General features: G+C 40.9%; 3 protein-coding genes across 12 annotated transcripts; 2 read left to right on the top strand and 1 right to left on the bottom strand.

The window, feature by feature from the left end:
* The first annotated feature begins 15998 nt into the window (after positions 1-15998).
* On the top strand, positions 15999-27342 carry LOC147422860 (uncharacterized). Of its 10 annotated transcripts, none has more exons than XR_015186753.1 (7): positions 15999-16186; positions 16368-16664; positions 16839-17220; positions 17287-18210; positions 18283-18422; positions 25589-25766; positions 27170-27308. XR_015186753.1 is itself a non-coding variant. In XM_086502719.1 (7 exons), the coding sequence occupies exons 3-7, from the start codon at positions 17060-17062 to the stop codon at positions 26247-26249; spliced, it is 771 nt and encodes a 256-aa protein (XP_086358845.1). In that variant the 5' UTR covers positions 15999-16186; positions 16368-16664; positions 16839-17059; the 3' UTR covers positions 26250-26974. The 10 variants fall into 10 exon arrangements, 7 of the variants coding, with proteins under 7 accessions (XP_086358845.1, XP_086358844.1, XP_086358842.1 ...); XR_015186754.1 differs by having other exon boundaries at positions 25608-25766; XR_015186752.1 differs by lacking the exon at positions 27170-27308 and adding an exon at positions 25864-26001.
* Positions 18737-19333, top strand: LOC147422861 (uncharacterized). Its single transcript, XM_086502722.1, has one exon. The coding sequence runs from the start codon at positions 18737-18739 to the stop codon at positions 19331-19333; it is 597 nt and encodes a 198-aa protein (XP_086358848.1).
* On the bottom strand, positions 22557-25581 carry LOC147422862 (uncharacterized). Its single transcript, XM_086502723.1, has 2 exons — positions 23176-25581; positions 22557-22851 (listed from the first exon to the last, which is right to left on the bottom strand). The coding sequence occupies exons 1-2, from the start codon at positions 23304-23306 to the stop codon at positions 22557-22559; spliced, it is 426 nt and encodes a 141-aa protein (XP_086358849.1). The 5' UTR covers positions 23307-25581.
* Positions 27343-72089: the final 44747 nt, after the last annotated feature.

Here is a 72089-nt window from a genome sequence, read left to right on the forward strand (position 1 = left end):
TATGCACTAAAGGTCTATATGGTGGATTGGTACCAAGTCCATAGAACAGCATGGATAGAGGAGAGCTCGACTAAACGCGTCAGTCCATGCAAGGCTTCACGAGTACACAGATAACAGTCATAACCATTAGAGCTCGCTCTCTCTAGCTTGATGGTGATCAATACCTGCCGAACACAATCCATGGCTAAATTCTTCTCACCGCTATGTGCTACCGGAGGGCCTGCCATGTCCTTGGAGCGGCAGCTCCCAAGGACACCCTCATGCATGCCGGTTACAGAGAAGATTCCGGAAACACACAGAATGTAACAAACTTGGACACCCCAAGTCAAGATTCTTCCACGATACAACAGAGATTCACTTCAAATTAACTGACATAGCAAAAGAGAGACGACACAGTCCGATGTAGTTCCGTGCCAAGCGATATTGACCCCAAAGACTGGCGTCCCTTTCAATATTTATTTTTAGATTAATCTGTGTGAAAAGGACAACTGAGTCCCTGGGTGCTCGCCCTTAGACTCTGCGTCCAGATGCTTTGAGAAGTGAGCCCCCCTTGGGTCACTTATAAAGGTTTTACAAGGGTTGCTAAAAGCAAAGCCCCATAAGCATTAAACTTTCAAAGCAATGTCTCCCAAAAGCTAGCACTATCAAAAGCAGCCAGCAAAACTCGGGGTATTTTGTACAGTTTTCCCACATCAACATACTCTTCGCTTCTTATTAATGGCACCTAGGCCCCTCGGCAAAGGTCCATGAGTTGGACATGCCATGTCATCAGTTTGTGACATACCCCCCTCTTAAAAGAATTGTGATCGCCCTCGATTACAATTTGAAGGCGTAATCACGTTATCGCCCTGAATTACGCCTTGAAAACAGACAGAGGCCATAACCTGTCTTAGTAGGCACTGACTGTTAACGCACTAGAGACGACACATCTAGCACTTGTACAAAATGACAGACACATTACAGGACATCACAGGACATCACATTACAAATCACAGACAAATTCATTTTAAATTTCAGACCATGACCATCAACAACGTATTTAGTAATTGCATCTACATCCATTCCAGACCTCACGGATGCATGATTAACTAATCCTTATTGCAAAATCATGTCTATAGAGATTTATGAGATCGAAATGCCGCAGTCATTTCGTCTTTCAATTCTTGCACTCTAACAAGTCAAGTACAAATCAATCATATTCATTTTTTTGGGAAGTCCTGTCATAAATTCATATATCAGAATACTGGTCAACCCATTAGTATCATGAAATCCAAAGGAGACATCAATGACTCTATTCAAAATCGGGATAATCCGTTGACAAAGGAGCGGAGTAACTCTCCTCTTATACAAACCCGCTGCACTAGATTCACCCTCGCTGAATTCGGGGTTCTATCGGAGTAGACTATGCTAAAATGAATGCTTCAAGGTAAAGTTCCAAAATCTGATAAGTATCTACTAGGTCCTCCTCCTCCATCCACTTCACATCCAATCTAGTATAGTTCTTGAATTTAACCAAGAACCACCTAATCGCTTTACCTTTTATCTTTCTCTCCTTGTGTGCCAAAACCTGTTCTAGAACGAGTATCTCCTTGCTTTCCTCCACTTTGGGTTGCTCATCAGGCTCCCCATCATTGGACACATTGCTTTTAAAAGGTTTCAATAGACTCACATGAAAGGCAGTGTGAATCTTCCAAGTATCGGGCAGCTTGAGTTAATAGGAGACATCATTTATCTTTTCTTTTATCTGGAAAGGACCATATACCTCTTGGTAAGCGTTGAAAAAAGCCACTCCTTTTCCTTTTTCTTTCTTAGGCGTGCAATCTTAAAACTTAAGAGCACCCAATCGTCTTTCTTTAAATCTCGTCGATGTCAATCTGCTGCCTTGTTGTTCTTGAGATTTCTGTAAAGCCTCCCGGACCTTGGCAAAAGAAGTGTTTAAGTCTCGTGTACTGATCAGCTTCAAAAATCTTATCCTTAGTGCTAAGGAAGGGTGGAACCTTCCGAGCACCTTCAATTATCTAAATGGCGCCTTCCCCATCGAAGAGTGGATCATGTTATTGTAGGCAAATTCCACCAAGGGTAATTTTTTTTCCATTGAGTCTTCTGATAAGAAATGTAAGACTTGAATAAATCCAGTACAACTGAATTTGCAATCTCAGATTGCCCATCTATCTGTGGGTGGAATGATGATGAGAACTGCAACCGTGTGCCAATGTTCTCCCAGATAGCCCTTCAAAACAGCTCATGAATCGGGATCTCTGTCAGAGACTATTGTCTCAGGCATGCCGTGTAGTCAAAAAATCTGTGCAATAAACAGTCTCGCTAAATGATCCGGCTTGATTGTTTTCTTCACTGGAATGAAGCGAGCTTGCTTGCTAAATCTGTCAATGACAGTCCAAATACCATCATGCCCACTCTGTGTCTTCGGGAGATCAAAAATGAAATCCATTGCAATACTTTCCCAGGGACGGGTGGGAATGGGTAAAGGCTGTAGTAATCCCTGTGCCTTATGCTGTCAAACTTGACCTTCTGGCATACTACACAACTGCGAACAAAGTCATCCACATCTTTCTTGAGTCTTGGCCAAAAGAAGTAATGCTCCATACCTTTCAAGGTGGTGTCGATGTCGTGGTGACCCGTAAAAGGTGGACAATGGCACTCATTCAAAACATTTTCACTCACCAACTGTGTGACGCACAACATTGTTTTCTTCATCAAGTAGCCATCCCGTATGGAATATCGCGCTACTACCTCCCCATTCTGTATTGGAGTGAATACATCGGGAAAATCCGATCTGTGGGGTATTGATCAACCATGTCCTCAAAGCTTCTATGATGAGTCGCGGAAATAGAAAAGACTAGGGGCTTTCAAGACAAAGCATCTGCCACTTAGTTTTTTTGTCCCTGAACATGGACAATCTGGAAGTCAAATGTGACAAGATGTAAGCCCACCTCATCTGCTTTTCAAAAAGTTGCTTCTATGACAAGAAGTAGGGTAAACTCTGATTATCAGTAAAGACCGTGTAATCGACTCCGAGTAGGTAATGTCGCCACGGAGTAAGAGCATGGATCACTACCAAAATCTCTTTCTCATAAATCTGTGCTGTCAATTTTGGCCTTAAAAACAATTGGCTTTCATAGGCAATGACATGGTCTTCTTGTATTAAGACTGCTCCCAGACTACAACCACAATCATCACAATATACTTCAAATGGATTTTGGAAATCCGGCAAAGTCAACACTGGTCCAGTAGTAAGATTTTCGTGAAGTGTCTGAAAGGCAGTCATCTCTGCCGGTCCCCATGAGAAAGGGACTCCTTTCTGTCTCAATATGTGCAAAGGGGAAGCTACCTTTGTAAACTTTTGAATGAACCGCCGGTAGTAAGAACACAAGCCCAAGAAGCTTCTAACTTCATGAACATTCTTCAAATCTGACCAATCACGTATGTTGTCAATCTTGGCCAGGTCCATCTGTACTCCTGCTGCTGAGACGATGTGTCCAAAAAAGTGTCTCTCCGGTAAGAAAAATTCACTCTTTTTGGCGTTGATAACTAATTTGTGATCGTGTAATGCCTGAAAGATCTGTAGCAGATGATGTCGATGTTCTGCTTCACGATTAGAAAAGAAATGATCTATACTCTCAGAAAATCCTATCCATCATTCAGTTGAAAGTCGTTGGCGAATTGGTAAGGCCAAAAGGCATCACCAAAAGTTCATATAAACTAGAACTTGTGCGAAAAGGCTGTCTTGTAGACATCTCCAAGAGAGATTTCGATATGATGATATCCGTTTTTTAAATTAATCCTACTAAAACATGACGATCTCTATAGTCGGTCAAGAATATCATCAATCCTTGTAATCAAAAATTTGTTTTTGATAGTGATTTTATTGAGAGCTCTGTAATCAATGCACATTCTCCAAGATCCGTCTTTCTTTAATACCAACAGCACCGGAGAGCCGTAGGGTGAAGTACTTGGCTGGATTAGACCCTTTTCCAGAGGTCTTTTACTTGTTTCATGATCACACGGTAAGGTGGCCGGTTCAGTGGTGTGCTTCCAGGAATCAGATCAATGGTGTGATCCTCAAGACGAGATGGAGCTAGCTCGCCTGGCAGGCCCTCAGAGAAACAATCAGCATGCATGTGGAGAAAATCTTGGCGTTCTTTATCAAGTTCAGGCATGTTCGTTGTGTGTTCATCATTTAACTCTTTCAAGTAGATCGAGTAAACAAAGAGACTGGATTTCATTAATTTGGAAATGGGAAGCCAATACAATAGGGACAAACTCGCCCTTCAGTTTTACATCAAGTACAATTGTTCGTCCCTTTTCATTCGTCAAGGTTGCTTTCTTTGCCCGATAGTTGACCACGGGATTGTTCTTATGGTACCAAGGGACTCCTAGGAGAACGTCACATCCTTTGAAAGGCATGATGTATAAATCCTCGTGCCCTAGACACCCTTGACAATGAATCTGAAGTTTGTTGGGTGCCGCTAGAACTACCTCTCCTGGTGGTCCCATCTTCTCGGGTATAATCTCGAGCCGTGCTGCCAATTCAGGTGAAATGAAGTTGGAATTGGCTCCTTCATCAAAGAAAATCAGGGCTTCTTGATTTTTCTTTGCCCCAAGTTCAGCAAAGTTTTGTACTTTCATCTATCTGGCTTGGGTTAGTACCCTACAATCTGGTACCAATCCTGCTTTCAGCTTGCCTTTTCTGCCACGTTCCTCTGCTGCTCTCAAACTCTTTGACCTGTCTTCAGTCTCTCCTTGCTGTCTTTTTGGGGCATTTTATGGAGATGTGCCCTTGTTCTCCGCAACCAAAACACTTCCCCTCTTTGATATAGTTTGCTCTTTCTCGAAGAGTCAAGGGGTCGTGCATCCTTATCCTTCTTTTCTTGGGAACTCTTTTTCTTTCTACTTTCATTGTTGGAGGTCTGTTTGGTTCACTGAGTCAACATATCACCGATGTAGTAAGTCAAATTTCTCGAATGTATCAAGAAACCCCGTTTCACATGCCCCATTAATTCTTAAATAGAATTTGACTTTTGTTCAAGGCAGTAATCTATGATTTCTGTAGGGAGTCCATAGCAAAACCACTCAATCTGTTTCTTAAAGGTGACCTTATTTAATGAAGAGGTTGGTAGAAAAGAGTTCCAAAACCTCTTGCAATAAGCGTCCAAAGAATCTCCCTTTGTCATCCAAAGATGGTTCCAAGAAGTTCGTATATCCCGTTTGTACTCCCGGTTCAGCCAAGAAGAAATAAAGAGCCTTCTGAATTTCAACCACTTGAATGTCCTCAGAAGAAGAGTGGACCACTATGTTCGAGCATTTCCTTAAAGAAAAGATGCAGCCCTCCTAATCTTGGAGTGCCCTGAGTAGTGCCCTCCAGAGAAGGCTATGTCAAACTACTTATCAAGGCCAAAGCCCTTGGAGCATCTCAAAATCCAGAAAAGGCTTCAAATTTTATCGATTGTCCACCTTCTTTAAATTCTTTTGCTTTCTTGCTTGTCTTCGAGGAAGTCATATTGGTTGGCTCTGTAGAAGTGCTTCTTGTTTGCATAAAATATATGGTCATCTGAGAGAAGAAGAACTGGGTAGTCCTTCAAAACGTACACGCTTCTTCTGTTTTCTTGCGGATGCAAAAGAAGATTGATGGCCCAAATAAATAGGGTAGTCAGTCCCCTTCTTGCGCTTTTTCAATTACTTTTTGGATTGAGTTTTGGCATCCAAAAGCTGACTGATCTGAGTCTGAACCACCTCTTGAAGTTCTTGTTTTGTAAAGATCCTCAGAGAAGGAGGTTTCTTAATTTTCGGTTTGATTGGTGGTTCGGTGGCCTTTTGCCACTGAGTGTGCACTTGAACGATGGATTGCTGTGACAAAAGTTTTGCAAACTGAGGATCCTTCGCAACTTTAATCGTTTGCTTCGTGCACTCGTCAACCTGCTGTTGACGCTGCATCTCTTGAAGTTCATATTGAGTAGTCCGTGACGGCCCTTACTCTTCCTCTGTTAATTCCTTTGTATCTTCTGCATGGTCTCCTCCCACATCAGTGGATGCAAAAGAAGTCGACTGATTCTTTTCGGAATCCATAACTGCCGCAAAGGAAGGGATTGGATTCCCCGATAGAAGAGAAATCGTCCATGCTCTGATACCACTATAACATACTTGGACACCCCAAGTCAAGCTTCTATCACGACACCACAGAGATTCACTTCAAATTAACTGGCAACACAAAAGAGAGATGACACGGCCTGGCGTAGTTTCATGCCAAGAGATATTGGCCCCAAAGACTGGTGCCCCTTTTGGTATTTATTTTTATATTAATCTGTGTGCAAAGTATAACTGAGCCTGCAGATGCTCGCTCTCAGACTCTACGTCCAAATGCTCTAAGAAGTCAGCGTCCCTTGGGTCACTTATAAAGGTTTTACAAGGGTTGCTAAAAGCAGAGCCCCAAAAGCATTAAACTTCAAAAGTAATGTCTCCCAAAATCTAGAGCTGCCAAAAGCAGCCAGCATAAACGGAAGAAATCATGGAGTTACGTACACTTTTTCCACATACGCATGCTCTTCGCGTCTTATTAATGGCACATAGGCCCCTCGGCAAAGGTCCATAAGTTGGACATGCCATGTCATCAGTTTGTGACAAAATGCATGTGGAGAGGGTGGAGGGGGGATGGAGTGGATAGTGAGGATAATGCTCATTGGATTGGTTGGCATCTTTGACTCTTGGCTCCTTGTTGAATGGATCCTTCTTCATTTTGAGCATTCGGATTCCAATGGCCATTCAAGATTGTTGTGTGGCATATCTTCTTGCTTGTCGTTGCTTCCCCTCGGAGAGCTGACTCATTCATTGTTGCGATGGTCACAAGTTCTTTGAGGCGTGTGTCTCAAATGGGTGGAGGTGTAGATGCAGGGCAGAATGGACCGATGTCGCTCAGCTAGTCACACCCACGGCTTGAATTGGTTAATTATAGAGAGTAGTGAAGTGGGTCTAACATAGCAGAATTACCGAGCGATAGATCCTTTCGGACTTCTTATGGCTCAAGTAGGCAAGTCTAAAAAGACCCCATTATTAAGACCAAAGCTCCCGAGGTGTGCAACATATCCGACATAGTGGGCTCAACAAAACCGATAATAGATCCCAATCCCACTTACCCTAATATAATTAACAAAATCAACCATTAATAGACTACTTAAGGACCTCTCTTCTTAAGCAAGAAAAGAGAAACCAAACACTCTGATACCAATGTAATGGAAATGGCCTATGACCTTTGAGAAAAGTGGAATTAAGAGATTACAGTGAGCATTTTTGTGAGATTACTTTGAGAACATAGAGGGTGAACTCAATTGATGGTAGCAACATGAACATAGTACTTAATTAACTTGGAATGAACAATACTTTTTCAAAAGAGAGAGTATTAGAGAACATGATAATAGTTAAGGATCGGATTTACTTGGAGCCGGTTCCCCTCCAAAAGGCATTTGAATTATAGATTCTCCCATCAAGAGAGAGACTTTGTTACAATACAATCTTTGTGTTCCTTGTGACCTTGATGATGCTATGAAGATGGAAAGCTTCATGCATCTAGAGCTTAACATAAACTTTGCAAAAATCATTAATTACTATCCCAAGCCTCAATCCCAAGGTCTCAAACACATTCGAAGGAAGAGAGAGCTAGCGGGGAATGAGGATAGGAAAGAGGAAGAAGAAACATTCCATAGGAGAAAGAAATAGTTCCTCACTTATCATCACTCTTTTTGCTTAGCATATCATAATAGCTAGTAAGGAAGATTAAGAAGATGACAAGCTTAAGCATTGAAGCATGGCTCTTGGTTGGATTTGGATTCCATAGCCAAGAGTGTTGGTGCAGGCTCTCCACTTCTTCACAAGCTTGGAAAAGGAGATGGAGCTCTTGTATTTTGCACTCCACACAATGAGAGAATGTGTGTGTGTGTGTGGGAGAGCATATCCCCCCTCTCATGCTTGGTCCACCTCTCTCTCTCTCTCTCTCTCTCTCTCTCTCTCTCTCTCCCCCTCTCGTATTATTTTATTATTTTATTATTTCATTTGGACATTTGTCCTCTTTTTCTTCTTTTAGAGAAAGAAATTAATTAATTATTTTTATGTATCTAAATTCTCGTTGGACCCCTTTAAAACCTAACCAATAGCATTCAAGCACATCATGAGGACCATATATGGAGGATCGTTTAAACATGTGTCTTTTATGCGTATTAAGTCATTTGTTTTGAATTGAATACTTCAAGCCTTATTCAATCAAGCATGGACATTCATGCCTCTTGAGAATTTATCTTTGAATTTAACATTTCAAATACCTTAGTCATTTAAGCATAAAAATCACCTCAACCTTTGGGCAAGGTTCCCACAACCACTTTAAGCATCTTAGCACCTCATGCTTGGGTATGATTCCAACCTCGAGGTTAGTCCTAGCTTGCGTAAGGTCAAAGGACTTTTTAACACTAACTTTTGGAGGTCTTTAATGAAGCTAAACTTAAGGTTTTTTAAGTTTCATTAGATGCACATTGCTCTTTGATAGACTACCTCCGTTTGGACCCCTTTTGAGATGTAACCATCTCTCCTCTTGGTCCCTTGCTGAGGTAAATCTAGAAGCACTTATTACAAATTGCTCTTTGAAAGACCGTCTTCTTTTGGACCCCTATTGAGATGCAACCATTTCTCCTTTGGATCCCCTGTTGAGATAGGTCTAGAAGCACACATATATATACTAACTCTTGTTCCCCTATCTTCCCATATAAAGTGATCAGTTTAATATGAGAAAATCATTTGGTAAAGTTAGATATTATATTTTATGACATTACCTCTCTCTTGAAATCATAGTCGTCCTCGACTATGAGGTAAAGAAGATAAATCCTAGTCATTAGTCCATGTTTCTTAGCGGGTAGAGGATCCCTTTTTACCCTACGACATCATTCCAGAATGGATGACTAATCCATTTGGTGCTCGGGAGACTTAGCTACCACAAGCATGTCTGCTCTTTAGTCCATATCATACGTCCAAAGTAGAGTGACAAGTTCTACTTTGTGTTTGGCAGACGTCGTCACCACAAACATGATCCTAAGCATGTATACTTCTTACATTTTGTGCACAATAAAAGAAAGAGAACGAGTCTTATAAGACAAAAACATTGTTCATCTAAAATGCATTTTCATTTGCTTACTCTAGTGTAGCATTGTAAGCATCGACAAGGTTCATATTATCCTTAAGCTAGGTTCCTTGCATTCATCTAGCATCTATAAAAGGATAATTCATAAACTTAACAAGATATCATTGGATAACGTTACCGTTTCTTAGTACCTTGTCTTCATGTCAAAGAATCGATTTGGGCTGCAATACCTCTTCTTGATCTTTGATCTTTGGCGGATCCTCCATTATTGGTTCTTTTTGTGGCTCTCCTTTGTAAGGCTTGAGTAGGTTCACATGGTTAGCATTGTGAATGAGCCAATGATTGGCCAACTTTAACTAATAAGCCATCTCATTGATTGGCTTAAGAATTTAAAAAGGACCATAGTATCTTTTTGCTAGTTTAGGATAATACTCTTGGTGGCCCGTAAGAACCTTACCCGTAGTATGCCTTAGATGAGCCTTGAGAAACTTTACCAAGACCCAATCATTTTTCTTAAAGGCTAAGGCTCTTATGTGCTTATTAGCAGAAACCCTTTTTGCCTTTGCTCTAAGATGGATATAACCCTTTTTACTCTTTGGAAAAGATTCTTGTAAGTCTCGGCTATATTCATCAGCACTGAAGATCTTCCCATATACCTTTAAGTAGTAGGGATCTTCCCTCTTTAACCTCGAAAGGTGCTTTTCCCATAGAAGTATGTACAATGTCATTGTATGCATACTCTATAAGAGGTAGGTACTTCTTTCATTGAGAACGTTGATCTTCCATGACATAGGCTTTTAGTAGATTCAAGAATCGTTAGGATAGTTATTTCACTTTGGTCATCCGTTTGTGGATGATAGGCCAAAAGAGAAATTTAATCTACTTCCTTCATTTTCAAAGAGACCCTTCTAGAAATTACTGGTTATTCTAGGATCTTTGTCTGACACTATGGATGTTGGCAAGCCATGATACTTGAAAATTTGAGATCTAGAGAGGGTTACCGTTTGATGTAACTTAATAGTCTTTTTGACAGACATAGAGTGTGTTTTCTTGCTAAGCCTGTCGATTGAAACAATCCAAGTTTCTTCCCTCGATCAATTTTTAACTTTTGGTACACCATGGCATTTTGAAACATACTCTTGTATGTTTACTTTTCATGGTAGACCAACAGAAATATATTTCTGCTCCTTGAAGAGTAGATTATGGAATCCTTCTTTGCCCCATATAAGGAGAAGCATGGGATTCATCATGACTTTCTTATTGTATGGGTGAGTAAAACATAGCCTATTGCCGTTTGGAAGGTTTTTTTCTCTTCCCTAATGCAAAGGTTGTAATTACCTACTTAAAGTCTTGGTCAGTAGCATACTCATCTAGCATTAAAGATAGATTATTGTGAGTTGCTATAGACACCACATTTACCCTTGGCCGTTGTGAAAGTGCATCGACCATTGATTGTGCTTGCCAGCAATGTGAGCAATATGAAATTTAATTTAAATTGCGAAAGAAAATTTTCCCACCTCATTTGTTTGCATCATGAATTTCTTGAGGCTTTGTGATCCATTCGTAGGATGAATGGAGGCCCAAAGAGATAGTGCTTTCATGTGTCTAGGGCATGTAGAATAGCTAAAAGTTCTTTTTCGTATATGCCCAAGACCCGTTCATCGACATCGCGCCTTCGGCTCTCATATGCTATGGCATGCCCTTCTTGAAGCAAAACTGCTCCAAGGAAATCACCAGAAGCATCACATTGGACCTCAAATGGCTATGAGGGATCCGTAAACATAAGGAATAGTTGAGAAATAAGCTTCTCTTTGAGCTTGTCAAAAGCATTTTGTTCTTTATCAATCCATGAGTACTTAATTTTCTTCCTTTGTTAAGTCATGCAATGGTCCTGCTATTTGAGAGAATATTGCTATGAAGCGTCTACAGTATGCACACATACCAATAAAGCTTCTTAGTTCATGTAGATTCCTTGGATTAGGCCATGCTTTTATTACCTCCAACTTTGATGGATTCATAAATATACCATCTTGGTAGATAATGTGACATAAATATTGAATCTCTTGTAGGAAAATTTCACTTTTCTTTTGATTAATGGAACGCGTATTCTCTCTCACAACTTGAAAGATTACCTGGAGGTGTCACTTGTACTTCTCAAGAGAATTTGAGTGGCCTGAAGATTTTTGTCCATCATAAGGTTGAATGTAGTTGGAGCATTTGTCAGTGATCGTATTTAGAGCTCTAAAGTTGACACACGTGATATGTGTCATCTTTCTTTTGCACTGAAAGTACTGGTGAACAGAATAGAGAGGAGCTAGGCCTCACCATCCCTTTTTCCACCAATCCATGCAATTGCCTCATGATATCCTTTTGTGGAGATTGTGAAACTCAATAAGGAGGTTTATTAGGAGGTGAGCTTCCTAGTAGAAGCTCTATTGCATGGTCTCTTCATCCCCCCGTTTTGGAGGTAGATCACTAGGGATGTCATCATTAATTAAAAACATCTTGGAATCCATTTAGGAAACTAGACAATTGTGATTCCTCTTGATTCCCTTTATTGCTACTTGTGAAAACATCAGAATCATTTACAAATTCTCTAACAAAAAATATATATTTAAAAGTAGAGCTTTTCATTGACTTATCAAAAGCAAGCGTATTTACCAGGGATATGGTGTTCCCCGACTCGTTAGCATCTATGTACATGCTCTTTTCCCTGTAGGTGAAATAGATTCTTCTTTCAGGGAGCTTCATGTTGGCAGCCATGTGATTGAACCATGGTGCCCCTAGGATAATATCCTCATGTTGGAGAGGAGAGATTAAAAAAAAGTCTTCTTTGTCGACGTAGCTTTGGACATGAAGCCTCAACTTCCGAATCAAGGGAGTAACGGAGGCTTGCTATCCCTTGAAAGCTGTGTCAGTAGTTACAGTATCTCCCATCTCAAAAGCTTGAATACCCAACTTGTTGGCCAACTCCGTTGATATGAAGTTGTGAATAGAGCCAGGGTCAAACAAGATGAAGGCATCATGCTCCGTTGCTTTCCCCCAAGAATAGGAGAGGAATGAGCCTTTGCAATGAGTATCTTCTTTTGGAGCTTCAACCATGGAAGCTATAGGAGTCTGATTGCAAACATTTCTTTTGGGGCAAGAACGATAATCATGTCCTTGCTCCCCACACTTAAAGCATTTATAGTCATTAAGAAATGCCTCTAATTCTTTGGGAAAGGGCTTATTTTTTTAACCTTTGTAAGATCCTTTCTCCATGGCCTTGTTTTTGTCGGTGTTGGTGTTGCCTTGGGAAGATTTTTGAGCATTACTCTTCCCTTTAGATTCATTTTGATCCTTGTTTTCCATGGGCTTGAAATTTCTCACCCCTTGATGAAAATTGATTCTTGAAGAAACCATAGTGTGGTGGATGGCTTCGTTCATAGTGCTAAGCCGTTGTGAGTTGACATACTCGGCCATTTCTTCAGGTAATTACCACACAAAATTGTTACTTTTGTTTAAAGAAATCAATTCTTTGAAAGACTGTAGCTTTGAGATGTAAACCCCAAAACTTGTCTACATATTTGTGGATAGACTCGTTGAAGAGTAGCTTCAAACTCCACCATTTGGTAAGCACTTTGTCCTTTGCATCGCTTGCAAGGAATTGCTTCATGGATGGAAACTCGTAGAGTTTTCCATGTCTTTGGGCCCTCACCGTTTCCATGAAGGCTAGCCCACCATTGACGAGTAGATTTCCGAAAGTGCATAGCTACATGCTATAGCTTGGAGGACTTCGTGAAGCCCTTGTTTCCAATGGTCTCATCAAATTGTTGGATGAAGGCCAATACTTTGTTGGTGGCACCAAAGGTGCCATCATAGGTGAGAAAATAGATACTCTTTCCTCCCCCTTTGAATTTCTTAAGCTTTGATTTTAACACCTTTGCCATGCAGGGTAAGTTTTGCAATGTCCTCTCCTCTTGTATTCTCTAGGAGAATAACTATTGCTTTCATCTGAAGAGGAGGAAGGTGAAGAAGAAGGAGAAGAGGGTGGCCTCTTTCTTGCATTTTTCCTGCTTTGTTTCCTCTCTTCCCTTTTGGAATGACAAGGAGAAGGACTATGGGTTGACCATTTCCTCGTGAGGGAGTTGGCAATAGTCTAGACCACCATCTTCATGGAGCCACATCTTTAGAGGAACTTAGGGATTCACTTCTTTCTCGTTCTTTGGATTCCTCCTCTCTTATGGGAGAGAGTCTTGTTTCGGGAGTCTCATCAAGAGGCCTCCTAAGCTCTATTTCTCTTCTTGGAGAGGAAGGAAAATCCCATAAGCACGAAGTTGTTAACTTCGGCTTGCAAAGTAGGGTTGCCCATAGCTTGATGAAACCTAGTAACAACTAATTCTTTTTGGAATCCGTTAGTGCCGCGAAGGAAGGGATCGATTTCCCACTAGAAGAGAAATCATCCGTGCTTTGATACCATTGCAACAAATTTTGGACATCCCAAGTCAAGATTCTGTCGTGACACAGCAGAGATTCACTTCAAATTAGCTGACAGAACAAAAGAGAGATGACACGGTTTGGCGTAGTTCCGTGCCAAGAGATATTGGTCCCAAAGATTGGCGCCCCTTTTGGTATTTATTTTTATATTAATCTGTGTGCAAAGTACAACTGAGCCCGCGAGTGCTTGCTCTCAGACTCTGCGTCCAAATGCTCTAAGAACTGAGCCCCCCTTGGGTCAGTTCTAAAGGTTTTATGAGGGTTGCTAAAAACAGAGTCCCAAAAGCATTAAACTTCAAAAAAAAAGTCTCCCAAAAGCTAGCGCTGCCAACATCAACCACAAAAAATCACGAAATCAAAGAAATCAGGGAATTCTGTACACTTTTGCCACGTCATCATGCTCTTCACTTCTTATAACGGCACTAGGCCCCTCGGAAAAGGTCTATAAGTTGGACTTGCCACGTCATTAGTTTGTGACAGAATGCATGTGGAGAGGGATGGAGTGGATAGTGGGGATAGTGATCATTGCATTGGTTGGCATCTTCAACTCTTTGCTCCTTGTTGAATGGCTCCTTCTTCATTTCGAGCGGTGGGATTGGAGTGGCCATTCGGGATTGTTGTGTGGTCTATCTTCTTTCTTGTCGTTGCTTCCCCTCAGAGAGCTGACTCGTTTATTCTTGTGATGGCCAATGTGCATGGTGGATAGGGCATGGAGGTGAAACATGGTCACAAATTGTTTGGGGCATGTGTCTCAAATGGATGGAGGTGTGGATGCAGGGCAGAATGGACCAGTGTCGGCCTGCTAGGGATCATCACGCTATGTGTAAGACCGTTCTGTGCAAGTGCATGGGACTCCTCTCTCATGAAAAATGTATTAGAGAAACGGCTGAATAGATACTCATCGATTCATCAATGATGCCATGCTAGGCGCATACACAAAGGGTGTTGAGCACCTATACAAAATGAAAAGGCATACAGACTGTTAAGAGTATCGGATTCAAACTAATGGCTCATCAATTGGCTAGTCAATGGCTTTATATGGGGAACTTAGGGTGCTGAGGAATCCAGCGTGCTGTGAATCCGTCTCGCATGGGTTGCAAAGATAGTCCGGTCAAGCCGGTGTCCTTTGACTAGAATCTAGAGGGTAACATGGGGGATTGCGGGCTACTTCTAAGAGCAGGTGCACACCCGGGACAACACATATGTATAACGACAATAGTTATCAACAATGGTCAAGAAGTATTTAGAGCCCATAATCGATGGATTTCCATTGAACCCTACGAATTTGAGCAATTCAATTGAAGAGGGCGCGAGGTTCATCGACATGAGTTGGGAGATCGCTGATGTTGGAGCTTTTCCAAGAAGGCACCCCTCACCTATTTTTAGTGAAGAACATCGTGTAGGAAAGCCAGTACCCAATCCAAGGCTTACATAGTTTTCTTGGGTGTCCATGCAATAATGCCATTTAAAGTGATAGGATTGTAGAAGATGCTCTCAAGAAAAAGATCAACCAAAAGTGGAGGGTAAAATGGAGCTGCAATCGGTGGACTTACATGTTCAAATGTGGCCCCAATTGATGGATCTACATAGCCCTACAAACATTCAATGTAACTTTACATAGAAAAAATAGAAGTTTGTTGCTAAGGATGAGAGACATGTTATCTTGATGTATCAGTTTTGGGGCAATCCCTCCCCTTAGCTATAGGATCATGTACTATTTTCGCTGCTCTTTTTAATATAAATTCCACTTTTCTCAATATACATATGTGACCTCTGTGTGTGTGTGTGTGTGTGTGTGTGTGTGTGTGTGTGTATATATATATATATATATATATATAAATCATGAAAGTTCTTATGTGAGGCCTATTTTGAGATTGTTGTAGTGTGTGTATGTTTATGGGCACTTAAAAAAGCTTGTTTGGTATTTCGTTTCTCAACAAGAATTGAACTGGTCGGTGGAAATTTCTCCGTAGTTGCATCTACGAGGCTCTTATATACATATATGAGAGCCTTTACAATATATACATATACTATAATAAACTGTGCTGCAAGCGCTACATGTGTGTATCCTTTTTCTCCACATCTGAATAGTATCTTGGGATTGGTTGCCCCCTACTTTACAATATATACATATATTGTAAAGTGTGCTGCAAGCGCTACTACATGTGTGTAGCCTTTTTCTCCACATCCGAATAGTATCTTCTTGTTGAATGGATTGGTTGCCTCCCTTGTAGTCTCTTGAAATTGATCTAATGATACTTTTGTGCACCTTTATGTCACGAAGCTCATGGTGCAACTCATTTTTAAGGTTAAGATTATCGTCCAACATTAAGCCATTTTTTGTAGCTATCTCAATAATACCTCGTCTGGAAATGTGCATTTTTCAAGCCCAATGTCTTACTATATTGCACCCTTGTGCATCAACATGCTTACAACTTGTAATTTGTTCTTTTTCCACTTCGGGACTACTCACAAAAGGCATTGGGCAAAGAAGAATTTGTGAAGGTGCCGCCAACAGCCAAAAAACTCAAGTATTTTGAGGATTTGCTTCTAGTTAGAGATCTCGGTCGCCAGGTAAGGCTCTGTATATGAATCTTGCGAGATTCCTTGACCTAGCGTCTTCTATAAGCTAATCATTTAACGGGTTGTATGTGAAGATAAAGTTCACTAAAGGAGAGAGCATCTGGTAGATTGCTCTTTGTCAATACGTAATTAGAAAATAGGGCAGATAATTGAGAGCTCTTTATTTTTGCAGTGTGATTGTAGGAATCAAAGGCGAGAAGTATTGCGTCAAATCCATGTCAGAAATAGAAGAAGATTTTTATGGAGAGCTGAATGACTTACAGGGTAAGCACCTGCTTGCTTTCCATGGGAAGCTCGAGCATAATGGAAAAGTTTATGGTATTTTGGAGTACTTCAGTGAAGTGAAAGAAAAGGACAGAGTTGGCACATCGTTGCAGCTCTACTTAGAGCTTGTTCTAGTCCTTCACTCCAGAGGCTGGCTACATAACAACGTATCACCAAGAGCCTTTGGGAAAGCTGCCGATGGAAGGTATTTGCTCACCAATTGATCTGTTCAAACATGCTGTAGAGAGTAGCAAAAAAACGTGGCAAATCTTGTAGGCATTTCTTCTCTTTGCGTCTTTTCCTTGTGGAAGAAATGTTATTGAATTTTGTAAATCGTATGGTGCCTACTCTGATTATTCTTGGTTGTTTGCTATCATAGGATTGTTGTTGCTGCCCTTGAAAATGTATGTAGAACTATGCAACTACACCCTCAAGTATGTGTGAAGGAACAGCAGAGGTACCGCGAGTCGATACCAAACCGGGTTTTTTGCGGACAGTTCCATGGGAGCTTGAATTACGCGGCATTGAATTTACATTTGGGCTTCAATCCATCAGTGGCCATGAACAGATTTGGAAAGCCTTTTTTACACATTGTTTGAGATGAGGTATTTTTATAATGCTTATATATATATAATTATTGTTTTGGCTTAAAGCGTTTCTCTTTGGTTTTTTCGCTAGGTTTAATACGGCTTTACCTTGGTCAACGAGGAAGGGTACTGATGATGGTATAGTTACAAGAGCAAAAACAGAATTATTGTTGGGTAAGTCATCTATATATATGCATGTGTGTACGCGTGTATCTGCTGATCGGACAATTTTTGTTGCAGGCAGAGAAGTTTCAAGCGGGTTAAGGGCAATTGATTGCCAATTGCTTTATGATTTGGCAATTTCAATACATGGTGAAGATGAGTGCGCAAAAGCTGAAAGATTGCTACTGAATATTGAGGTAATGCTAGATACTATGAGTTGGTTCATTAAGTCAGTGGTAAAGTGTGATGTGTCATCGCTTTGGTTTTTTCCAAGCTTTGTTGGGTGTCAAAAGTTCATTGAGAGTCACTTCTCGATACAAGGAATTTGAACCAAGTGATGCTAATCTGGCATGGCAAAGAAGCAGATTTCTTGGAAGGATTTTAGATTCTGTGTCAGAGAGAATCAAACATGCAAAAGAGGATCTAGGAGATCAGGAGGGTCTCATTGACGAGGCCTTTCTTCTTGACTCTAAAATAAGTAAGGATATGCGAATGTCAAAAATCATCACACGTGTTGCTGCTACAGGGGTGGAAGGTGAAGTTTGGAGAATTTTAAATTCAAGGGGAGTGTTGGGCTCAAGGGTAGTTCTCTCAACAGAAAATAAAATGTATAGGATAAGGAGAAAAATGCTTGAGAGAGGCGGTTCAGAGATTGATTTTATGGGTTTCTCACGCTTTTCTTCCTTAAAATTCATTGAGCTATGTCAGGATGATCCACAGCTTGATGTAAGTATGGTGAGCTTTCAAAAAGCTCAGAAAATGCTAGACGTGGAGCTTCAACATGATGACAATCTTTCCCTAGTTATACAAGAAGCATTGTGTGAGTGCAGAGAGTGGCGGCTCTATCAGAAATTGGAGCCCAAGGTTTCTCAACTCTTATCAGAGGACGAGTTTTACATGGTTGTGGAAGTGACCACGTCGAGAGAGGTGGATGATGCTATAAATAAGGTGGCTCAACTAGAGGCTGATCTATGGCTACTGTTGTGCATCTTGAGTGAGAAGGTTTGTTCTTTGTTAATAATGTGCATGCCATAGTCTTATCAAGGATAATAATATCTCTATGTGTTCTTGTAGGGTTTGTGTGTAAAAGTACATCCTCTAGAGCTCACGAAGCTTCCCATATGGAGCATATTGGCTTTCACAGGAAAAAGCTCATTCTCCAAGATATTGAATAATGCATTGCGGAAAAAAAATCATGAGTTTCCTTGCTGCAGGTATATCAATTTGAAACGTTAAGCTTACAGTTGCTTTTATTTGTGTGTGTCTCAAAGGATGGAGATGTATATGTCTGTTACATGTGTGCCATGTGCAAAGTGTGCGTGGATAAGTTTGGAAGAGAGAGAGAGAGAGAGTTTGCATTACTAATATGGCGCATGATTCTAGAATTTTGATGATGCAGGGCCGTTTGGTTTGGGGATTTTTCAACAATGATCCAATCAGCAATATGTTTACAGCCGTTCGAAGTTGGGGCAATGAAGTTCAAAATTTGATGATTGAGACTTATCTCAACTCTGAAGTAAGCGTATCTATGTCTGATGTACAACTTCAGAAAACAAAGGATCTGGACACAAAGTTGAGCAGTGTGGACGCAAAAGTGGCAAGTCTCGACACAAAAGTGAGCAGTGTGGATGCAAATGTGGCAAGTCTGGAAACAAAAATGAGCAGTGTGGACACAAAAGTGAGCAGTGTGGATGCAAATATGGCAAGTCTGAAAACAAAAGTGAGCAGTGTAGACGCAAGAGTGGCAAGTCTCGACACAAAGTTGAGCAGTGTGGACGCAAAAGTGGCAAGTCTAGACACAAAAGTGAGCAGTGTGGATGCAAATGTGGCAAGTCTGGAAACAAAAGTTAGCAATGTGGACGTAAAAGTGGCAAGTCTGGACACAAAGTTGAGCAGTGTGGACGCAAAAGTGGCAAGTCTCGACACAAAAGTGAGTAGTGTGGATGCAAATGTGGCAAGTCTGGAAACAAAAATGAGCAGTGTGGACGCAAAAGTGGCAAGTCTGGAAACAAAAATGAGCAATGTGGACACAAAAGTGAGCAGTGTGGATGCAAATGTGGCAAGTCTGGAAACAAAAGTGAGCAGTCCAACAAGAAGATACCCGTCCACGACAGTTCCTACTTGAGCTCTCTCCTGAAAGTGGGTGGAAGGATTATGATTTCCTACGAGATGAGCCCCTAGTGACTGATATCACACAAGAGAAGGAAACAAGCAATGCACAACCTCCTAGAGCTTTGAGAGCAGGACACTGGGTCAACCAGACTAGAGTTGTTTCAGAAGGCAAACAAGCAAAATAAAGAGAATGAAGATGCGGATGATTAAAGGCAAGAATAGAAAACCGCTGATACAAAACCCAACAACCAGTAGGAAAAGCTTCTAAAGGCAATACACAATAGAGCTCACAATAATATTTTAATGTCATTCAGTAGGGTAAAAGACCAAATATAAGCCCAGACACAAATCCAAGTGTTAACAATGTCATGCTAAATGTAGCTACTAAGGTCTTCCAAGCCTTCTTAGGACATCTTGTATCCCAATATTAAGGACTCCCATCTGTTGACTCAACTGTTCCACACTCGTACCCAAATTGCTCACTACAGTCTCTAGAGTTGCCACTTTTGCGTCCACACTGGTACCCAAATTGGTGGACGCAAAATTTGCTGATTGAGACTTATCTCAACTCTGAAGTAAGAGTATCTATGTCTGATGTACAACTTCAGAAAACAAAGGATCTGGACACAAAGTTGAGCAGTGTGGACGCAAAAGTGGCAAGTCTCGACACAAAAGTGAGTAGTGTGGATGCAAATGTGGCAAGTCTGGAAACAAAAATGAGCAGTGTGGACACAAAAGTGAGTAGTGTGGATGCAAATGTGGCAAGTCTGGAAACAAAAGTGAGCAGTGTGGACGCAAAAGTGGCAAGTTTCGACACAAAGTTGAGCAGTGTGGACGCAAAAGTGGCAAGTCTCGACACAAAAGTGAGCAGTGTGGATGCAAATGTGGCAAGTCTGGAAATAAAAATGAGTAGTGTGGACGCAAAATTTGATGATTGAGACTTATCTCAACTCTGAAGTAAGCGTATCTATGTCTGATGTACAACTTCAGAAAACAAAGGATCTGGACACAAAGTTGAGCAGTGTGGACGCAAAAGTGGCAAGTCTCGACACAAAAGTGAGTAGTGTGGATGCAAATGTGGCAAGTCTGGAAACAAAAATGAGCAGTGTGGACACAAAAGTGAGTAGTGTGGATGCAAATGTGGCAAGTCTGGAAACAAAAGTGAGCAGTGTGGACGCAAAAGTGGCAAGTCTCGACACAAAGTTGAGCAGTGTGGATGCAAAAGTGGCAAGTCTCGACACAAAAGTGAGTAGTGTGGATGCTAACGTGGCAAGGTTGGAAATAAAAATGAGTAGTGTGGACGCAAAATTTGATGATTGAGACTTATCTCAACTCTGAAGTAAGCGTATCTATGTTTGATGTACAACTTCAGAAAACAAAGGATCTGAACACAAAGTTGAGCAGTGTGGACGCAAAAGTGGCAAGTCTCGACACAAAAGTGAGCAGTGTGGATGCAAATGTGGCAAGTCTGGAAACAAAAATGAGCAATGTGGACACAAAAGTGAGCAGTGTAGATGCAAATGTGGCAAGTCTGGAAACAAAAGTGAGCAGTGTGGACGCAAAAGTGGCAAGTCTCAACACAAAGTTGAGCAGTGTGGACGCAAAAGTGGCAAGTCTCGACACAAAAGTGAGTATTGTGGATGTAAATGTGGCAAGTCTGGAAACAAAAATGAGCCGTGTGGACGCAAAAGTGGCAACTCTAGAGACAACAGTGAGCAATTTGGGTACCAGTGAGCTCAGTTTGCGTCCACACTGGTACCCAAATTGCTCACTGTTGTCTCTAGAGTTGCCACTTTTGCGTCCACACTGCTCATTTTTGTTTCGAGACTTGCCACATTTGCATCCACACTACTCACTTTTGTGTCGAGACTTGCCACTTTTGCGTCCACACTGCTCAACTTTGCATCGAGACTTGCCACTTTTGCGTCCACACTGCTCAGTTTTGTTTCCAGACTTGCCACATTTGCATCCACACTACTCACTTTTGTGTCCACACTGCTCATTTTTGTTTCCAGACTTGCCACATTTGCATCGACACTGCTCACTTTTGTGTCGAGACTTGCCACTTTTGCGTCCACACTGCTCAACTTTGTGTCCAGATCCTTTGTTTTCTGAAGTTGTACATCAGACATAGATACGCTTACTTCAGAGTTGAGATAAGTCTCAATCAGCAAATTTTGCGTCCACACTAATCATTTTTGTTTCCAGACTTGCCACATTTGCATCCACACTGCTCACTTTTGTGTCGAAACTTGCCACTTTTGCGTCCACACTGCTCAACTTTGTGTCGAGACTTTGCCACTTTTGCGTCCACACTGCTCACTTTTGTTTCCAGACTTGCCACATTTGCATCCACACTGCTCACTTTTGTGTCGAGACTTGCCACTTTAGCGTTCACACTACTCAACTTTGTGTCCAGATCCTTTGTTTTCTGAAGTTGTACATCAGACATAGATACGCTTACTTCAGAGTTGAGATAAGTCTCAATCAGCAAATTTTGCGTCCACACTGCTCATTTTTGTTTCCAGACTTGCCACATTTTCATCCACACTGCTCACTTTTGTGTCGAGACTTGCCACTTTTGCGTCCACACTGCTCAACTTTGTGTCGAGACTTGCCACTTTTGCGTCCACACTGCTCACTTTTGTTTCCAGACTTGCCACATTTGTATCCACACTGCTCACTTTTGTGTCCACACTGCTCATTTTTGTTTCCAGACTTGCCACATTTGCATCGACACTACTCACTTTTGTGTCGAGACTTGCCACTTTTGCGTCCACACTGCTCAACTTTGTGTCCAGATCCTTTGTTTTCTGAAGTTGTACATCAGACATAGATACGCTTACTTCAGAGTTGAGATAAGTCTCAATCATCAAATTTTGCGTCCACCAATTTGGGTACCAGTGTGGACGCAAAAGTGGCAACTCTAGAGACTGTAGTGAGCAATTTGGGTACCAGTGTGGAACAGTTGAGTCAACAGATGGGAGTCCTTAATATTGGGATACAAGATGTCCTAGGAAGGCTTGGAAGACCTTAGTAGCTACATTTAGCATGACATTGTTAACACTTGGATTTGTGTCTGGACTTATATTTGGTCTTTTACCCTACTGAATGACATTAAAATATTGTTGTGAGCTCTATTGTGTATTGCCTTTAGAAGCTTTTCCTACTGGTTGTTGGGTTTTGTATCAGCGGTTTTCTATTCTTGCCTTTAATCATTCGCATCTTCATTCTCCTTATTTTGCTTGTTTGCCTTCTGAAACAACTCTAGTCTGGTTGACCCAGTGTCCTGCTCTCAAAGCTCTAGGAGGTTGTGCATTGCTTGTTTCCTTCTCTTGTGTAATATCAGTCACTAGGGGCTCATCTCGTAGGAAGTCATAATCCTTCCACCCACTTTCAGGAGAGAGCTCAAGTAGGAACTGTGTTTGGACGGGTATCTTCTTCTTGGACTCTTGTGTGCCCAGTTCTTGCTTGTCCAAGCCAATGAGTGAAACCAGGGGTATCTTCTGTGCTTGTCTCTTGTTCCTGTGTCTGTACACCAGAAATGTTTCCAGCTAGAAAATATGATGAAGTAACTGAACGGTTTGCACCCTTCCAGTGTGCCATACAATAGCTCTCGGTGTTTCGGCTTCATGGTTGGTTCCGCTTGAGAACTTTTGTTGCACTTCCCTGCTTCGTCGTTGCATGTTTCAGTTTAGTGTTCTGCGGTGGCGCTTTAGATGTAGCACTAGTATGGTGAGTCTCTTCTTCCTTTTACGTTTGTCAAGCTGCAGAGACTCACTCATCCTCTTCAGTCTTGTTCATTTCTTCTTCAGCTGAGGGTCCAGTTCGAATGGCCTCTTTCGGAGAAGTAACCCTGATGCAGGAATCTCCACAGTCGTCATGACATCAGGAGCGTTCTCAAGACCATGTGAAGGGTCTTTCTCTAGGCCAGTGATTGTTTGAGTTGCAGCGGCTGTTTCTGAATTTGCAGCTGCAGTTTGCATCTCAACTAGAGAAGATAGGTCAGCCACTACTGTGAGATGCTACAGTGCTCAAGTTCTCTCACCTGCCAGTCTTTTTTAGGTACCTTCCAGCGTTGAAAAAAGTTCCTCTTTACTCTTGGCCCTCCTCTCTCTCTCCACAGATTTACTCAAGTTTGTTGTCCTCTTGTAGCTACTGCTGGTAATGTTATCTCGCCGCAAGGTTCTGTATCTCAGCCTTTGTGTTGCGACTTGAATTTCTTGAGACTACTTCAGTCAGTTTCCATGTGAGGAGCTCTACTCTGTCTGTGTATGTTGTGCCATCTGATCCTTGGGAGGACCTTTATCTCTCATTCTCAAGAGACTTCGCTGTCATCATGTCCTTGATGTTCGCTGTTTAGGGTTACACAAAGTTGTCTGGGTCCAATCTTGGTGGACGGGAGGTGGGTAAAAAGCAATCCCTGTGAGAACTTGTCCATTTCCCATGAAGGGCTTTGTGCGCTGTTTCTCCTTAGCTCTCACAAATTCAGCATGGATGTGCTTTGCATAGTTCAGCTGAACTTGATACTGCATTTTAGGAGCATATCTGAAGATGGATGCCAACTCCAATGTAGGTTGTGTGTATCTTGGAAGCCTGAAAACAATGAAGTGCTGATAGAACAACTGCAAGGGAAATTCAATCTCTCTGGAGGAGGCATATGCATCCGTCACCAAGGAAAGAGGCATTGGTGGTATGCTGGTTATTCCTGAATGTCTACTCCTTGTGGCAAGCCCAAAACTTCTCTGATGAAGTCAGGTGTGATTGAGTTTTGCAATCACTGATGGTACCAATTACTAAGCCTTTTGGATATCCAGATGGTTCAGTCGCCTCTGCATGTTAGTCACACAATCCGAGGATCGCCAATGTGTGTTTGAAGGGTGGTGTTTGTTGCATATTCCGAAAGCTGTGAGGGAGGACTGTGGCTTGAAGTCTTTTTTGTTTTCTTCATCCTTGAATTGGATGAGAAAGATGTCCATTTGGTGCTGCTGTAAGGTCTCCTTAAGCAGCCAACAGGTGGTCATCCACTTGATATTTTCTTGAGTCCAGCTTCTAATGGTTGAAATTCTTCCAAGCTTTGTGGCTTCGAGTGGCTGTAGAACTCAAAAATCCCCAAAAAATCTCTTTGAGCAAAGCTGTAAAGTTTAACGAATCAAAGTGGTTCCTACATGACAAACACGTCCACATGAATCATCCACACACGGTTTCACTCTTCTCGGCCCTCATTCAGAGATCCCAGTTGAAATTTTTTACTTGTCACTATACAGGGAGTGTTTGCAATGTGGGTTCATGCAGTCACCAGCTGGGCAGTAGAGGTCGGAAAAGTTTCGTCAGCTACTCTCTGGCATGGTAGTCGACACCGCGTATTCGGTTCCACGATCAACTTGGCATGCTTAACATATCAGCATGCATGCTTAGATGCAGCTAGTCATGGTTATGCACTCAATTCATGCCTTCCTGACATCTATTTCTTAAAAATACAAAACTCGTCAGATTTCCGAATCCGGATGAAAGTATGCCTGATTTGTAGATTTCTCTTCAGGCCCTCAATGCCACTGGGCACCAAAATGGGACATTACTAGCACCACTTTCTGCACCTCTCTCCCAAGGGGTTCATGTTGTGTCCCGCATACATGGACATACACCTGTGACCTCTCACATGGGATCAAAAACGCTAGTGGACAGATCCGAACCTCATCACATAGGTCAGCCTCACTTTGTTGCTGACGGATCGCTTCCCTCAAGTGGGCTTCATAGCTGCCTCTTATATCTCATGCTACCTTGCCGAGAATTGCATCAAAACACGCGTCAGGGTAGTATCCATTAGGAGAACTACGGGCTCACTTTTGGGCCTTTTAGGTATGGAGAGAGAGAGTGGTGCTCGACCAATGAGGACATTACCGTTTGAAAATCAGCATTTTAGAGTGAAACTCGTTGAGAAAATAAGGAAAAACAATTATTTTGTTATTCAAATTATACAATGTCACACTTTCAAAGCGTAAATGGTGTAGCCGTACTAACTTTGTACCGAAGAATTTTAGAACTTGCATTGAAGGCTACATCCAGTATCTATGTTCCCGCCTAAATGTAACTTTGAGTAACTCTACTCCCCTCTTCCCTTTTTCATATTTTCGTTAACTCTACTGTCTATTCTAGTGCACACCATGCCTAGCCCTCGAAGGCCTAGCACTACAATTGACTCTGTTACCATTTTTAATAGTTATACTACAAATGATCAGTCGTTGATACAATCTAGAATAATTATCAGGAGTTGGGTACTATTGCAGACGGAGAGGAGGAAGAGGAGGCTTTCAAGGGTCAAGTTAAAGAGTTGAAAGTGTGTGCACAAAGCAAGTGGGTGAAAGAGGTCTTCATACAACATGGTTACAGACTTAAGGTTGCAAACATCTCCTCCTATTTTTCCACGGCATCGGCCCAACTATATGGTACTTTGAGCATATATCTCATTCAGTGCATGTTTATTTCCAAAAGCATGTTTATTTCCAAAAGCTTATGGTTGATATTATGTTTGATATGGAGTAGATATTTATCCATCACACAGGACGGATTGGCAACCAATTGAGAGCATAGTTAGGATTTTTTATGCTTTCCATGCATTTATTGGTGAGCAAATGTATCGAGGAAGATTGCACAAGGAGTTTACAGATAATGGAATATTATTTTATGATATGTCATATTTGGAACCCCGAATATTGTTTGCTTGGGGTCATGTGACTCATTTGCCACTTCCATTGTTTGACAGCAAGGATTGGTCTTTGTCAGCGTCCCAAACTAGTGAAAGATTCAGGAATAGGTTGTTTAAGGATATACAAAAGTCCCTCAAGTATTCGATTGCTACAAAGATTGTTAAGCTCAGTCTATTTATGCCTATTGAAGTGTTTGTAGATTTCTTCTTTGATGGCAAATAAGAACGACCACAACAATGTTCATTTGCAAGTCTTACATTAGGAAGAGCATGGGGTCAAGGAGGGCCTCTTTGTTTGACAGTTTAAGGAAGTCAAATCTTGAGTATTGAAAAAGTAATCAAAGGAAAACTTTTAAATTCAAACAGACAAAATGGCTAGTTTATTTGAATTTAAATTTCCCTCCCAAAATGGATTTCAAAATCTAGCAAGTAAAACTATATCATGTAGCATATCTATGGAAAGAGCTCGATATGTAGATTGCAGATCTATGTTCTTCGCTCAAATCGGAGATCATATGTTGGAGTTATGGAAGACCAAAAATCATAAAATTGTCCACCTCCTCTTTGGAAAAAAAAGTGCATCATTTGACCACTCTTACACATCTCTTACACACCTTCCATTCTTCCATACATGGTATACACCTATTTGTCAAAATGTTAATCACCTCCATAAGCTCATGGAAAATAAAGAGGCCCTCCTAACCCAATCCTCTTCCTAATGAGCTGTTTGGACCTTTTAGATGATAATTGGGATAGGAAACAATCGAAAGGAAAAATCTGCATTTTACAAAAGAAGTCCATAATTTGCAAGTACATTATAAGCTCTCATAAGTTCCTAGTATCATTTTATTATTTTAGATATCATCTTCTTAGTGGGCAACTTATTCCACTCGACCAAGATATAGAGTCTAACTCTGAGAAAAATGGAGATCTACTTTTGAGAGAGCCTACTTATTGTGATGGACACGATGTCAAGTACAACTCTTGCACAGCTTATGGTAGATCTTACATATGAAGACCTACCACTGCTGCCACAAGTGTATGCATTCAGTCTCAACAATAGAAAAGTAGAAACTAAATGGAAAAAATTCACTTGTCTTCAATGTCTTAAATTTATAGATACTAACACTTTGTTTTCCTTAGGTTCCAAGACGCAAAGAGAAAACAACATTGTGCAAGGAGTCCCTCTCGAATACACTTCACTTGATTGCTTCAACCGGAGGCTAGGTCACGAACCCTGTGCGCGCAATGAGTGCACCCAAGATGTACACCCCAAAATGATTAATACAAAGATATTTTGCGTCATTCATACATTGTCTCAAAATCACAAACTTTCTATTGTCTCAAGGCTTTATACATTGTAATTTTTTAATTTAAAATTTATACAAAGGGGTGATGATTTCCCTATTGCTACCACTGCTCCCCTGTCCTCTCTCCTAGTTGCTGCTCCTTCTCTCTAGGGGGACACTGGTCTCGGGTGTCCTTTCACATTTCTCGAATGCCTAGACTTTGTCTATGGCGTCCCATGCATCTTGAACCTGTGAAGGTTCACTTTGTTCTCTCTCTTGAGGTTGATGTGTAGCCAATCCTCTGCTTCTGTGGTGTTCTCATAATATTGATTGATTGCTTCTTCCATGTCTCGAACCTCATCTTGATATGCTGGTACCTCTACCTCATTTCTTGGATGCGGGCTAGTTCAAACTCTTGAGCTCGTGCGCTTTCCTCTCTTGACCGACAATGCACCAAAATTATAATATGATGAATGGCTATTACAAAAAATTTGCACACATCATATGGGTTGTAGTTATGTAATTGAAGGTCCTGTAGATGCGTGATAATAAGAAATTAAGTAAAGAAGTATCTTCTTTTCATACAGGCATTGCAGCAATACAAGCACTAAACAACATGCGTACTTATGTTTGGTACATCCAAAATTTGGCTTAGAAGGAGCATAGCATTCATACACGTCCTCCAGCCACATCCGAAATCATTAATCTGAGTGGGCATGCTAACCCATCGATACTCAATGGCAGCATCTAGATCATTTTCTAACAAAATATGCTCCACACAACAAATAAATTTGAATTGGCAAGCTTCTCCCTCATGGACTTTGGCTGAACGGTTGTGGGATCCTCTCTTTCCTCCTTGTTGGGCTCTGATTCTACCTCTACAAGGAAGCAGGATGACGCTCGAAGGCGGGGTTACTTACCTCTAAACTTCTCCCATGTCCCTTGCCTCGATTGCTACCACTACTCAATGTCGTCTGTCCCTATTGCTACCACTGCTCCCCTATCCTCTCTCCTAGTTGCTGCTCCTTCTCTCTAGGGGGGCACTGATCTCGGGGGCCCTTTCGCATCTCTTGAATGCCTAGACTTTGTCCATGGCGTCCCATGCATCTTGAACCTGTGAAGCTTCACTTTGTTCTCCCTCTTGACGCTGACGTGTAACCAATCCTCTGCTTCTGTGATGTTCTCATAATATTTATTGATTGCTTCTTCCATGTCTCGAACTTGACCTCATCTTCAGTCTGCTGGTACCTCTACCTCATTTCTTGGATGCGGGCTAGTTCAAACTCCTGAGCTCATGCACTTTCCTCTCTTGACCGACAATGCACCAAAATTATAATATGATGAATGGCTATTACAAAAATATTGCGCACATCATATGGGTTGTAGTTATGTAATTGAAGGTCCTGTAGATACGTGATAATAAGAAATTAAGTAAAGAAGTATCTTCTTTTCATAAAGGCATTGCAGCAATACAAGCAGTAAGCAACATGCGTACTTATGTTTGGTACATCCAAAATTTGGCTTAGAAGGAGCATAGAATTCATACACATCCTCCAGCCACATCTGAAATCATCAATCTGAGTGGGCATGCTAACCCATCGATACTCAATGGCAGCATCTAGATCATGTTCTAACAAAATGTGCTCCACACAACAAATAAATTTTCTCGTGGAACTACATACGTAAGCACTTTCTCAATAGGGCATTAGAAACAGACAAAAGCATAAAGAAAACCCTTATTCCTTTACATACCCATGGAATCCCCTACTTTTCTTGGAGTTTCCGTAGTAGACGAACTTCGCTTCATTGTCAAATAACATCAGACTCCAATGTTCACTACATAGAATGAAAACATCAAAACTATCAACGATGAGAAATAGCAAAACCCTAAATCCAACATACCTTTGCATACCGACACAAAACTCACCTTTGATTGTAGGCAGTGATAAAAAAGAACGCTAGATCCCAGTTTACTTTGTTGAACCATCCCAACAGTGTCAGAAATGACATTACGTTGTTCTGAAGCATAGGTGATATAAGCGGATCTATTACATAGATTTTATCTTACACATTTGCATGCAGAAATGAGATAGCGTATCTGACATGAAAAAGAACTATCCTTTAAAATGGTTACTAGATATATAGAGAGAGGTCAAAACGAAGCAAATACGGATCTTGAAATATTCATATAAGTCCCTCATCGCTTGGTTTTGACCTGGGTCAATACCAAGCGTTTAGTTGCCTTAAAGATTTCCAAGTGTCTCTATTCGCTCGGTACTGACCTCAAACTAAGGTCAATATTGAGCGAATAGCAACCTTGTAAATTTTTGAGGGTCCCTATTTACTTGATACTGACCCAACAACGTCACATAATGAACCTTATCCTTACCACATCGCAGCGTGGACGATTGCATCCATTACGTTGGCATTGGAGAAATCAAGCATGGAGAGAAAATCTTGTCGGTTGAGGTTGATAATGGAGGCCCCTCTGATCGTCTAGAAAGAGGAATATGTGATCCAAGAGGTGCTGAATTGACAAGCATTTATAGCTCCTCTTCGTTTCCTTTGTTGATATTCTCTACAGTATGCCAGTCTTCTTGGACACGTTCTTGCTCTTTGCTAGCTTGATGTTGCTCTACGATGGTTGGCCCACCGGGATCTTCCCTTATTGGCTTAGGGTCTGAATTGGCAAGCTTCTCCCTCGTGGACTTTGGCTGAACGGTTGTGGGATCCTCTCTTTCCTCCCTATTGGGCTTTGATTCTACCTCTACAAGGAAGCAGGATGACGCTCAAAGGCGGGGTTACTTACCTCTAAACTTTGGACCATGCGCCTCCTTAATGAGCATCATGTCTATTTTCATGACATTTGGTGGACCATACTGCATGAGAATATGAGTTCGTTTATTGCATTTACACTAGTTGTCCTTGTGTGATGGCCAACCCACGTGTCCTTTTGGAGTTAGGGGTCGGCGTCACCATCTCCAAATAGGAGAAATAGATTGGCCTTGTCGTTTTTGCGATCTTGCTCTCATCCACCTCTCGCGATCTTGCTCTCAATGACCTCCAAAGCTTTGAGTCTGTTACTGTCACGTGGACATCACCCCTGTCATTGCCTTTTTGAGATTTTTCTCTCAGCCACCTCTCACGATCGTGCCCTCAACGACCTCCAAAGCTTTGAGTGCGTTGTTACATGTCGCATTCCCATCGACCTCGATGCCATTGGATATTGTAGAGACATTCTCTCTCTCTCTCTCTCTCTCTCTCTCTCTCTCTCTCTCCCATGCACCCTGGCTAGCTCTCCTCTGCCTGTGTGTTTCACGTATGTGCGCACCTTAGTCACGGGGTTAGGGCACAAGGGGAGAGTAGTCGTTAAGGTTGGAGCACGGTAACAATGGGTTGAGATTCTCCATGCATAGTTGTGAGGTTAAAAGCATAGTGTAATAATGACCCCTTGTCTGATCGTGCAAGGCTATGGTTGCTCATTTAATGCTCTGTTTGGGCATTGTAAGTGAGTGGGCTTAGATAGGCTATGGTCACAGAGGCTTCATTATCAGTTATTGATAACTAAGCCAATGATTCTCAGACAGAGTATTAAATGAATAAATAAGCGGGTGAATAACTAAGCGAAGAGTATTAAATGAATAACTAAGGATTCTTCATGCCCTTCTTCGCTTGGTTCTGACCCTCTGTGCCGAATGAACGCGGAGATATCGTGAATTGTACTGATAAATTTTCTTGGGTCAGAACCAAGCGAAGAAGGGCCTGAATAGTCCTTCAAGCCCTCTTCTCGCTTGGTTCTGACCCCAAATATGCATGGATAGTATCGATACGATCACTCGAGTCAGAACCAAGCAAATATGGGCCTTGGGGGATTCTTTATGTCCTTACTTGCTTGGTTGCGACTGCTATTGCCATGTCCTTGACTCTACTAAACAAGCGGGTCAGAACCAAGCGAGTAAATACCTTTAGAGTATTAAATTAATAACTAAGCCTCTTGCATGGTTCTGACAGACCTCTCAACGCACGGGTCAGAACTCAGTGAATAGGGGCGTCAATAATTTCACAAGGGACTCCTTCTCTTGGTTCTAAACCGCTGTGCCAAATGAATGTGGAGATACCGTGAATTGTATTGATTCTCTTGGGTCAGAACCAAGCAAAGAAGGGCCTGTAGAATCCTTCAATTCCTTTGTTCGCTTGCTTCTGACCCCAAATGGGAGTGGGTACAACATGAATAGTGAGCCTGTCTGCTTCACATGGTCGTCAATGCACTCTACCAAACATATATATATATATATATATATATATATATATATATATATATATATATATAGATACATACATACATGTGTGTGTGTGTTGTAGTATTTAAATTAAATACATATACACAAAGGAACATGAGGTTCAAAATACGACTGGCTTTAGATGACTACGCAAGGATTTGTACAGAAATGACTCGGTCTTTGATTCATTAATGTAAAACAAAATAAGAATGAAGTATCACTCTAATGATTTTATACAAAATTAACAAAACTATTGAGGTTATTCTAGTTGAAACCTCAAGGGTCTTCAGAGTCGGTCTGCAACATGCTAAACCTTTTTAAGTCAAGATAGAATTCTCACCTGCATCCATATGGTCAAGACAACAGATATGTTAGACTTGGCTACGTATGGCAGGCTTCAAAGAACCTATCATTTGTTATCCATGTCCAACTTAAACTTTATCAGACTAGTTACCGTCCTAAATAGTGTTTAAGAGCAAAAAACTTAAGAATTTCTACTTCTTATCAAATTGTAATGTCCAAACAAAGACTTTTAAACTCTTAGTTTATTTACGCTTTTGAAAGTATTTAATAGTAGTACTTTACTACAAAAAACCCAGGTAATTTCTAAATTTTTTGAAGTTTAAAATATCCCTATCAAAACTACATTCTCAGAGTAGCACCATATGCTCTAGCCTTTAGAGTAACCGTTTTCCGTATCAAAGAGTTCCAATCTGTCCAGTCATCCCTAATTTAAACTTAAATATGTAATTACAGCTTCAAAAAGTAATTTGAAACGTATTGCAAAGTAACAACAATCATGTTGTATGTCTCAAAGTCAAACCATTCAACTAGATCAACCCTCTCCTACCATAAAAGTGAGAGTGTTCCCAAGTTAGTAAACAATAGCGTTATACCCTAAGTAGAGACCAAAACAAACCAAGGTTAGCTTAACACTAATTCAGCAAGTTCAACAATCAAAAGGCCATTATGGAATTTCTACAAGGCTTAGCTTGTTTGATCTTACCACAGTAGAATAACTTCAGCGAGGTGAAAAAAGTCAGGCTAGCATAAAAGTGATCAAAGCTAGTAAATTACCAGCAAAGTCAGCACACGAAGCCAGCAAGACAGTAAATAAATCTAGGATTAGCCAATTTTAACTCCAAATTGTCAGAATAAACACTACCATATAGTGGACCCTACGAGACCCTTCAATGTAGAAATAAAAATACCCACTACTATAAGTCTAAAACTAGCAGGTGGTGTTTATTTAAGCAAGCTCAAAAAATAATCTTTGTAAGCAGTAGACCATACCCAAATAGAACCAAATTAAGAAAATAGAATCTAGTCCCAGCAAAAAAGACTAGCAACAGCCTGAGATAAGGATAAGAAGATCAATAAATAAGCCCTAGACCGGATCCCAATCAAGACCACATCCAACAGAAATTATCAGTTAGTGAAGCTCAGGTAAAGATAAAATCCCAGTGTGCCACTATCATTCCTTAAAACTCTTTAAATATCAAACCCCCAGGCTAAAAGTATGCTTTGGTGGTACAAAAAGGATTGTCCTTGACAGCACCTTTGACAAATCTTTGAGTTACAATTTTTATATGTTACATGAAAAACTACCTATCATATTATATATCACTGGATAGATCTTCAAAAGAAGAATCTAAAAACACAAGGTCCGAAAAGTTTTGACCTAAACTACAAAAATTTTACCAATCCCCACTTTTTCATTGGTAGAAGTAAAATAGGTACTTTTTTTGTACCACCAAACCACGCTTTCACCCCCTAACTAGGGAGAGCAATCTTTATGTCTAAAGTAGGCTCACACCTTAGTATTGAAGCATCAGTTAAATTGATATCCCAACCCATATCCAGCAGAGCATGCCAGCTCTGTGTAGGATAAAAATCCTAATATAGAACTCAGCCAAGTCATGCCACTTGAATCAAATCCAATTTTTTGAGCAAAAGGCAGAGAAATACGAGTTAATCCCAAAATCCATCATATTCCAAGTTAGTGAATTCATAAATCTATCAATCCAGAGTTAGCAGACCCTAGTCAATGGGCTCCATGGAAATAGAGCATCATACCCCAACTTTTGTCTTTCTCATGCTAAATCCCAAGTAGTAAAGCAACAAAACTAGGTCGGTAATGATATGTAAGCAAAAAAATTACTGCTAGAATCCACCACCTTCTTCTCTTTAGATCCCCACAATAAGCTACCAAAACGAATGATAAGCATTATTAAGGTAATTCAGAGATTGCATAGCTTATGATAGAACATCAATAATGCAATTCTCTCAAAAAGTCTCACACACACTAAAGTGAATAGGCCAAGAGTTCAACAAACCAGACAACAACCTTATTAGAGAAAAGATCAGCAATATCTAGAGAAAATCCTCCTTTTTTGTGCCCAAGTGTTCCCATTAATGTATATCCATAGCCCTCGGCATTCCTAACTAGTATGTTACTCAAGCTGAAAAATCAGAGATCTCATTATGCAGAGCATCAACGACATGCATTAGGGAAAATTTGGACTCACAAAGGGGCCTTATAAGGAGTTTGACTTCCTCTCTCATGGCCAAAACGGGCGTGCGGTAAAATTTTTGCAAATCAACTCTAAACTTGGCGGAGATTTGGCAGTTAGAATATACTCTTCAAGCTCTTTCTATTGATATATAACATGCCATGAGATTCCTCATATTTTAAAAGATTCTATTTTTTATTCTCTAGATTCTAGACGGAGTTGTCACATCACAAGAGAATCAAAAATAGAATCTTTCAAAATATGAGGAATCTCGTGGCGTGCTATATATCGATAGAAAGAGCTTGAAGAGTAGATTCTAACTGTCAAATCTTCGCCAAGTTTAGAGTTGATTTGCAAAAAAATTACCTCACACCCGTTTTGGACATGAGAGAGGAAGTCAAACTCCTTATAAAGCCCCTTTGTGAGTCCAAATTTTCCCTAATGAGAGGGAAAGACTAGACAAGGAAAGATTGGAGAAGCATATTTAGAACAAACAGGCTAAGTAGGAGCAGGAATCAGTGGAGCGTAAATACAAGCGCCGTGGGTAAGGCAAAAAGGCTCAGCAATAGCACGTCTCTCCTATGTATATTTTTGTGATGTAACTTTATGGAGTTAATAACAGTAGAATTTTTGTAGAATTTAAAACTATGTAAAGCCATTTGATATTGTAATATCATGATGGGTTCCCAATATCAACGTCCAAACTTGTTTTGACTTTCATTTGAGATGTTAAGAACCACTTTTTGTGCTATAAGATTATTTTGTGACCAAAATGGGTTTGTTATGTGTCGATTAGCATACTGGGTATGCTAATTAGCATACTGGGTGGGTGTGCTTACTAGCGTACCAGGTATAATGATTGTATGCTAATTAGCATACTTGGTGGGTGTGCTAACTAGCATACTGTCTGATGGCTAAGGGTCTGAGTAAGCTAGTTAGTATACACTTGAGTAAGCTATCCAACATAAAAAGTATGCTAGTAAGCATACCCAATATTTTTTCAACATACCTGGTATGCTAGTTAGCATACAATATGCTAGTTTGAAAACCTTATATTTTGTTCTTTCTTAGGGTCTGAGTAAGCTAGCTAGCATACTATGCAAGCTAGTTAGCATACATAATATGCTTATTCGCACAACTATAGAATACACTTGAGTAAGCTAGCCAACATAAAAAGTATGCTAGTTAGTATACCCAATATTCTTATTAGCATACCTGGTTTGCTAGTTAGCATACAATATGCTAGTTTTAAAGCCTTATATTTTGTGCTAGTAAGAATATTGAGTATGCTAACTAGCATACCCAGTATTCTTATTAGCATACCTGGTATTCTAGCTAGCATAAAATATGCTAGTTTGCAAACCTTAAATTATGTGCTTGCTTAGGGTATGAGGAAGCTAGCTAGCACAGTGGGTATGCTATTTAGCATACCCAGTATTCTTATTAGCCTTACAATATGCTACTTTGAAAACCTTATATATAAGAATATTGAGTATGCTAGTTAGCATACTCAATATTCTTCTTAGCATACCTGCTATGATAGTTAGCATACAGTATGCTAGTTTGCAAACCTTATATTATGTGCTTGCTTAGGGTCTGAGGAAGCTAACTAGCACAGTAGGCATGCTATTTATCATACCTGCTATTTAGCATACCTAGTATGCTAATTGTATGCTAATTAGCATACTTGTATGGTAGTTAGCATACACTATGCTATTATGCCAACATAAAAAGTATGCTAGTTAGCATACCCAATATTCCAATTAGCATAGCTGGTATGCTAGTTAGCATACAATATGCTATTTTGCAAACCTTGGCTTAGGGTCTCAGTAAGCTAGTTAGCATACCCAATATGCTAATTAGCATAACTAGAGCATACACTTGATTAAGGCTGGTTTTCTGAGCATAACCGTGAAGATAGTTGTGACAAGCTATTTAGTGTACACAGTATGCTAATTGTATGCTAATTAGTATATTTGGTATGCTACTGATCATACCCAATATGCTAATTAGCATTCCTGATATGGTAGTTAGCATACAATATGCTATTATGCCAACATAAAAGGTATGCTACTTAGCATATAGTATGCTAGTTTGCAAACCTTATATTTTGTGTCGGCCTAGGGTCTGAGTAAGCTAGTTAGCATACCCAATATGCTAATTTGCACAACTAGAGCATAGACTTGATTAAGGGTGTTCTTTGGAACATAATTGTAAAGATAGTTGTGACAAGCGTGGAAGGAAGTAATCATGATTGGCAGTGACAAACGCGATAGCCATATACACACACAAGAGACACAAATGTGAGATAACTGCATTTTTCGCAACAAAAAGATTATTAAAAATCCTTAGTTTACAGCTTTAAAACTAAAGGGCATGCTATTATAGATTGCTTCATGGATTTAGGGGTGATTATGTACAATTTCCTTCTCTTTGGGATGTGCTACATAGGTATTTTGATACATCCTACTATATGTGAAAGTAGGTGGATGATGGGCTACTGGTGGTCTAGCTTGAATGTATATGCATCCAGTTTCTTTTAATACAATCCTTGCATAACATAGGAGTATCTGTCAATTACATTGTTCAATTCATCGATGTACCCCTTCTCCACCTTCTCCCTTGCTGCATCACACTATGGCTAGGTAGAAATCCACCTCCTCAGTCACACCCTCTTGTTCTAACCAATCATGGTGTAGCATAAAGAAATGTTGTACAAACAATGTGTCATGCACCTTGTCATCTGATATGAAGAAGTGGATCGTTATGACTACCTCCTCTTCCTTGAGGTAGTACGTTATGTATAAAAAAATGGTTATTTGACTAGAGTGCCAATGCATTGACTGAATCTCATTTTTCTCCTTAAAGGCATAACTCTGCAAAATCAACAACTAAAACAACCACACTATCCAAAAACCTAAGTAGAAACTTATTGAATTGTTGTGCTTGCCATCAAGCTATACAATTATCAGTGATGAAGATCTTCAACTTGGTCTTCAAGAGTTGAAGGGACTCCCAACATTGCATTTCCTTACGCAAAAGATCTTTTCTTTTTTATTGTTTCCATGCTTGTTTTTTGCTTCTACATATGCCAATACTTTCACAATAATACTTTACCTGGCTTTGTTATCTCTAAGTAGAATAATCTCATCATCTTCACTGTAGCATCGGACAGTGTTCCAACCAATATACCAAGAGCCTAAGAAATTATTCCAAGATGTCAGGGAAATTTCAATTTGAAAATGATCTTCAAAATGTGCCCAAAATAATTATTCTATGCTATTGTTAAGGTAGCTAAGGTATGCTACAAGAGGGAACATGGGAATGGGGGATAGTGTTGCTTACATGTGTGAAGGGATGAGGAAAGCAAATCGGGCTCACAAAGTAAAGGGAGAAGATAGGAAGAGACTCATTCAAGAAAAGAAAGGAAGGAGGAAGGGAGTCCCAAGCAACAGTGCATGGAAGGGAGGATGTAGTCATAGAAAGGGTTTCGAATGGGGAGGGCATGGCCATAGAGAGGGTTGCAAATGGGCAGCAGCAACCACGTAGCACCAACATTGACCGCCCGGCATTGGCGGCCCATATCCGCTACCAAGCATCCCACATGCAAGTGCCCACGCATACTTGCTAATCTTTAGTTGATGGTCTATGGATTTACATGCTTTGCCTCCCTCGTCCCACCTCGCACACCATCTCCCTCATCACATCGTTCAAACACATACCAAAACCAAATTTATGGATCCAAAAAAATTAGATGCGGCAATAACATATGCATATACTTACAAAGATATCCCACATCTTAGTGCATCGGATCAAGGGGTTAGGGTGGTTGAAAAAGGGACATCAAGTTCGGAAAAACTTTGAAGGTGATAGGGGAGTGACATGAAAATGGGATGGTTGTTGGTCTAAAAAACCGTGACCAATTTGTAAAAAGAAAGAGTTGGAACTTCAAAAGCAGAAGTAAAGCAAAAAGAAAATGGTTGCTTTGGTTACAGAGAGGTAGGACATGCGAGGGCTAGTGCCCAAGGTTGAAAACTTTGAAGAGTGGTAGTGAGCCAAAGAAAGGCAATAAATTCTCTAAGAAAACACACAGAATGTAGTAGTTAGCCCTTGAGCTTGTAGAGTATCAAGAGGTAATTATTAGACACCTAGATAGATCTCACACCTATCTAGTGACATAGACAATGTGGCGGTCCACAATAGGCCTGGATGACCTAGTATGCTTCTCAAGGGGTTCACTATGTGTAAAACTACCATATCACGTGCGTTCAAGACATGTTTGTAAAACCCCTTATCTGTGAATTTTTTTAAGAATATAATGTACCCTTTTCTTTTAAAATCTGTAAGTTTTTTTCAAATTTGAAAAAATAATGCCCTTCTATATATATATTTATGTAACTTTCTAAAACTTTAAATGCCCTTTTGTTGAACTCACGTGATAGGTTACATTTTTATTAGGTGACCTCCCCAAGGTATGCTTATATGGTACTATTTGTGACCATAGAGTCATCGTCATTACAGATGACAAAGTGAGCCATAACTATATGAACTATTCACTATTCAAGAATTTATGCTTATCCAAGTTGCATCACAATCATGAGTACATTGATGTTCAACAAAGGTTCAAAGACTGGTCTCTGCCAAATGCTTTAGTGAATTGGTGGACATCCAAAACATCAGTGTTCTATAGAGTTTTACTAGTAGATTCCAAGATTGATTTAAAGTGTAACAAAATCTATCATCTCTATCTGTCTCCCTCTTTCCTCTCATTCTCTCTCTCTCTCTCTCTCTCTCTCTCTCTCTCTCTCTCTCTCTGAGATAAGAAATGCATCCAAATCATGAGCTGATATATGTAAGGATAACGTGGTTTCTACATCACCTATCATGCAAGCCATCGTCCAAGCAAAGAATATAGAGAATGTGGACACTCAAGAATTGCAAGAACGACACAAACAATCAAAGAACATTGTCATTCGTGGAATCAAAGAGGAAAGCATGGAAACACCTCAATCTCTTGCAGTTGCTATTAAAGAGTTTTTTCCTACATACTTTGGCATGTCTGGAATCATGGCTTATGGTGCACATCAAGTTGAAAAACAAAGAGTCCCTCCCTTGGGAGAACGACCTATTGTATGTACCATGGCTGATGAGGTAAAGAGAAAGATCATCCTTGAGAATAGTTGGGTCTACCTCAAAGGAACGGGTTGTAATGTATATGAGGATCATACTCTTATGCAACAAAATGCATGTCCGAAAGCATATGAGGAAAGAAGCAAGAAGGTTAAGGTGTCATCTCAAGAAGAAAAGTCACTTGAGGAGGATGCAAGTCCACCCAAAAAATAGAGACACATGAGATCAACTCACGCTTGCGAATAAGCTTTTGGAATTATAATGGGTATCCATGGAATGCGGAATTGGCATTGATGAGCTTACCAATGACTCAGATATGATAATTCTTGTCAAAACATGGGAGCATGATGCGCAATGAATTCTTGGATTTGACAAATACAATGTGCATTCTTTGATGTGGGACAAAAATTGCAAAGCAACGTAGAGGTCAAGGAGGTATAGCATGTATGATCAAAAAGGGTTTAAGAGATGTTTCCATTGTCAAAGAAGATAAGTATAAACACTACTTATGGATGAAATCATCCTACCAAATGGTCAACTCATGTTTGTGGCTAGTTGTTACATTCCTCACTATGACTCCAACTTTTATGCTTGCTTGGACATGGATAGAGATCAACCTTTTATTGAACTAGAGGAAGACATTGCTCATTACAAGGACCAGGGTGAAGTCATTGTCTTTGGAGACATGAATGCTCGCACAAATACGTTACAAATACAACACACAACAAGTCGACATGCCGCATGTTTCAAGAAGAATGGATGACTTATACATGTATGATTAAAGTTCTAATGATACAAAAGATCTGGATCACTATGGAAAATCACTTCTACATATGTGCAATAGTACCGGAATGTTCATTGCAATTGGTGTATCTTTATGGCAAGGCACCAATGACTTTACACATAGAAAGCACAGTGGTGATAGCGTGGTTGACTATATATTGTTTTCAAAAGCCACTTTAGAATGCATACAAAGCTTTACACTTGGTGAATGGAATCTGGAATTGGATCATAGGATGTTATGTATTGACCTCAAGTGTGGTAAAATACCCAAGCATTAGCTTCCAATCATGATGTGAATCATTCGTACCTACATCTAAACTTGAAAAGAGCACTTATATATGCTGATATGGTGGACCAAATGTTAAGCATGATAGAGCATTAAGAGAGCCCAACATTAGAATGCAAGTGGAAAGTTTTCAAAGAAGTAATCTGCTCTAGTGCAAAGCAATGTTTTTTGGTGAAACACATGTCTTGCAAAAGGTCTAAGAAGGGTAGCACCAAGAAGAAATGGTTTGACATGGAATGTAGTCAAGCCCGAAAACACTTGCTAAGTTTGGATGTAAGCAAATACAAGGAAGTCTACTTGGAACTTTCACACACATACAAAGCACTTGTTCAAAAAAAGAAGAGAAGATGGAAATTCAAAAAACAACTTCTTTTAGCACAAGAGAAAGCACATGCATGTGGCAAGTTTCAGCAAAATCTAAAAGGTAAGCGTGTTGAGAGCTTTGGTGACTTGACTCTTGAGGATATATATACACATTGCAAGAACCTCTATGAGCAACCCAATGTTGGTAATATGGAGTGTTATAGCTCCCTTTCGTTTATGCCTCCCTTCTTTACCATTGAAGATGTATGCCGTGTGCTTGAGAAACTTGCTACTCGCAAGGCAGGGGACCTTCAAGGTGTCAAGGCTAAAATGATTAAATGGACAAGGGAGAAAACAAGGTATTGGATATGCGATATGTTTAAACTTTCACTTCAGCATGGCATGCCTCACGATTGGAGTACAAATTGGATCAAACCTTTGCACAAAGGAGGAGATGTAAACAATGTGAACAACTATCACACTATAATGGTTGGTTCTTTGATGGCAAAGTTATTTGGATGTATCATGGAGATGAAGATAAGTGAATGGGTTGAAAAGAATGAAAAACGTGCACTTGGCCAAGCAGGTTTTCGAAAGCATCATAGCACTATTGATCACCTTGTCACTCTTTGAGTTCTTATGGAAGCATCTCAATTGAAAGGAAAAAAGTTGTACTATTGCTTTGTGGATTTCAAGAAAGCTTTTGACATGGTACCGAGAGGAAATATTTAGAGACGTATGCAAAGCCTTCAAGTTCCGAGAGAATTTATGCATACAGTCGTTCACACCTACCAAAAAGTGATATGTCGACTACGTATGTGAAATGGGAATTTCACAATTTTTTGCAAGCACCATTGGTGTAAAACAAGGATGCCACCCTCTTTGGCCTACTCATTGATGAATTGGAATGTATGGTTCTTGATTTTATGCAACAAGAAGGCATAGAAGAGGTTAAGATCGGAAATGAGATGATCATGCTTTTGGTTTATGCCGATGATGTAGTGCTCTTGGCACATACTTTAGAAGATGCACAAAATCTTATGAGTATCTTGGAACGCTTTTTCCTACATAGCGGGTTGATTGTGAATGGATCCAAAACCAAGGTTATGCTTGTAAAGACCCTCAATGATGAAAATCCATGCATTGTATACAACACTGAGCAACTTGAAGTGGTAGATAGCTTCAAGTACCTTGGCCTTTAAGTTCCATCTAATCATAAATGGAAGGATTGTGCAATGTGAGCAACTTGAAGTGGTAGATAGCTTCAAGTACCTTGGCCTTTAAGTTCCATCTAATCATAAATGGAAGGATTGTGCAATGTGTCGCTTGGAAGCCGGAAACAGGGCTTATTATGCATTTGAGAACATGTGCAATGCTGGAGAGATTAAGTGTTAGGATCTCAAAAAGTACATCTTTGACACGTTGGGGACACCGATGCTTCTTTGATCGCTATGTGGGGAAGGCGTAAGTAGGCTTATAATCAGATATTGAGGCTTCACTGCAAAAGAAGGCCGATTTGAATATGCCGATGGAGACAAACCTGCAGACAAAGCTCCGAGCTGCTTGTGGAGAACATGCAAACTGCTTGTGGAGAAGATGGGATTGCTTCTGTACGGGAGCAATTGAGCAACGCAGAGTGTTTTTTAATTTTATTCACTTGGTAACTTTTTGCGCAGAGTTTCTTTTAGAGCTTTTCATGGTAGTGATGTTTTTAAAATTTTAAATATAATGCCACGTGGTGGCTTTTGCATTCAGATACTACAAAAAGAGCCTTGGGCTCACCAAGTAAATATGTGTGAGCTAGTTATATCATGTTCAAACATTAAACTTGCATCATTAACAATTTTGGACATTGGGTGAGCCGTTGCATATTGTTGCACATTCATCAATATTCTTCAATTCAGCATATTGCTCAAAGGCTTGAATGTGGACATTATGATCATCTTTTTTCTCGCCTTTGAGAACTGGAAAAGAAATCTTTAATGAAGCACAATAATCATTCATGTTCGAACCCCCTCTCTAGTTCTTCTGGACATGTTTGCCTGACTGCGTCTAGATGACTTTCTGTAATGATCGGTGTCGGTATCCTAGTGAACTTCTATTTTAGTTTCAATCTCAGACTCTTCCTTGGCTTTCCTACTTGTACTAGGACGACTACCTATTCTACCCTTGGCCTCAATTGTCTTGTGTGTGGACTGAGAACCTTGAGTCCTAGTTTTGTGTTCCTCACGCTCAGCCCTTCTCCTCCTTGAGTGACTAGAATGCTGAGAGTCTCTGGCCTCTTCAGAATTACTCTGCTCCTCATAAGCTTCGGTCTCACTCTTGGGGTTCCTCTTTGTATCAGACCCTCTTTCTGACACTTCTAGAATAGGGTCATCTTGTGTGGAATCAGTGTGCAACCGGGTTGATGATTTTCGACCACGACTGACTTTGGGCAGCATGTTTGCAGCTAAGAATTCTAAATGGGAGACAGAGCTCGTTGGTCTAAGAGAATTCTTCTCTAGCCACCGTGATCGCCAAAATGGAATGGGAGCTGGTCTCTTCAGACAACTATTCTAGTGTTAAAGTTCAGAGCTACTGATTATCTAGGCAGTTCAGTTAGTGAGGAGTGAAACAGAGTACTAGACTGAAATAGATAATTGAGCTAGAATGATGTACTGAAATGAAAGACACAAGTGGAAGACAAGAAATGGCAGTTGTAGATTCAGATCAATAGCTCAAGGATAATAAGTACATTGTACAACAGACTTAAGCTCAAATGAAGTCTGTAGATTGATTACAAGAGTAATTGATTATAGGGTGAATCTAGAAGCTAAGAGCTCGTAAACCAAAAGTGTTAGAAAGCCAAAAATCCAAAGAGCAAAAAGCCTACTTACAGTGTTGCGGGTCCTATTTATAGCTCTCAGAGTTACTACAGTAACTGCAATAATTACTATCAGTGTAGCTATTTCTACTTCTCCATGGTCAGCCTTCTAAGGAGAAATTTCCACCTGTTGGGATTATCCTCACCTTCTACAGACGCCCAGCTTTTTCTTAGAGTACTGGGACTTGCTTGTCTCAGATATCTGCAATGCTTTTCAGTACATCCTACACACAAGAGAGATGCATGACAGCATGAGTGAGGGCTTGATTTACCTCATTCCCAAGGAGGGTGGCTCCTTGGATGAGATTTGAAAGTGGTGGCCCATCACCAGCCTCAACTCAGCCTACAAAATGCTTGCCAAGGCTCTGAGTCTGAGGATTCAGCCACTTGTAGAGAGCATCATATATGGGACACAGACAAGTTTTGTCAAGGAGTGTAGTATCCTTGACAACATCTTTACTTTTTGGGGAGGCATCTACCCTTGCTTGCCTCCGTGGTGAGGATCTGTTGATACTTCTTCTCGATTTTGAGAAGGCGTACGATAGAGTTGACTGGGACTTTTTGGAGGTCACTCAATGCAAGATGGGCTTCTTAGATGCCTAGATCAGAGGTGTGTCAACTCTTTACAAACGGGTACACAGTGAAGTACCTTTGTTAGGTGGTAGAGGATGTTGCTTCATGCTCACACTTTCAGTTCGATAGGGCTTCCCTCTTTCCCCCTTCCTCTTTCTGTTCTATGTTGAGCCGATGAGTAGGATTTTGGTTTCACAGCAGGTTGGTCTAGATCTTTGGCTAGAGCTGGTCCATACTCTTAGAGGACAATTTGAGAGACTCTAAGGAAGCTCCGACAGCATGTGAGAGTGTAGAGAGGCTTTCCTTCGACTCTGGCACCTTGGGCCTTTCTTCACCATGGTCTAGGGTGTGTTGAGATGGCACTACCATCCACCTGTGTGGATTTTCCCTCCTCCCATCTCTTGATTTAGCCTCATTGTACATATGTTGTTTTTTCATTGGGTCTCCCGCTTATGATTGTTGTAGCCCTCTCTACTAGTAGAGGTGGTTGTAGCCCTATGGGTAGTTTCATTAACTAATAGAAGGATCTTTTTCTCAGAAAAAAGAAGATTTCTTTGTTGCTCTCCCATCGGGCTAGAATTTAGAGATGGTGTCTTTGTTATGCTTTTGTGCAGCAAGGGGCAACTCGAACGATATCGTATGATTTGGGATCGAGAGCATGGAGCCTTTGATTGCTTCTACCCACCTTGGCAAGTGGAGACATCTGAAGGAAAGCCTTATTTTTGCACCGATGCTATCCGACTGTTCGCCCTTCATGCAAGGGAAACTTGCTAGCAAAGTATGGCTTCGCAATTTTTGGGCGTGATGGTTCTCTAAAGAGTAGGGCTTGTGGTTACAGTTCAGGTGTGATTATGTGTGCCATATGCAATAGGCATGTTGATGTTTGTTTTTATGGTTGGATTGATAGTCTTCTCATGAAGGTGCTTGGCCCACCCTAATGGCATAATTTTTTGGTTTTGGTAGCTATTTCCTTTTCCGCTTCTTCTCTTGTGTCTCTAGGGGCTTTCCGCCGTTGGTGACACCAACCTCGACAAGGTGGCCCTCCTCGGGACCAAGTTTGGCAATGATAATTTTGGGTCCCGACCCTATTGTCTCTACTAGTACCCCATTTTGTTTGGTGATGTCTCTTCATGTGTCTCGGGTTGTTTTCCTTGAGAGGGTGGCTCCCTTTTTCAGCCGATGTATGATGATGGTGCTCTGGTAATTGGTGTTTGGTCTTCCTGGGATGGGGTGGCTATCATGTGTTGCTGATGTACTTGATGATAGTTGTGTATCTCTAATTGTTTTTGTTGTTGGCCTAGCTCATGTTTAGCAGGCCTGATCCACCCACTTTTTGCGGTTTTTGAAAAAAAAAGAGTAGGATTATGTTGAAAGATGTAAACTTATCAATTAACTAGATGTGGTCAATTCATTTATGAGGGGAATGTAGATGTAATGCATGGGGTGGTAGCTCCATGCTTTTGGGGATGCAAAAGTATCATTCATCTATCACAAACCCTAGTGGTTTGGTTGAGGGTTTTGTGGGTTTTGCAACTCGAGTAACATGCATACATGGTGGATACATGACATAATTGTTGGACCTCTAGGGCTAGCTCCAGGGGTTGCCTCATAGTGCAAGGAACGCAACTTAAGCCATGTGACGTGGAGCACTTGCAAGAAAATGGATTTGTCCTCCAGTCCGAGACAAAATATACAAATGTGATTGGTGGTTTGAGAGAGGGAAATAGAGTTATGAGTGCCTTCTGACCTAAGTATAGGGATGGGAAGATTTTTAAATGGGTACAAAGCTTACAAAATAAATTCAAACAAGGATTGATTAGGGAAGCAACATTGCAACACAATTGGTGAAAGAGGTGATTGTTGTGTGCAATGAAATGTATGCTTTCTATGTTAGCACAGAGGGGTCTGAGGAAAATGGAATCACCCACTTGGTCACAATCTTAGATTTTCCACGATGCACATGCGAGAACTTCCAAAAGATAGAATCCAAAAAACTGCCTTATGTGCCATGCAAACACATGTACTATGTGTTTCTTCATACTTTTGGGTTAGACTCACATGCCCATGATTTCATGCATTAGGCTTCTTTGACCAAGGTATAAATTTTTCAGGCTCTTGGAGGGACGTGGGCAAGTTTATGTCACTAGGATACTTTTAGCTCAAGGTTGACGATGTGTGTTGGACACCATAGCAACTATTTTTTGTTAGCATTTAGATTTACAAGCAGCTTCTATCCTAAGAGTTTCCATGATGTAATTTTAAATATTTTGGCTTTACCATATACTCGATAATTTAGCATGCAAAATGTTTAGTATATGATTGGAAACTATTGGATGTCTATGTGTTCTCATTGTCTTTGTTTTTGTTTGCTCAGATTTTCTCTCTGAGATCAAGATTCCTTTGAATGTAACAACCAAACATCTATTCATTGTACATGCCACAAAATACTCAAGTACCAATAATAGTATCTCTCTAAGTTTAACACTTCACATGCAAACACAAAGAATACCTCTAGGAGGCAGATCGATGGGAAAAAGAACTTTGCTAATCACTAAACACTCCTATTGTACTAATCCTACCTACCCTCCATCACTTGAGTGATGAGGATCAAAGGTGTTTGATGACATAGGTTTCTGGTTCAGTGTACCGGATGTGAATGTGTAGGTTTGGTCAATGTTTTGACTTTTATTGTGCATACTCGTTTGCTAATTGCTCTTGCTCTTTATTATTTTTGTTTTTTGTGAGTATAAGTCTTTATATATACATTCCCTAAGATTGGGAGATTGAGAGGTCAGGGAGGAAGGTTGAGAGGGAAACAAGTGAATGATGGATGTCAGCAAACACTCCCCCCTTCCTTGGGTAGATCATACCGTTTGAAATGAGCTCGTCACCCTTTGAAACCAATTGTTCCAGTTGGTAATAGGTGAGGATTTTTACCAGTAGTTTTCTATTACCTTAGGTGCCTCATCGAGTTGCAAGGGTGGTAAGGTACTCTGCCAGGATCGAACTTGAAGTGGTTCATCAGGTGATTCTTGAACACTAGGAGGTGTGGATTGCTTTGTAGCTTCATGGAGGTCCACTATTGTAGGTGGAGACTGTGGAGAAGCTTTTACCTCTATGGATGCATTATATGAGGAGCTAGAAGCTTCATGGGACTCCCTCCTTCCTGAGCTAGGTGCAACAAATCGTTCTTTCTTCGGTACCCAAACTAGCTCTGAAGCGGGTATGTAACATTCTGTGATTTTTTTCTTTCCGCGATCGTTAATTCGTTTAGGAACTACAAGATTGGGCTCACATGGGTCAGGTGACAAGTAAGAACACAATCTACGTTTTGGCACCCAAATTTGATCATTTCCTTCATAGTAGCCTTGGGCTTCCAATAGTCGTTTAGGAATCCAACGCAACATTTTCTTACTTTTCTTAGAGCAAGTGGGACGTTTCTTACAAGGCTTCTATTTTTTAGCACTAGCTATGGTGGCTAAAGAAGCTTTAGGGACCCACTTGTATGTTTTCTTTGTTATATTAGGATGAGTCTTGTCAGAAGCTATATACATTGCTTGTAGCATATTTAAGGGTACGGGAATTTCATCCCCCTCAGGTGTTACCCAGGTTGTCCCATTCTTTCCCCGAGTGTCTATGGTTGCTGCCAGGTGGACCCAATCCACATTGTCTGACTCAGTCATCCCAGGTAGTACATCCATATAAGGAGAATCTTCCCCAACATCAGTGTCCGCTTTACACGTGTAACAATACTTCAATGGGGCCAAGTGAACTGTGGTGTCAGATCTATGATCAATTATAAACCTGTTTCCTAGAGGATGTGCTCGACTAGTTACAAGATCTACTTGAATGACAGAATCTTGGAACTGCAAGTAGACATGGTTTTTAGACCAGTCATGCACCATTTTTGCTCCCTCATGAAAGGACATCCTAAGATCATCTCAGATGCCATAGTGTGCTTGGAGAAATCCATAACAATGAAGGTAACTCTTATTTTACGTCCAAAGACCTTGATCCTAAGATCTTCTAGCATCCCAATAGGTTTAACAATAGACCCATTGGCCATCTTTACTACTATGGTTGTGGTCGCAAGGTGAGGCCTTCCCATAGTTTCCCAGCAATTTTTAGTCACAATGCTAATCCCAGCGCCACCATCAAGGATTCCCTTCACAGTTAATACCTTGGTAGTGATTGGTATGGTTGCATTGGATTCATCTCCCTCAAAGTATTGTCCCAACTTGCTAAGAGGTATTTCTACAACAGGGTTCTCATCTAGGTTGGGTTGTGGATCTAAGTGTTCCTCCTCTATTGGCATCTCCCTAGCTCCATCCATCTATGAAAATTGTGGTAGCCCGACCTTCAGTTCTCCATTGAGGAAATCTCAAAGAGCTAAGAATAGCTCAGGGTCTCCATATAGTTTGGACATGATGGTGGTTCTAACTTCGAAAGCCATGAAATCCATCAATTTGGCAATATTTAATGGCATCTTTTGGGCTTCAGTCCCTTGACGTGGGGAAGATGGGATCTCCATTTCTTCGATAGGGTTAGGTAGTCCCTCTATAAACATTCTTTTCATCAAGAAGTGAGTACACCCACTTTCCCATGACTTTAAGTCACTTTCTTCTTGGATGACACTAGGTATGGCTAAGGGTCTATGGACTTTCTGAGGCTGTTGTTGCGTAGGGAACATTGTGTCTGTAATCTAGATCTGCCTAGGTGTTGGCTCTAGATCCCTTTGGGTATCTTCTACCAAACTCCTTAATTGCTTGACTCACTCAATCTCCTCTGTAGGGTTTGGATAAGTTCCTATCTTTTTCTTGGATCCTGGACATTGTGGCTCATGACGATCTTCCTTGTTGGTTTCTATCTTAGTGGTCGTTTTGCTCTCCATGGTTTCACCTGAATCAGAATCCTCTTCAGCGTCGTTCATATATACGGGGTCGTCACCAGTTCCTATGTTGGTCTTTGAACTGGGGTCTGACTTCGCTGATTTTTGTGATCTCTTCCTTCGTGTTTTCTTCTTCTTCTGAGATTGGGCAATTGATGCCGTGTCTCTTTATTCAAGAATATAATTTTGTTTTTGGAGCATCGATCGTGTGAGGACGTTCACTGGAACCACAGGTGTACTTTGTGATGGCTCCTCGGTAACTTCAATCAAGTTTAATGGAGTGATCTTCGGCACATTTGGATTATTTGGACATTGGGCAATCAAATGATCTATGCCACATCGATTACACATGAGTATTGGCATTGTAGACCTGCTCACTTGATTGGTTTGCATTAGTGTGGCGTTCTTTTGTAGCCTAATAGGACACTCGGCTACACGATGTGGACCTCCACACTCATAGCATTGAAGAGGTGGTCTCTTGGCAGTGTAATAGATATTTTGGCGGTTTGACTTGTCCCCAATAGTCCTCCATGTAGTATTGTGGACTTTCTTCAAGCGCATCCATCCCATAGGCAATATTAGGGTCTATATCTTCCTCACGGCCTTCCAAACAAGCAATAGATGACTCACAACCCACTTGATTCACAGAAGTGATTCTCAGATGTGGTGGTTGCGGTCCTAGCACTAGAGGTGGTAAGGGTGTTTTTTGAACAACATTTTGGGTCCTAAGGACCATGTGTTGTGACGTTTGTTCAAGAGGTGGGTCCGGCATCAATGCAAGCACTCGAGGTGTGTTTGTCCATGCTAAGGTTGGTCTATTGACCATTGCGCGCTTGAATACTATGCAATCCTTAGCTTGATGACCATACCTCCCACAGGCATTGCAATTCCCATTGAATTTTACTCTAAAAGTAGGGCATTCACTAGTACTACGTGGACCATAGCATACTGAGCACCATTGTTGCTCCCTTCTTGGATACATATGATTGTTTTGCGGAGCACGATTGTCTCTAAGACTCTCTTGAATAGCCTTGGTGAGATCTGCTAAAGTCATCTCAGATATCTTTGGCTCCTTAACAATAGGCTTTAGAGTCATTGGTTGATGCCATGATGCTTGCGAGCTAAAGGATTTAGGCTCAACAGACACTCTTTCTCCTTGAATCATTAAATTATCCTCCAATTGGATAGCATTGGTGGTGACTACTTCCCAAGTGTTGATACCTCTAATGACTAGGCCATTATAGATATCCTCATGTCGTAACCCCCTAATGAATCTATTAAGAAATTGGTTATTGTTGAAGCGCTCATTTGGATTACAACGAGAATTCAAATGCTTCAAGTGACTTATAAAGTCTCTCACTGACTCTCCTTCCTCTCGTTCGGCTTTCTGGAGCTGAGAGGCAACACCCCAAAGCACTCCCTCTCGTATGTATTCTTTCAAAAATAGTCTCCTAAGAGTAGGGTAAATCGTTTTTTCTTCCACCCTTAGGGTTCTATACCAATCCCCTGCCTTCCCACTTAAGGTTAGGCTTAAAGCATTACTCTTATGCAGGTCATTGTGTTCTCCTAGAGAATCACATATTTGTTCAAACACTTTGATATGCTTTCGCACATCCCCGTCTACACTAAATTTTTGTGTAAGCTTGGCTATTTGTACTGCCTTACTTCTAGGCTCTCTATCAGGCATGTTACGCATATTCTCAGCAATAGATCGACCGATAGCTTGAGAAAATGTTGCCAAGTCACCTAAGTGAGCAGGCACCGTGGGTGAAGGTGCTCCAGAGACTACATGTGGAGTAGGTATGGGCATTGGGCTTGGCACATAGAAAGCCCTTGTGTTCCACGTTGGGTATGATGTTGTGCCATGTGGTGGTCCAAAGTTCGTATGTGTGGCCCTAGGCATAGTAGACATCGGATGTGACATGCTAATGCTATGGTAATAAGAACTTGGGTGTTGTGGTTGTGGAGCATAGGTAGTTGAAACAATGGGAGGAGTAGGGACTACATGAGTACGAGGACCCATAGGTGCATACGATTGGTACACACTTGTAGGTACACTTGTAGGTAATTGAGCTACCATGTAGTGGTGCTTTACTAACAAATGAGGTCCATGGCGTGTTTCTCGGCATGCCCATCATTGGGGTAGGCATGGTAGCCATGGTGTCATCAAGGGAAAGATGAGCTAGACTTGGAAAGGTGAAGCTATCACTTGTGGGCTCAAATTGCACTGAGACCCCTGGAGAAACAACATATGGAGGATCCATCGGACTTACCGAGGGAGTCTCCATTTGCGATAAGGTCGGTTGTTTAGCCTTTCCTGTATCCAAGAATCTCATGAGACCCGTTGAAGGCATGTGGATCCCCTGGTTCTGTCTCTCTAACTCAATAACCCTATGGATGACCTCACAAACTCTTTGTTGTTGATCCTCCACGCTAGTAGCACCCGTTGTGCATTGTAGGACATCTAACCAACCCACGTGATAGGTGTGACCTGTGTATAGGTTGGTCAGAGTTTTTGTTTGTAGTTCGTACTCCCAGTTCTCATTTAAGAACACTCCATCTAGGATTGAGGTGCTAGGGGTGTCCTTTGAGCTAGATGCAATGTTGCTTTCTAGGGGTTGTCCCTTAGCGGTTGCTAAGTCAGGAGCACTCAATTGCTCTCTTAGCAAGGATAGTGACATAGGGGCTTTTGATTTTAACTCTCTTTGTTGCTTCGCCTTACGTAAGATCTCAATTTCCTTTTCCCTCGCTACAAGGATATATCGCTCAACCTCTTGCACTTCGGCAAGGCTTCTACCATCAGGTAGTATAACCTCGGAGGGGAATAGCTCTGAAGAGTCAAGAGGTGCAGTGAATGAAGTATTCACGTGCACATTCTCTAAGGGTATAGGATCTATGTTGGTCACGAATGGAGAATTTACTTCCCCACCCCCCTCATTTACATCATTAGCTCCATGTTCGGAGTGAGTGGCTCTACTAAAGGTTTCCTTCAAGCGGCTAAGCACGCTCGGCCCGGACCGCGGGCCCATGGCATGCATGTCTTGGCTTGAGCTATCGGGATTAGGCATTGGGAAACCCTCCATGACGTCGTAGTCAGAGGAAGAGTCACTAGCCACTATGTTCGGGTCTTGGTTTGTACTACCTTGGGTCCCCACAGAGGGTCCGGAACCTAAAGTAGGTGGATATTGAGAACTCGCGTAAGTCGAAATTCTCTCTAGTTGCTCCGTCTCTAGCACACGATTAGAGCACAGATGCATGCACCTTTGGCACCCTATAAGCGTCGGCGAATAACCTCAAAGGTTAACCGCTTACTTTTTTAAGCGTCCGTTTTCACTCATGTTTTTTATGTTTTTAATATTTTTTAATGTTTTTTAATGATTGATTTTTTTGATTAAAGTGTGTGATAGCTCAAAACGAGCGTATCACTCAGAGGGTCGCTGTGTGCTTTACAACACAATTTTCAGGCATCTGAAGTTCCGTTGGTCCTCAAAAAAACGATTTTTAGCTACGTGTGAATCTAAAATTCGTTATTTTAAAGGGCGATAAATGCCTAAGCCTGAGCGTGAGCTTGGGCTTGGGTCTGGGAGATATTCCCGATCCCGATCCTACCTTTAAAATATATATATATATTTAATTAATTAATTAATTTTTTGGATTTTTTTATTTATTTTTTTTGGGGATAAGGTCCCCGCGGCCTGCGCGCGAGCACACACACACTCTATCTACCTACTTCCAACTAATACACCTACTATTACACACTAACACACTCTATTAGCTCTCTTAGATCTACTTCCTACTTACTGTACACAGAAAACTAACAACCTTAATACACAGAGAATAAACACAGTACCTTTGAAAACTCCATTAACAAAGAAAACTAACAACCTTAATACACAGAGAATAAACATAGTACCTTTGAAGACTCCATTAACAAAAAAATACACAGTATAACACAAAATCCTTCTTCTCAACACACACACCCTCCTTCTTTGCCTTTCCTACAATTGAAATTGCACCACAAAAGAAGCACAGAGTGCTACTCGAGCTTAATGCACGGCATTTCCCGGTAGTGGCGCCAAAAATGTGCGCGTCTGTCACACGTGTCAATGCAAGGAACTTGCCAATACACCGTGTCACCGCTCTACGCTCGCCTTCGTGGTGGATTCCTCGCCGCGATGAAGAAGAAGCTGCAGTCGTGCCGCGCTCAACCGCTTCATCGCCGCCATGCCGTCGTCGCAATGCTCGATCACTCTCTCTCTCTCTCTCTCTCTCTCTCTCTCTCTCTCTCTCTCTCTCTCTCTCTCTCTCTCTCACACACACACACACACACACACACACACACACATACACACACATACACACACAAGGAGATGAAGAAGAAGAAGATGGAGATGGATATGGAGCAAGAGCACTCTTCTATTGCACAAATGAGAGAATGAGTGAATTTTAGGTTTAGTTGACTTTTATATGACCTCGCCCCATTCACACTTGGGCGCCCATGCTTAGCCAACTAACCCTTAAATGTTCCAGTTAGAGTGCGCCTCTCATCGGCGATCACTCTTACCCTTTTCCTATAGGACCAACAAGCCCGGTACTTGACTCTACAAGTAAATAATACAACGTCTGTCATAGGTGATAGGGTGTCCGTGAGCCGTGAGGGTTAACAACCACTCGGCTCTGCTTTGACTATATCTCAAACTCAGCAAACGAGACCGAGGGTATGTCTATTTATGGCGGCTCTGAAGTGCTTGCCTCTTCCTCCATGTTTGGTTTCCCATCTCTGAGGAGTTGATTAATGCGCTTGAGTTTTGCTATCTCCTTTAGAAGCTCCTCCTCTCTTTGAACCCGCACCAATGCCAGGTCTCTGTGCTGTGATTGTTCTAGCTTTAATTCCAATCCAAGGTGTTTATTTTTCTTCTTGAGTGCCTTGTACACTTCGTCAGTTCCTTTGATCGAGGCCACGGTTGGATTTTCTCTGATTTGCCGTAAGAAAATGGCATGATCATTGATCCTCTGTTCAGAATACTGCAGAGAAGCATTGGCAACATCTAATTGCACCTGAATTTTCTAAGCTGACAAAGATGTTGTAAGAAGTTCATTCGTAACTTCTGTCAGTTGCTCGTCTTTTTCTTTGCAGGCATCAGATAATTTGGTGAGTAGATCACCTAACTCCTCCATTTCTTTTTGTTGCTTATCTTTGGCTAACTGACACTGTTCCGCTTCTGCCTTCATCTCTTGCATCTGCCTTTGAAGATCGGTGATTACAGTCATCCTGTCTTCTAACTCTCCTTGGAGAGTGTTGATCACCATCTCGAGTTCCTTGGCCTTTTTGTTGTGGTTTAATGCTACTCAACGGAGTCTCTCCGTCATTTTCTGCATTTGCCGTGCATATTCATTGACTTCGACAATTACCTCGTCGTTTGATTGCCACTCCTCCTGTCTTGCCAGCTGAGATGTGCCTACAGCCTCATGCGTTGCTTCTTGCTGTGTCGTAACTGCTAGTGGTTCTTGTGTGGAGGTAGATGGTCGGTCTTCTTATTGGCCATCTTGAGGCTTTGATACCTCGGCAGTTTTTGGCTGAGTAGAAGTAGAGGGTGTTGTCTCCAACCTTACTATCTCTTCAGGTTTCAACCTTTCCTCCTTCTCTAGCTCAGATTCTGTCTCATGTGTAGTGGTAGACTCTTTTTCTGCATCTGCTTATTTATCAAACTCTTGTTCAGATCCACTTGCCTTTTTCTCTTCTGGTATTTGAGTATCTTCTTCTGCCTTCTCCTGTTCCGGCTTAGATTTTTTTTCTTTTTGGTCGTCGGGGTGGCCAGCCTCTTGTGCAGATTCTATTTTTTTGGTGGACTCAAAATATTTCTCTGTCTCAGGCTCTACTTCATTGGTGTCTTTGCTTGCAGGTGATGGTGGTGGGCTAGGCATGGGATGGTCTTGTTGTTCTGTATGCGGTGAGGTTGGTCGAGAAGATCCATAACTTTGTTCTTCTCTAGTCGTTTCCTCAGCTTGCCTTTGGTCTTCCGCCTCCATGGCTTTCTTAGCAGCTTCTTCTGCCTCCTTCAGCTTTAGAGTTTCAGCCTCTTGGTGTATGCTTTCTAAATGCTCTGTTGGATCATCCGCCTCCTTTCTTGTCTGATGCTTTGTTCGAGGGCCTTTAAGTCTAGCAGGTACCCATTTTTCTGGGTCCTTTCTTTGTGCTTGTCTACTGCACTGATACGCATGTTTCTCTCTTTCAAAGCACGCTTGTTTTTGAGCTGGCTCTTCTTGGTGTGCGGCCACAGTTTTTCTTTTCATCTCTTCCCTCCGAGCTCTCTTTTCTTTGTTGTCAGAGATCTCGCTATTGTGCCGTTCCAGCGAGCTGTCAGCTAATTCTTCATTAGATTTATATGATCTTTTACCTGACCTTGTAGCTCTTAGAGAGGGTTGTGTTGCCAATATCCATGTATTCTGATCTGGAGCAGGTGGTAGGGTGTCGGCCATCCTGATGGCATGATATTCTATTCTAGTCAAGACCTCTAGCGCACCCAAGTACGTGATTTTGCCCTCCTTTTTGGTGCCCTTCAAGGTTTTCAAGACATACTACGCATGGTCCATGGGTTGCCTTGTTGTTGACTTGAGAATGTGAGTGAATGTGGTGGCCACGGCATGATTTGGTGTAGTGTACCTTGGTGGTCTTTTTGCCAAGAAATGGAAGTGATTGTGGTACAAACAGGCTGGCTCTTCCACTCATTTTTGGATAAGGTCAGCAAATGTAGCAGCGGTTGTCTCTTTGGTAAATGTGCCTACAATTTTTCTGTCTCTTACTCGCATGGTCACTCCTTCTGTGGGCAGTCTAAGTGCCTCTTCCACTATCTCTTTTGTGATCACTACTTCAACCTTGTTCCCTTGGGTGTCGGATATCTGTGTGGTTCCATCTTCTTTGATTGTGGATAGAAGCTCATAATCCTTCTGAAAATCCCCTCCGCAAGGCTCTTATTTGTAGAAATCCCTGAGCCCCAGCCTACGGTTAGCCTCTTTTGTCTCTGGATTTGTGGCTACATCATATACTTCTTTGGGTAGGAGTTGCAACTCCACCTAATACCCTTCTTCACTTTTGAACCTGCCAGTGAAAGTTGTAGTATGGTGCTCTTCTAATTGTTCTCTGGAGAGGTAGGATATCTTTGCTGCTTTGACTGACTCAGGGTCTAGTTGATAAGCAGACAGTTCCTGTAGTTTCTCCTTTCGGTTGAGCTTCTTCTTAGCCCTCTCCATTGCTTGCATGGATCCTGTTCAGTGAATAGGGTGCAAAGTTAGCAGATTTGTCGAAATATCTCTAAAATGTCCTTTAAGACTGAAATGCTGACAATTTGGTCCAATTTGCTTCAAATCAATTTTTGAACAAGCAAAGATGCATAAAAACATGCAAGGAACAAAACTATATGGTCAAAACAAATATTTGCAACCAAAGTAAATAATCACGATTATTTACAGCTGAGAAAAAATTTCAACTTTTTGCAAACTTGGCTTTATAGGCTTGAAGAATATACCAAATACATGCTCTGTGTGAAATATGGGCTCATTTGGATGTATAGGGTGAAAATGGTACCAGGTTTTGGCTTTAGGTCTTTGAAACAGTAGATATAAAGGAAATTTGAGATTTTGAGCTCCAAATTGATTCAAAATTGACTAATAGGCTTAACACATCATGTACTTTGGATGTATGATGGCAAAATATCAAAATTCTACAATTTTGACCAAAAAGTAAATAATCGCAATTATTAACTTTTCTTCCAAAATTGAAATTTTTTTTCTAGGCATTGTATAGACCTTGGGTATGAGATATGAAGTGATTTGGATCAAGAAATGTTGTCCATAATCCAAATTTTGGCTTGCAAAGACTTCTTTGCGTCTTTTGGCAATTTTACAAGTAACGGGTGGTCATTTTGGCTCATACTTGATTTTTGGCATGTAATAGGTGTGTACACATGATAGGTGAGATAATTTGACAATTTCCAAGCAAAACTGATGCAAAAGTAAATAATCGCGATTATTTACAACAGTGACAAAAACTTTGCAAAACCTACCAATTTTGACCTAGACATGTTTCATACACCTAATACAAGTCCTAAATTGAATTTGGTCAAGTTTGGTCATGCCGGTGTCACTTTCTACTCTGTTGACTCTGAAATCATCGCTTTTTGTGACTACACTTCCTGTTGGGTTGGTCGGTCAACTTTAAGGCTTTGGACTTGTCCGCAACATAGTCATGAAGCAAACTATCCAATTCTGGCTCATTTGGAGTCAGTTTGACCTCGTATGTCCAATTTGACGCTTTGTAACCTTCGAGCCGTTTTCTGTTTTTCGAGGGCTTTTCTTGATGGGTTTCACCAAATCAATCATATACATTGTATATGGACCTCATAAGCAAGCCATCTGTGGAGTCAGGTTGGAATTCTGGCATTTGCCAAAAACCTAACTTTTCTACTAGGGACCCCCTAGACCCCTGGTGAATGGTCATCTGATGGTATAGAAAGGTTCTATTATGATAGTGCATGCTATGTTTCAAATCCCATCCGATTTGGTCAAGCTGACAGGCCGCTATGGTCAGTTTTAGGTCGTAGGTCTTCGTGCATTGCTCGGTTTCTAGGGTTTCTAGGGTTTTTTCTAGGGCCTTAGACTAGCTACCGCCCGTACAAAATGGATCGTTGTTGAGTAAAGAACTTACCGCTCATGTCTCGTGTGAGACGGCACTGAAAATGGTCAACTGTGGGCTCCAAAAAAGTCGCGCGAAAGAGGCCGAAATCTCTCTCTACAAAGGCTCCAAGTGGAAATGAGGTGGTTTTAGCCTACCTTGGATATCTATACACGGACTTCTCGAACCAAATTTCTCCAGATTCCCATGTTAGTCCTACTAAGCTGTGAAATCTATGTTAGACTCAAAAATTTCCATGATCGGATTTCTGTAGCTCATTCTGCAAGAATTTTGCAAAAGTAGACCTAGCCGCCTAATTTAGCTTCCCACTTTCATCTTCTGATTTCATTGAAAATTTTTGTGCTTGTTTGTCTTGTCTTTCTAATCATCATTGTATCTTCCATTTTCCCATCTGAGCTTCCCTGCTATTTATTATTAATTTTTGACCTATTTATTTGAAAAAATCAAAGAAAATAGCAAAATGCTCTAAAAAAGTAAAGTAAAAATCCAATAATTAAGAAAATCCCTTGAAAAACACAGCTTTGTTGTTTTTTGTTGGATTTTCCTATTTTTAAGTCTCATTATCATGAAAAATATACAAAAAAGGACTATTTTTTATGATTTTTTGAGAGTATATACACTATTTACACTCATCAAGAAGATATTATCAGTGAATTTTTCCTTGATGATGAATTATAAGGGCATAATTAGGTAATTTTGCAAAAGATATTACACGTTAATATCAAACTTTTTCCTCCCTCTTCAAACATTGCCCTTGATTACTTAGTACTTAGTACTTAGTGCCCTTCCACCCCTCCTAAATGGCGTACTCCGGGACGACTGTGTGCATGGGTTTGTAGCACTTTTGACTGTTGTCGAGCTTTTTCTCACCATTGGTAGCTTGGTCGGCTTGGTGCTGCATGGTGTGTTGAAGTCTTTTGAGACTTAACTCACCATTGCTTGATTGGTTTCGCGGTTTGTGGAGAAGATAAGTCCTCCTTTTTCTTCCAAACCATTTTCATGTTAGGTTCCTTGCTCGGAGATGCTCGTCTCTGTGTTTTAACCCTTGGAACTTTCCTTTGTTTTATCGATGAAGTTTTAGGCACCCAGATCTGAATCAGTTTATCCTTAAGCTGTGCTTTTGGTACCCAAATTTGACTGACTCCTTGCATGCTACATGTAGCATATGGCTGTCGAGGGGATGGAGAAGATTGACTACTTCATGGTTTGGTCTGCTGATTGCTTCTTTTCCATTCTTCTTTGCTTAGTGTAATTGGAACAATGATTTGCCCTCCTTAAGATGATAGCTTTAGCTGATTCGTATCCCAATATGGTACTGCTTTGTAGGTACGCATCCAGGGAATTCCAAGAATCATCGTCTCATTCATGTGTTCAGCAGTGGTTCTAGAATCATTCTTTTGAGTTGCTTTAGCCTCAGCCCACTTGGTCAAATAGTCAGTAGCTATAATGATATAATGAGCTTGGGTTCTATAAGCACTTGGCTGTCTTGGTCCAACAAAATCTATACCCCATTTTGCGAAATCTCTAGCCCCCATGATTGGTCTTAAGGGCATGCTATCTACTCGTTTTGGCATTTTTGCTCGTTGATAAGCATCACACCTTCAAACATATTCTTTAGCATCTGCAAAAAGTGTTGTCCACCAAATATTTGCCATCAAGATTGCTCTTGAGGTGGTCTCACTAGAAAAGTGACCTCCAGCTAATCCAGTATGTGCTTGTTCTATAATCGGGATATACTCGTTGAATTCCAGGGAGTTAACACAATGGCAATACTTGACAGCGGGGCTGGGGTAGCCATTGCTACGAAAGAAATCTGAAAAAATGGGAAAAACTGGCGATAAGAAAAACGAGGTTGAAACTCCAACTAGCGAACGGACATATGGAGAGACCTTTGCGACTATTAGAGAAAGTCATAGTGACTTCTTGCGGAATTGAGTACGAGCATGCTTTTGCTATTGTTGACTTTGACAAGGAGAATAACTATGATATTATACTTGGAAGACCGTTCATGAGACAATTGAAAATGGTCCAGGATTGGGGTTACAACCACATATACCTGAGACATATGGAAACCACTACTCGTGTGAACGTAAAAGACCATAGCTACAAGGATGTGAACCGAACACCAATTGAAGAGTTTGATTCAGTTACTTTGGCAGGATCAGAGTTTCCAACTTGGTTAGGCAAACCCAAAGAGTTATGGATGTGTGGAGCTTCAAACTGTGAAAATCTGAAGCACGAAGAATGTGTTTTAGAAAGGGAAATTGAAGACAAAACTTATATAGGTGAACCCTTTCCAGAGGATGCACTTGGACCATTAGAATGGACATACATTCTAGCAACCCTAGATGTTTGTGCAATTCAAGATGGTTCCACAACGAAGTTTTGTGATAAAGATGGATATGATGTGGTTCCATACTTCATGATGAGAGCAGTACTCAAAAAGGAGACTGAAAAGATTGATACACCAGACAAGGAAGATGAAGAGGAGATGTTTCACGACATTCCTGATCATCCAGAATGGGAAAATGAAGCTGACAATGAGTCCACAGACAACTCAAGCGAGAACGAGGAAACCATAAAGGATGTCAGATTCTACGACTTCCCAAATCAGACTGAAAAACTCCAGAAACGCTACAGAGAAAAGAGAAAAACGAAAGGGGTTAGAAACAATCTGATGCCTAGGATAAGAGGGAAAAACCAATTCCTAATGCTAGTAAAGGTGAAAGATTGTGTAAAGGACAAGATTTCTGGAAGAATGAGAGGAAATGTGGAAACGAGCTCACGGAAAGACAAACGAAGCTCAAGAAATCGAGCTCAACCCAATGAAACGAAAACCGAAACACATAAAGCGGAAAAGAACATGAGAAACAAAGAAAACAAAGAGTCCAAATTAGAACGCCGAAACAAGTACAGAGAGTTAAAGAAAACTCTGAAAGAAGTTTGGACGACTGAAATTGAGAGTGATGAAGACGAAAACGCCAATATCAAGGGAAACATGGATGTTCCCTCTCACTACAGGAAATTTACGATAGAGGATAGGAAGGTGATATTAACCCAGCTTATTAGAGAAAGAAAGGAGAACAAATCCTATGATGGACCGGAGGACACTAAAAAGGTTGATTTAGCAGCTCCAGGAGAGGAACCGAGACCGGTATACATAGCTACAGATTTGTCTCCGGAAGAAGAAGAGAGACTTTTGAGTCTTCTCAGAGAATACAGGGATGTGTTTGCATGGTCATACAAGGACTTGAAAGGAGTCGATCCATCAATATGCCAAGACACAATTCCTTTGAAATAAGACGCTAAGTCTAGCAGACAGAGACCATACACGTATAATGACACGTTTGCTAAGCGAATCAAAGAAGAAATAGAAAAGCTAATGGAAGCTGAATTCATATATGAAATTGAACACATGGACTGGGTATCTCCGATTGTGGTAGTGCCTAAGAAAAATGGGAAACTCTGAGTGTGTGTCAATTTGAAGAAAGTAAATGCTGCGACAATCAGGGACAATTATCCCTTGCCAATAGCTGATCATGTCCTAGAATGTGTATCAGGGAAAAGAGCATATTCCTTTCTAGATGGATTTTCAGGATATAATCAGCTTGCCATTCCGCCAGAGGATCAACACAAAACAGCTTTTGCAACGGAGTGGGGAATTTATGCGTATCGAGTTATGCTATTTGGTTTAACTAATGCTCCTGTAACATTCTAAAGGTTGATGAGGCATGCTTTCAAAGAGTACTTGAGGTTGTTTCTAGAAATATACATGGATGACCTGTGTGTACACTCTCTTCTGAGAGACGAGCATCTAGAACACCTAAGAAAGGTATTCGAGAAATGTAGGACATATCGCATTTGTCTCAATCCTGAGAAGTGTGTGTTTATGGTCCGACAAGGCAGAATTCTAGGACATATTGTCTCACATAACGGAATATCCACGGATATGGGAAAGATAAAAGTAATAGTGGATATGCCTAGACCAACCAACGCGAAACAAGTGCAGAGCTTTATGGGACATTGTGGATATTATAGACGATTCATTTACATGTACGCTATAATAGGCCAACCACTTTACAGGCTAATAGTGAATTTCGAATGGACAGAGGAGTGTGAGGAATCCTTCAAGAAACTGAAAGAGGCACTCATTACTGCTCCAGTCTTGAAATCACCAGATTGGGAGAAGATATTCCATGTGCATATAGATGCTTTGGCATATGCAATAGGATGCATCTTGGCTCATCCAAAAGAAGGAAACATGGATTTTCCAATCTACTATGCTAGTCGACAGCTCAACAATGCTGAAAGGAATTACACAAAAACAGAGCGAGAGGGATTAGGAATGATTTATGCTGTGAAGAAATTTCGGCATTATCTTCTAGCCAATAAGTTTGTGTTTTTCACAGATCATCAAGCCTTGCTCTACCTAGTGAACAAACCATGCAATATAGGACGAATAGTGAGATGGTTCATCATCTTATTAGAATTCGACTTCACGGTAGTAGTAAAGAAAGAAAAGACACATCTTAGAGCGGATCACCTTTCAAGGTTGACGAATGGAGAAGACCCTATAGGTGTAGATGACGACATGCCAGATGGGTACTTATTCAACATAGAAATGATACCAAAGTGGTCTCAGGATGTTGTTAGTCTATTAACCTATGGATGAAAGTTTGATAGAAAAGAATACAACCAGAAACAAGTTACTATTTAGCAATCCAAAAATCTTCAGTTGATTGCAGGAAGGTTGTATCACTTAAGAACCGATAACATTTTAAGGTTATACATCAATCCTGAAGAATATAACATATATCTGTGAGAAGCACATGTTCAGGAATGTGCATTTCATTGTTCAAGAAGGAACATGTACAGGAATCTGTTACAACTGGGAGTCTAGTGGCCAGGAATGAAAGCGAGTGTACATGAATATGTCACAGTATGTATAACATGTTCGTCAAAACCGCCAGTTGAGTATTCAACATTGTATCAGATAATGATCGCTCTTGAATGGAGTCATTATATTGTTGAATATCTCACAAATCAAACTTTTCCAAAGGGAATCTCAAAAGCGTGAGAGAGTTGTACAGACAGAAGCGCGAGATTATGCTTTAATAGGAAATCAACTCTATAAGAGAGGAAAGGACAACCAGCTTAGGATATGCGCATCAGAGTCAGAGTATGTGATAATCCTAAAGCAAGCTCATGGAGGAGTAGGTGGAGGCCATTTCTCAGGTGATAAGACAGCAAAAATTGTCTTAGCTACAGGAATATGGTGGCCGACATTACACATGGACGCTGAGGAATACGTAAAACGATGTGATGACTGTCAACGGACAAAAGTACCACTGAAAAGAGATGATATGCCACTTAGACCAATGATGGGAGCAAGAGCTTTTGCAAAATGGGGGATTGATTATGTTGGACCTATCTCACCTCCTGCATACAGGACTCATGCACAATACATCATTGTGGCGACAGACTATCTAACAAAGTGGGTTGAGGCAAAAGCAACTCAAAAAGCAGATGCCAGGACCATGGCACAATTTCTGTATGAATACGTCTTTGTACTATATGGATTACCAATAGAAATTGTGAGTGATTGAGGCACACACTTCATAAATGAAGTGATAGAGATCCTTCTAGACGAATTCATGGTAATACATCACAAATCAGCTCCATATCATCCACAAGCCAATGGACAAGCTAAAGCGACGAACAAAACCATATGCACGGTCCTTACAAAGATTGTATCTGAGTCGAGAATAGACTGGGACCAGAAATTGCATTCGACATTATGGGCGTATAGGGTAGCATATAAAACATCCATAGGAACGGCCCCATATAACATGGTTTCGGTTTGAATGCTATTTTACCAATAGAATTTATAATTCCAACATTGAGAGTAGCTAAGGAATTAGAGTGGACAGGACATGAGCTTTCAGATAGAATAAACGACCTTGAAAAGCTAGATGAGCTTCGCTTAAAAGCGGTGGCTTCAATCTACGCTCAGAATAGGTAACAAAAAGAGTTCTTTGATAAGCATGTGCGAACTAAAGAGTTTAAGATTGGGGACTTTGTCCTAGTATACACTCTAAAACAGCATGCCAAAAAACTTAAAAGGCGAGGGATGGGACCTCTTGTGATTAAAGATCTATCACCAAGTGGGGCCGTCAAGCTTGCTACATTAGACGGAGAAGAAATGCCAAATTGGATTAGTGGATGCAGATTGAAGAAGTATCATTTGCCACTAACCCAAGACCGTGATTGCCGCCCAAGGGGTCTATTGGATTTTCGAGCATGGCTTGAAGGTTTTTTACAGCAAGGCATACGGTTTATGTGTCCGCAATATTCTTATCATTTGCACAATTTGAATAATGCATGACATACCGCATTAAACTTTTGAAGATTGCAGACAAGCACGGCTTGTATTGACTTTGAAAATGATAAGTATTTGTTAAATGTATGCATCTACTATGGTGTTACTGGCATACATTGTTGACATAGGAACAATGTCAATTAAACTCACGCATGGCTTGAGTCTATACCACCTTGAATTGATGCACAGTTTGACAGTGGTTTAATTAGATGCCAATGCATACCAAATTTGTTGTGTTTTTGGACTCTCACAGAAATTGGCACATCCTGCTGCTCGACATGAAGTAGGGGACACGTTACTCGGAATGTCCAACTCCTTCTCACTATTTCTAGCAGCTATTATCGAATGCTTGCCACACCGTATTAGTTCATCCCAATTGAAATTGCTCGACAAGGTCGATTCTTTTTCTCATGTTCTTTGTATGTCAAAATCAATGAGAACTACAAATTTTGGTGAAGCACGGCTTCCATTTTGGGATCTTGCATTGCGGCTTCTCCCGTTTTGCATATGCTATGAGCATACGGATTTGGGAGGGATTAGGCAATGTGCTTGCAAGTTATTTTATTTCGTACCCGACGGACATATAGGGCGCAAAAGGGCGAGTTGTGTATATAAAAAAGTTCCACTCGTTCTGTATATGACCGCTCCCACTCGCCCAACAGATATGGCTATGAGCCATCTATCCGACAGCCAAATATGGCTATGAGCCGTTTGTGAGCAAGTTAATCCTATGAACTCTCAGGACAACTGGTTACAGCAACGACCAGTTTTACATGAAGCACGGCTTCTCCCTCATGCCAAGGTATTGCCCAATGACTTTGGCATCATGGGCAGTGGCACACAAGTTGGAAAAAATTGGCAAAAATAGAGAACATCACCTCACAGAATCCCTACCAGTTTAGACTGTGCAAGGCACTTCGGGTTTTGCCTCTCACGTTGAGGCCATCACTCTCGCCAAGGGCTTAAAAATCTGTATGCACGGCATGCTACTTAGGTGGATTTAATTCTACCGCCTTGTGACTTCCGCTTCCGCTATAACATCAGACACTCTGTCAAGGACCAGATAAGTTTTGGATTGTTTAACATGATTTCTGGTTGTTGTCAACGCACAACAACACTAAACAGAACCAAAAATTTGGACTTAATTCCCATGTAAAGTGCCAATGCTAAGTCATACTCATCCAGTCACAACCCCTACAAGGTAGGTGGGTCGGGATGAGTTTTATGTTTTTCTATTACATCTCTTGATGAGAGAGTCATACCAGAAAATGGTGTACTGCTTCTACGATAAGCTGCAAGTCAGGCATAAGATGCGTCAGGGCACACAGCTTGGGTACACACTCTACAACCTTAAGGAAAGATCCTCAGCCCAGCATGCTATTCTCTCTCTCTCTCTCTCTCTCTCTCTCTCTCTCTCTCTCTAAGGGAAAAATGAAAATCTTCTAAGAAGATTTTGATACGTGTTCTGCTCATGAGTCAGCCTGAGCCAAGGTACTCTAACTCTCAACTAACACGTGGCTAAGATGCTACTCAAATTAGTCTTCATCGGTTCATCCATTGACCACTAATTTTCATAAGGGCTATGAGCCACACAGGCTAAGAGCCTGACCAAGGGTAAGACCCAATTATTGGCATTCTTTGGGTGATTGTTTTCAAGATCGAACAAATCTACCCAGGGAAGTATACATCAACGTTCATGGACAAGCAAGAGTCTTGTCATTACGGAGTGTCTATGGACATACTGTTTTGGGGTACGACCCGGCGGGTGACTGCTAAATCACCCATAGGCATTGAAGATCACAGTTTGATCTCTCCCAGTTAGAATTTCAAGGAGAGAATTCTACAATCTACCATGCGGTAGCGGACAAACTCAACTTTTCAAGTTGATTCCAATCATTATGTACACGGTTAACTATGTTGGTTACCGTTACCTGCTAGTTGAGCAGTTTCTACAAAGGGTCTTACCAAGGGGTTTGACTACGTAGATTTAACCAAAGGGGTTGGATTGCGAAGGCTACACCTACGGTTCCCAGTGCAATACTGTTTGTTTTTTCAGGTAGGAGGCGTGCTCCTCTCCGTTTGAATACGGGTAAGTGAACATTACGTTCAAATCTCCAGGTACGTATTTATTGATTTGGTGTTATTCCTTTTTCAGTATGCTTTACTTGGTTTTTCAAGACGTATAAATACGCTTGAATATTACAGAGCCATGCCAAGGGCATGTCGACACAAAGTATTTTGGGCCAAGTGTCCAATCTATTTTTCTGCATTATGCTGTTAAGAACCTACTTGTAGGGTTCAATTTGGCACATGTTGTCACATGGGATACAACATGGTCTAGGAACTCCAGGAGTTCGGTTTAGCCAGTGTGGAGCAAGATAATGAGGGTCCCTCTCACTCTTGTCGTAAAGTGTTTAGAGCTACCTCCACACACAAGTACATATTGTACTGGTAGGATGTTCTTTTTCAGCCATCCTTAGTTGAGACATATTCCACATGTGGAGAATATGAGTCTCTGGACTGACACTAGCGCCATTATTTCAATTCTGTGTCACAGCAAAGTCCCTAGGTGCTGGTCACATCTGTTTTCTAGACCATTTTTAGCACGACGTATCACGAGCAATTTTGTGGCCAGAAATTGTCGGATACTTAGACTGACTTGTTAAGGTACAAGTACTGCTAAACAACATGACAGATGGTTGTTTATACATATAGCAAGGCTCTCAATTGTAAATGAAAAAGTTTCATCGTTTGTACCTAGAAGTGATCACTGTTTCACCTTCTATTATGGTTCAGACATTTCCGCAAGGCTTGCACAAAGATTCCAACTGAAAGTATTTAGTTTCTTTAATGTGTGCTAGGCGCATCACATTTGCCATAAGTATTGGCAAGGATCTTTATGGATATACAATTTCGGGTTAGTTTTTGCTAAATGCATGCACACTAGGTGCTATGGGCCCTAGTGTTTAGCAAACGCTGATTTGGAACGTCATGCATATTCCTCAGGTTGTTGCTTATGAAGCATTTTGCACTCTATGTGCACTATCTCTATGAGATTACTTTTGAGTCTACTAATCACCAATAGAGGTCATGACTCGGTTTGGGTGTTTGTGGATTTTTTCACGTTAACCACAATGGTTATTCCGAACATTGTTGATTCATCAACAATGTACGCTCTTGTGATTCCCCGTTTACCAGTCGTCTGGGAAGACTGTCTTTAAACCGTGGGGGAAACACACCTCAGTACTGTCAGTATCCAAGGGGATTGACAGATTACAAAGTGTAATCTTGGGCTAAAGGATATGCAAAGTGCGTACATTAGCACCAAGAAATCAAATTCATAAGCATTTATTGCTCTTGTTGGAGTACTTACTATCAGTTAACGCATGTTGCGACTAGTTAGTCTCTTCATGTATAACTCAGGTTCTCAACCTTGAACACTCGTTAGGGTGGGGTTGTTTACTGATGATGAAAATTGAGACCAAGTCAAGGACTTAAAATTGGCTGCTAAGTTATGTCAGCAAGTTACTTTCATGGAAAGTGACAAGAGGTACTCTTTTGGTACACCTGTGTTGTGATAAACTCGTTTACCATGCTCATGAGCGTTCTAAATGGAGTCTACACACTACGTTGGGATAGGAACCGGTACCATCAGATGGTTACAAATGGACAACAATAACGAATATCAGGATGTTACTCTTGGTTTCATTGAACCTACTACTGAACCGGGTTCTGCTCAAATGAACCGTTGGATCCATGTGGGATATAATGGTAGAAAACATAAGTGTTCTTATGAAGATACCATCACTTGTGTTTTTGCGGACGAAAACACTTCTCCAAGGGGGAAGTAATGTCAGGACAAGGGTACGACCAGTCCGGGCCAAGGGCTAGGGCCAAGGGCCAGGACGAACATGCAGTCAAGGGGGTTCCTATATTTAGAAGGCCAAGGGCCTATATAGGGCATGGCTGGGTGGTGATGAGCATGTCACTTCCCTTGCCCTTTCATCTGAAGAATGGCAAACAAATGACAAAGACATCATGCAAGTAAATGAATATGCCAAGCATATGCAGATGATGACTGAAAAAATGGGAACAGTAGCACTTAGCCGCAGTGCTAAGGCTAGAGCTCTTGAGCTGTTCATCGATGCTCTATAAGGAGAGTTACATGACAAGATGAATATCATCTTAGATCTACAAAGATAAGTCCAAGAGCTGAAAGCTGAAGCCGAACAACACCAACTTGCAAAAGAGAAGCAGCAGAAAGAAATAGAGCAATTGGGATAACTTCTAACCAAACTATCTGATGTTTGCAAGACCAAAGATCAATAGCTGACAGAGGTAACAAATGAACTCCTAACCATGACTCTGTTAGTACAAAAGATCCAAGTGTAGCTCAATGTAGCAAATGCTTCTTTGTAATACTCAAAGCAAAGGATTAATGATCAGGTAGCTTTTTTGAGACAGATGAGAGAAAATCCTATTGTTGCCTTGATCAAAGGTACAGATGAAGTCTATAAGACTTTGAAAAAAAGAAACAAGGAGCTCAAGCTAGAGCTAAATCTAGACAATCACAAAGAAGAGACCTTGCACTGATGCGGGTACAACGAGAAGAACACATGCTCAAAGAGATAGCTAAACTAAAGAGAGTCAATCAGTTGCTGCGAGAGGGACAACCAGAGACACAGGAAGAAATAGGTCCCACGGAGCAAGCAGCTGTTGATATTCCCTCCTTCTCTTTTGCTGAGATGGAAACATAGCCAGCGGAAGGGCTAGAAGGAAGTGATGATTTTCAAGTATCACTAGCTGATGTTGAGCAAGTGCCCATGGTCTAACTTTCTAAAGCTGAGGAAGATGCCCTAAAGGACCAGGTTTCCCAGGAAACAGATACAGAGTGGAAAGCAACAATGGATTGGGAGTTGAGACTTCTTCACTCGGTCAATATAACTCAACTCACTCCCAACCAAATCGATGCACAGTGGCATCAACAATCATTGCCATACCCTTTGATCAAGGTAGAGCTATTACAGGTAAAAGAAAGACTATACAAGGATATGCAGGCAGAAAGCACAAAGGATGTCCACCCCAAGTGGAGAAAGAGCTGGTTGAACAAGAATCCATGATATCTGATTTTGTTCACAAGAGCACCTGTCGGTCTTGTACCAAGGGTAAGGACATGGCAAGCATATGAAGCACTGAGAAAGAAGCGGCCTACATCGCTGAACTATCCACAATTTCCAGCTCCTGAGCAAGATTGGCAACAAAGGAATACATGGTGAAAACCCTAACGGGCGCCATGACTTTATTCAAGAGCCTCCCTGACCTCTCATGTGCCATGCTATATAAGATCTGCAGAATGGTGCTTACATGTATTCAAGCTTTTCACGCGCCAGAGCAAGCAGGAGCGCCATGGATGCCGTTCCTCAAAGGCAATAAAGGTCTCTGCTATAACTTAAGTAGATAGCCTTCCGAGGAAGTCCTTTTCGGCTTCTACGTACGATGCATGTTTTTGCCCTCTAGCAAAATTTTGGCGTTTGAAGAAGCGTTCTATACAGGTTTCTTCACTTGGCGAACGAAGATATTTGGGCCAGTGATAAGCAACCTCACATCCAGATTTGTTGGTTATTTAGCCATTGAGCTTAAAAACAAAGTCGCCATGCAATTCTTGCAAGTTTCTGACAAAGAGAGAAGATTCAGATATGAGAAAGCACTCCATGTGCTTAAAGACTGCCTTGCTAGCCGTCAACCCAAAGACTACTTTAGTCCATGATGCTGTGTCAAGGGACGAAACAGTCGAGGAGGGGGAATGTTAGCAGCAAGCTAACTCGGATCACATTTTTTGGAGCTTTTCTTGTAAAAATACTTATTATTGATAAATTGGGAATGTTCTAACTCCTACTTTTTAGATAAACATTGTAATTGATGATCCAGGGCTACAAGCTTTCAGATTGTATCAACCTGTCTTTAGTTAGAGCTCCCAGATTATTAGTTTGACCACAAAAACCTTGGCTAAGATATAAAAGTCAATATTTGTAAGTTTTTCATGAGTTTTGGATAATAGAAACACAGCGTGAGCTAATGGCGCTCACTTCTCTCCTTCTCACGCTTCCTACTCCCTTCTCAATTGTCACATTGCAGTGCAATCTGTTGTGTTGCAACCAAAGGTAAGAGCTCCATGCATTGACGTAAGCATTTCATGGTCATCCGTAGCTTTTGGCATCACCGATCCGTGGCCTAATTTCATCATAAGAAGGAATTTAAGCTTTAAAATCATAAACTAAGTATAGGCGAGGTATTGGGGCATCATTGCTAAGCATTTAGATGCATTCTGGGTCGAAAATGACTAGGTCAAAAACTCACTATTGTTAATAATTGTATTTTTTCACTTGACCTAAAGTGAGATTTGAGACCATAAGCATGTGTTCTTAGGTCCTATAAACATGTCCTAGAAGTTTTGTAACGTTTGGATGTCATTTGATTCTGTAATGGATGTGATTTGTTTGTTGATGAGCGATTAGCTTTTGGTGATTTCAGTCATTTGAGTGTAGCTTAAGGTAGATGCGAGGTGTTTGTTGTTTTCCAAGAGATTGACAACTTCTTGTAGCCTCTATGCACTAGTCGAGTCAACTTCGTCCCATGGATTGAAAATTATATTTGTGGTTCTCATTATGTCTGCAATAAGATAGGAGTGAGGTTAGACACCCGTCCCACAACTTTTTGCAGTTTTTTGCATTTGGTTCTTTTGGGAAAAGTGTTTGTCTATGTCTCAACTACCTACTGCTCAAATCTCAGCCAAAGATTTTAATGAGGTACATGTGTCGTGGTCCATGTTCCATCACATATACAATCCAAATTTGGCCTGATGATTACCTGTAGTGTCAGTAGTCTACTCTTCAACAAAGGTATTATAGCTTAGTGACAAAGACCTAGTAGGATTAAATGAGAAAATATCTAAAAATAAAGAAAGACCAGCTATCATATTAATTTCACCTAGGCTGCTAGTTGGCCCTAGGGTTTAGGGTTGAGGTTCGGATTGAAACTGAGATTGGACAAGTGGTGGACCTTGCTCTCATGTTGTAACATCTCTGTGAGGCATGGTCTCATATGTTTTCTTCACAAGTGTTTATATGTTAAGGTTGGCCAAGTGGTGGATCTTGGGTTTGAGTTTCACTCTACAAGAAAGTTTAACTTTAGCCAAGAAAATTTGAATTCAAGTGGGAAAATTCAAGTGGGAAAATTTGATCTAAAGAATGGTAATTTGAATGCAAGCCAAAAAAAATCAAATTCAAGCGAGAAAATTTGAATTCGAGCAAGAAAAGTTAAATTCGTGTGTGGGAAAGTTTGAATTTGCTTTGTTCAAAATGCCAATGAGGTGGATCTAGGAGACCAGCTATCATACTAATTTCACCTAGGATGCTAGTTGGACCTAGGGTTTAGGGTTGAGGTTCCAGTTAAAATTAAGATTGGACAAGTGGTGGACCTTGCTCTCATGTTGTAACATCTTCATGAGGCATGCATATGTTTTCTTTACAAGTGCTTATATGTTAAGTTTGGCCAAGTTGTGGATCTCGGGGTTGAGTTTCACTCTGCAAGAAACTTTAAATTTAGGTGGGAAATTTTTAATTTAAGCAAGAAAATTCAAGCGACAAAATTTGAACTGGAGCCAAGTAATTTGAATTCAGGCAGGAAATTTCAAATTCAAGCGAGAAAACTTGAATTTGAGCTGGGAAATTTTGAAGTCACTTTGTTCAAAATTCCAATGAGGTGGATCTAGGAGACACCAACCATTGCATTTACCTTTCAATACTTGGTTAGAATGTCCAAGTGGTGGCTCTAAGGTCAAGGGAAGAGTGCTTAGAATGTCCAAGTGGTGGATCTAGGGTCTAGCTATCCCACACACTTTATTTAAAATTGGAAGGTAGTGGATATAGAACACACAAACGACTGCATCCACATTTCAAGATCTGGTTAGAATGGCCAAGTAGTGGATCTAGGATGTACCTTTTTCAAAAACTTTATTTGAAGTGTCAAGAATGCATCCACACTTCAAGGCTTGGTTAAAATGGCCAGGTGGTGGACCTTAAATG

The sequence above is a fragment of the Adiantum capillus-veneris genome, chromosome 27 (genome assembly GCF_014529385.1).
Source record: "Adiantum capillus-veneris isolate H3 chromosome 27, ASM1452938v2, whole genome shotgun sequence".
NCBI classification, from domain to species: Eukaryota; Viridiplantae; Streptophyta; class Polypodiopsida; order Polypodiales; family Pteridaceae; genus Adiantum; species Adiantum capillus-veneris.

Bases quoted from the DNA above. Each gene is read 5' to 3' on its own strand.
- LOC147422862 (XM_086502723.1), bottom strand. From the start codon at position 23,306: ATGCAAACTGCAGCTGCAAATTCAGAAACAGCCGCTGCAACTCAAACA. The intron at 22,852-23,175 runs GTTACTTCTCCG...TCTGGTGTACAG, and splicing joins GTGGAGATTCCTGCATCAGG to ACACAGGAACAAGAGACAAG.
- LOC147422861 (XM_086502722.1), top strand. From the start codon at position 18,737: ATGTCTGATGTACAACTTCAGAAAACAAAGGATCTGGACACAAAGTTG.
- LOC147422860 (XM_086502714.1), top strand. From the start codon at position 17,455: ATGTGTCATCGCTTTGGTTTTTTCCAAGCTTTGTTGGGTGTCAAAAGT. The intron at 18,211-18,282 runs GTTTGTTCTTTG...GTGTTCTTGTAG, and splicing joins TGTGCATCTTGAGTGAGAAG to GGTTTGTGTGTAAAAGTACA. The intron at 18,423-18,607 runs GTATATCAATTT...TTGATGATGCAG, and splicing joins CATGAGTTTCCTTGCTGCAG to GGCCGTTTGGTTTGGGGATT.